The sequence below is a fragment of the Eleutherodactylus coqui genome, chromosome 11 (genome assembly GCF_035609145.1).
Source record: "Eleutherodactylus coqui strain aEleCoq1 chromosome 11, aEleCoq1.hap1, whole genome shotgun sequence".
Lineage (NCBI taxonomy): Eukaryota > Metazoa > Chordata > Amphibia > Anura > Eleutherodactylidae > Eleutherodactylus > Eleutherodactylus coqui.
The window spans coordinates 98,154,446-98,226,534 of record NC_089847.1 but is presented as its reverse complement, the minus strand read 5'-3'; the positions used below and the strand labels follow the sequence as shown (position 1 = coordinate 98,226,534).

The following is a 72,089-nucleotide window of genomic DNA, read 5'->3' as shown; positions in this document are numbered from 1 at the left end:
TAGGTGCTGCTCTTGTCACCCACGGAAAGACTTGATTTTTCTGGGGAAAGTAATGAAGCATTTCCCCTACAGCGGTCCTGCACAGGAAATGTAACATAGCATGGCCACTTATGTGAATGGTCATCTTGTAATACCAGAAAACATAAGCTTTGGCAGGATGGGCTTTGTTTTTACTGATCATCTCCTTTTCTAGATTACAGAGAGAGGTCCTGAGCGAGACCAGTATAAGGGCTCTTGCACACTGATAAACTTTCTAGCGATGCGAGAGTGACTGAAAATGCATGATTATGAAACCAATAAATTTCCATAGTTTCATTCTCATTTGTGATGTGTTCACTCAAGTCTACCTACGATAAAAAGAAATCTGAGATATCAGCCATTGTTTTAAACGGGTCTGGGGCCCCATTGAAATCAATGGGAGAAGATCGCGAAACAGCCTTGGAATCCCCCATAGCGAGGAGGGTAAGGGGGCAGAGTTACAGGGGATGTCCTACATATCTCCCCATATTTGGAGAGATAGGGGCAGGGCTAAAGGGCTTACCCAGGGCTTTGCCGAGAGAGAGAGAGAGAGGAAGTGATGGAGCTAGAGTGGATGGGGCTAGAGGGATTCTCATAGTGATTCATCTCTGGTGAAGAGAAGGGGTATGGCTAAATGGATCCACCCACTAGGGAAGCCATGGGAAAGCCCTCTAGCCCCACCACCTATCTCTCCAAATATAGAGAGATATGTAGGAGAGCCCCTGTAGTTCCGCCCCCCCCCCCCCTTTCTCTCCTCGCTATGGAAGATTCCAAGGCTGTTTTGCAATCTTCTCCCATTGATTTCAATGGGTGATTTCGCAGATTTTTTTTAATCACAGCTAGATTTGAGTGAACACATCGCAAATGCGAATGAAACCATTGAAATTCATTGGTTTCATAATTATGTGTTTTCATTCACTCTCACGTCACTAGAAAATCTATTGTCAGTGTGCAAGAGTGCAGCATCCCGTAGGGTGACCCCGGACTCATGGCGTACATTGAGGAGTTGGGAAGGCAAGATGTTGGCTTGTCACAGCATCACTTACCACTTACACACTGGAACAACTTCTTGCATAAAACGCACAAATGACAGTAATTTGCAGTGCAGGTATTAACCCTTTAACGACTGCCCCATCGGGAAACTACGTCCTCAGAAAGTGGGCTTTAATCCTAGAGGAGGTAGTTTTATGCATCCTCTTTGGATTAATGCCCACTTGCCTGAGGACGTGACAGCTCCATGCTGTTGGTGCCCGCAGGTAGCCGACAGCATGGAGCTGTCATCCCAGGATGCGGGCAGTCCCCCCAGCATTGCGATCGGCGCTATCCAATGGATAGCGCCGATCGCAAAAAAGTAAATAAAACAGTGAAAAAAAGTAAAGATTCAGCTGCCCTGATGGATCGGATCCATCAGGGTAGCTGAAAATGCTCACCTGCCTTCTCCGTGCTGCCCCCCGATGAATCTGGTCCTCCCGGACGCGCCGGCGGTCTTCTGCGCATGCGCGCCCGACGATGACATCACGCGCATGCGCAGAAGCCAGGGGAGCCCCCGGCAAATTTAAAATCTCCTGTCTCCCGGCTCCTGAAGGTAGCCGGGAGACAGGAGGTGTTACCAGGGACCGCGTCAAGCGGTCCCCGGCCCCCCGATCGCCGCTAGCCATTGGATAGCGGCAAACGCGAAAAAGGTTTTAAAAAGTATCCGTTTCACCTCCCCTCATGGATCGGATCCATGAGGAGAGGTGAAAATACTCACCCCCGGTCCTCAAGGGTGTCCCGATGTTCCGGGACCCGAAGTCCCCCTCTGCGCATGCGCGCCCGATGATTGACATCGGGCGCGTGCACAGAGGGGCTCGAGCCCCGGGAAATTTAAAATTCCAGGCTGCCATGTGTAACCCGGAGCAGAGGAATGTCACCAGGGACATGATCACTGTCATCCAATGGATGACAGTTATCATGTAAAGTAAAAAAAAGTGTAAAAAAGTTTTTTTTAAAAACTGTAAAAAGTAAAAAAAAAAAGTTTAAAAAAGCTTTAAAAAAGTAAAAAAATCTTACGTCTCATCACCCACCACGGATCATATCCGTGAGGGAGGATGAAATGACGTACCTAAGGCCCGCGGACTTATTCGCGGACCTTACCTCTGCTTCTGCGCACGCGCCCGTCGCCAAAGTGGCGGACGCATGCGCAAAAGCTGTGGATTGCCAGCGTGATTTAAAATCTCCCTGCTCCTGGCTACAAAATTTAGCCGAGAGCCTGGAGATTACACGGGGGGCCGCGGTGAGCGGTTCCTGATCACATGATCGCCGTTATCCAATGGATAATGACGATCACGTAAAAGTAAAAAAGAGGTGAAGCTTCATCTCCCCTTCCTGATGCGATCGGTGAGATGAAACTTTTTAATGGAGGCCTCCGTACTTGCACCCCGACGCGATCCTCATCCGTGAACTTTCCTGGATTCTGCGCATGCGACCGCCGTCAAAATGCCGGACACATGCGCAGGAGTCGGGGAGCCCAGGAAATTTAAAACCTCCTTGCTCCCTGGAGAGCCTGGAGCAGTGACGGGTGGTCTCGTTGAGCGGTCCCCAGTCACGTAAAAAAAAGGTAGTGTTCTACCTTAGGTCAGTCTCACATGACCGGATAGGAATTACGGATTCAGCATGCGTCTGATCCGCGGTATTATGCAAATCAATCGCATTGGATTACACACTTCCGCTCACATTAGCGGGTCGGAATTGTGTAATCCACTCGCAGAAAAGAGAACGCAGCAGGTTCTATTTTACCACGGATATCCACAACATAGAGCCCATTGTGCTCCGTGGTCGCGGATATACCCGCTGCCCATACGCAACTACATTGTATACGGGTACCCGCGTCATCACTAAGCGATGATACGGGTAATACAAACAAAAAAAAAATGTACTGCGCATGACCACCTGTGTGAGTAGGCAGTTATGCGCAGTACATTACGCGTCCGTACGCAGCGTCACAGCCGGGCTCACAGCTGGGATCCTCTGCGGGCCTCCGCAAGCGGATTCCACCTACGGCCGTGTGAGCCCGGCGTTATTCAGACCGCTACCTGTAATACGTAATTTACAAGAAGCCCCGGGAACGTTCGCCTTCCTGCAGTTCCAGGAGCAGCTTGTTGAGCATCTTCTTTGCGAGACCACCGCACCTCAGCAGGCTTACGGAGACTCTCAGAGCGCCACTTTTTACACCCCATACCCGCCACTGGGGTCAAGAAATGACCCCCAAAAAGCATAAGAGGAGGGGGGATACCCGTTTTTTTTGCCCCATGGGCCCATCCCAATGAGCCTCCGTAGTTACCCCTGTCTTCGGAAATACTACACAGTTCACATTCGTACTTTTATCTAAGATTTGGGGAACGCCAAAAAGGGCGCGGAGGGGGGGGGATATTTTTGGGGAGTCAATTTTTATTCCGTACAAGTGGGCAATGGGTCCTGGAATTTATTCAGTTGTGCCCAGAAATCCAACGGGTGTTCCCTCCATTATAGGCCTAACCATGTGTCCTATAAGTAGATTAGGGCCACAACGGGTATGTTTTTGAATATGGGACAAACGGGGGGATCCATTTTGGGGTGAACGTCTTCATTCCTATGTACACTGTACAAAAAAAACTGTTTTTAAATTGACAAAATTGCCAAAAAAATGAAAATTGTAATTTTTTCCTTCTGCTTTGCTTAGATTCATTCAAATATTGTGGGGTCAAAATACATAGTACACCCCTAGATGAATTCGTTAAGGGGTCTAGTTTTTAAATTGGGGTCATTTGAGGGGGTTCTTTATCGTTTTAGCCGCTCAATGGCTCTATAAGTGGGCAATGGGGCCTGGAATTTATTCCGTTGTACCCTGAAATCCAACGGGTGCTCCTTCCATTATAGGCCTAGCCATGTGTCCTTTAAGTAGATTAGGGCCACAAGGTGTATGGTTATGAACACGGGACAAACAGGGGTATTCATTTTGGGGTGAAAGTCTTCATTTCTATGTGTGATGTACAAAAAAAACCCTAGTTTTTAAATTGATACAGCTGTCAAAAAAATGAAAATTGTAATTTTTTTCCTACTGCTTTGCTTAGATTTATTCAAAAATTGTAGGGAAAAAATACACAGTACACCCCAGATAAATTTGTTAAAGGGTCTAGTTTTCAAAATGGGATCATTTGTTGGGGTTTTCTATCGTTTTGGCCGCTCAAAGGCTCTACAAGTGGGCAATGGGGTCTAAATCACCTTCATGCTAAATTTCAGTTCTGAAAGCCACCGATTACTCCTTTCATTTTTTGCCCCGTTGTGCATCCAGACAAAAGATTAGGGCCACAATGGGTATGTCTCTGAACACGGGAGAAACAGGGGTATCCATTTTGGGGTGCAAGTCTTCATTCATGTGTGTGCTGTACAAAAAAAAGCAGTTTTTAAAATGATTGAATTGCCAAAAAAACGAAAATCACATTTTTTTCCCTTTGCTTTACTTGAATTCATTCAAAAGCTGTGGGGTCAAAATGGTCAGTACATGGCTGGGGAAAGTCATGACATATAAGATGAAGATCCTGCCTAGGATCCTGTACCTCTTTAGAGTACTGCCAATCCCAATCTCTAACAAAACACTTAAAGGCTTACAAAAGCAACTAACAAGCTTTGTCTGGCCTGGGGGTAGACCGCGGGTGGCCCTCTCGATTTTGTCCCTACACCGCAGAAAAGGGGGAGCGGATGTGCCGGACATAGGGAAATACTTCACTGCCACTATCTTAAACCAAACAAAAAACTGGTTGAGGACCAATGGAGCGATGGCTTGGGTCGGAATGGAGACGTCTTACCTCCATCCCCTCAAGGGAAACTCGTTACTACTGGCTGCGTCGCTTATAGCGACCAAAAACCACCCCGATTTAAAAATCATCCTGGGGTCCATGCCCCCGATGGTAGAAGCCTCTATAGAGGCCTGGAAGGAATTTACTAAAAAAGCGGCCTCACAAAATTCAAACAAGAAACCGATTCTCCTATTGAGAATATTAAGTTTATTCATACCAGATATAAATATCGAATCCTGGGTCCAGAAAGGTATGAAGACACTGGATAATCTCACCACAGAAAGAGGGATAAAACCTTTTCACGTATTACGGTCGGAATTCGATCTGACAGGTAATGACTTGTTTAACTATACTAGAATATCAACCTTTTTAAAGAAAAATCCCATTTTCAGAACCAGGATCCCGACGATTGTTCTTGGGAGGATCTCCCCGCCTTCCCCGACGGGCAAATCAGATACAAGGTATTTTTACGATATTCTAACTGACAATCTCACCACACACAAAAAATCCCATATTCTCAACTGGGAGAAAGAATTAGGTAAAAGTATCCCAATGGAGAAATGGGAAGCAGCCTACAAATATGCTTGCAGTTCTACAAAAGGAATGGGCATTCTAGAAACACAACTTAAAATATACCTAAGATGGTACTATACACCTAGTTTGCTTGCCACCAGATTCCACCACAACAACGATAAGTGCTGGAGGGGTTGCAATCAAAGAGGTACAATCTCCCATATATTCTGGTCTTGCCCAAAACTGAGCAACTTTTGGAACTCAATTCTCAACCAAGTAGGAAAAACCCTAAATATCCACATACAGAAGGAAGGGAAAACCGCCCTTCTATTGTTAGGAATGGAACATTACCCCCCTTGTACTAGGTATTTGTTATCCCATGCAATGATGACAGCTAAAGCACTTATAGCTAAACGCTGGAACTCCGCTCTCTCTCCTACATACAGTGAGTTTATGGACCGTATGGCCGAACAAAAAACATTTGAAAACTGGTTAGCCCTTAGAGACAATTCATTAAAAAAACACAAAGAGGTTTGGGGATGCTGGAAAATAACCTAACACAACTCTATGATCTGCCAATGTTTTAACATGTTTTAATATGTTATGTTTAGTGCAATTGTTTATTCTATAGTGTATAATGCAAATTCACAAAGGTACAAGAAGATAAGATAGACAACTGAATTTCAAGTATATATACCGTATACTGTGCAACGTTTTATGTAGTATAAGAAAATATACAATGCAACAATTTTACTGTTACTAATATGTGTTGTCACTCAACTTTTAATTGTATGTACACAAAAAAAGCTAATAAAAAAACCTAATGTTTAAAAAAAAAAAAAAGGTCAGTACACCCCTAGATAAATTCGTTAAGGGGTGTAGTTTTCAAAATAGGGTCATTTGTGGGGGTTCTCTTTGGTTTTGGCTGCTTAAGAGCTCTACAAAAGTGCTATAGGGGCCTAAAATGCCTTCAAGGAAAATTTATGTTCTGAAAACCACCGACTACTCCTTTCATTTCGGGCCCCGTTGTGCATCCAGACATAAGATTAGGGCCACAATGAGTATGTCTCTGAACCTGGGACAAACAGGGGTATCCATTTTGGGGTGCAAGGCTTCATTCATGTGTGTGCTGTACAAAAAAAGCTGTTTTTAAAATAACAGAATTGACAAAAAAACGAAAATCACAATTTTTTCCTTTTGCTTTGCTAGAATTCATTCAAAAACTGTAGGGTCAAAATAGGTAGTACACTCATAGATAAATTCGTTAAAGGGTCTAGTTTTCAAAATGGGGTCATTTGTGGGGGTTCTCTATGGTTTTGGCCGATCAAGAGCTCTACAAAAATGCTAAGGGGCCTAAAACGCCTTCAAGCAAAATTTCAGTTCTGAAAGACACCGACTACTCCTTTCATTTTAGGCCCCGTTGTGCATCCAGACATAAGATTAGGGCCACAATGGGTATGTTTCTGAACACGGGAGAAATGGGGGTATCCATTTTGGGGTGTAAATCCTCATTTTCATGGGCACTATAGGAAAAAAATATGTCTTTAAAATGACATATTTGCAAAAATATGAAATTTTATTTTTTCTCTAAATTTAATTAATTCCTGAAAAAAAACGGTGGGGTCAAAATACTCATGACATCCCTCAGTGGATACATTGAGGGGTGTAGTTTTTAAAATGGGGTCATTTGGGGGGGATCTATTATTCTGACACTCATGAGCCTTTGCAAACTTGACTTGGTGCAGGAAAACAAAGTGTTCCTCAAAATGCTGAAAAGTAATGTTAAATTTGTACGTCATGTAAATGGTTAAAAAAAACACAAAAGTTTTTCAAATGTGCATTCAGAATAAAGTAAACAGATGGAAATAAATATCTTATCAAAAATTTGCATAGTATGTTTGGACATATTTGAGATATTACAGTTGAAAATGTGAAAAAATGACAATTTTTTCAAAATTTTCCCAATTTTGGCATTTTTAATAAATATACACAAATTATATCGGTCTCTTTTTATAACCAAAATGAAGTACAACAGGTGGCGAAAAAACAATGTCAGAATCACTTGGATATGTAAAGCCTTTACGGAGTTATGCTACATTGAACGATGCATGTCAGATTTCCAAAATTTGGCTCCGTCACTAAGGCGCAAACAGGCTTTGTCACTAAGGGGTTAAATAGACTTGATAGTACCTCAACCCGGTGATCCCAGACTTCAGGATGGCCGGATGTAAATAATAACTAGGTGTACCTCTCCGCGGTGATCCACTAGATCTGGACAGCTGCGTAGGAAAAATGAATAAAGTGTACCTCTGCAGTAGGCCTTGGAAGTGACACCTGCTTCTTGCTCATGCTCTCTCTCTCTCTTCAATTGGGGCTCACTCTTCTCCCATCTCTGGAACTTACACTCTCAAGGAACCTCTCTTATTCCTGCATTCTTCACCACAAGAAGGCTGTCACTCTCTCACAGGAACCCAGAAGAACAGAAGAATCGCTGAAGAATGGACTGACCCACTTTCCTGCTCTCACACATTCCTATTTATATTCTCACTCATACCACATGACAAGACAAATTGATACATTGCAAGCATCACCCACACCTTTGCAAACACTTAACTCCTCACTTGTTGCAGCTGTGCAATACAAATAACAGAATGACAAGACACTTTTGCACAGTGCACCAACACAAGACATGACATGTATGACATTATGGAGGGGACCAGGAAAGTATGTACTTGGCCACTACAAGAGCCCTAAGGCACATAAACAGGGATTTTACTAAGATGACCAGATATCTCGATTTAGGCAGGATAGTCCCACTTTGGACCCCGTGTCTCACTTTCCTAGGGGGCAGCCATTTGTCCTGCTTTTGGGACGTTTGGGACACACTCCAGTTTCCCAGCCGGTAATCACTTTGCAGGACCGCGGCAGACGCACAAACCTGCGGCAGTGTGTGCATCTGGGATCTTCCTCTGCCCTCCCCTGACCTCTCCTCTTTAGTTCTGCAAGAGGAGAGGAGAAGGGAGGAGGCAACCCCCCCTAATCTGTGCCATTTGTGTGGATTTAGGCCCCCTGTCCACGGACGTGTATTCGCCGGCGGAGATAGGGCTGACCGGCGGAGATTTGCAACACCCGTGGACAGGGGGCCTTAGACTGAAAATCAGCTGCGTATCCGCAGTTGATTTCATAGTATACGGCGCTCCACCTTACCTTCTCCGTAGGCTTCCGGCAGTCAGCGCTCCCTGACTTCCAGTTCCTAGTGGTCTGGTCAGGTGCAGTGATGCTGGTCAGGTGAGACCACTACAGGCCGCTGGGCTGTGCCAAGGTAGGTCTGGTCAAGGTCTACCCAGAAGTGCATTCTGAGAAAGCTACAGAATGTATGGCATTATGCATCATCAAAGCAACAGGTCTCTGTAAAAAAAGTGGTTTGAGATTTTCAACATAAAGGGACAGGCGATACCGTGTACCCTCAATGCTTCCTCCAGCCATATGGAAGGGCCAAGGGGTACATTGTCTTCACAGTCAAGGGGGACACACATATACCTCTGCCAACATTAGTATAATGTGACCAGTTACCTGATGGAAGGGAGGAGATTCCTACTCTAGAAGCTACATATCACCCCTCCCAACTTAAAGCACTTGGTTAAGGAGATTCTTCCTATGAACACGAATGCCAATATTCTAATCTTACTAAGGAGAGACATTCTGAGGGTCCATAAGGTGCGCCAACAATGTAACGGTCCAAACAATATGGAGACAGACTCGATCTAGACTGGTAATTGTCGGTAATGTATGCTTGGACAAGAGCCACAAAAACCATCTGAAGTTAACTGCCTTGAAATCTATGTGCTCAAAAATGGTCACACGACTCACTTTAAACCATACTCTCATTGTTATGAGGTGAAAGAAAGGTTTCCTAATCTCATCCAGGCACCGGACATCATTCTTAAGGCCCGTTTAGACATAACAATTATCACTCAAAATTCACTCAAAAGCCGTCTTTTTAGTGATAACTGTTGCGTCTAAACACCTGCCCATCAAGCACTTTTCGTTCATCGCTCATTTCTAGTTTTCTAGAAATGAGAGATTACTCTTATGAGTGGCGCAGGCGTATATCTCAGCTGGCATTGCTGATAAGATTCTCTCAGCTGGTATACCGCTGGCAGTTCTCAGCGTGAAACCAACTGAAAGCATGGAGCACAATGCAACTGTTTGCATATGCAAAACAGCTGTATTGTTCTCATAGTGATCACGGCAGTATCCCGCTCCGCCTGCAATAATACAGAACACAGCAGCTGTATACAGAAGACAGCGCTCAAGCTGTCTTCTGTATATCCCACTCGAAACTCTCAATTGAATACCAGCTGAGCACTCCGAGCACACAGCAGCTATATACAGAAGACAGCGCTCTAGCTGTCTTCTGCATACCTGGTTTGGAGCACTCAGCTGTATTCCAGCTGAGCACTCTGAGAACACAGCAGCTATATACAGAAGACAACACTCCAGCTGTCTTCTGTATATCCCGCTCAGAGCGCTCAGCTGGATACCAGCTGAGCGCTTGGAGAACACAACAGCTGTATACAGAAGACAGCGCTCCAGCTGTCTTCTGCATACCCAGCTTGGAGCGCTCAGCTGTATACCAGCTGAGCGCTCCAAGAACACAGCAGCTATATACAGAATACAGTGGTCCCGCTGTCTTCTGTATACAGCGGGAGCCTTCATTTACACACTGATAAGCTCTTAGGTAGCTAATTAGCTACTTAAGAGCTTATTCAAAGTGAATGCTCTAAACTGTCACTCAAACTATCGTTTGAGCAAGGTTTGAGCGATCATCTTGTCGTGTAAGTGCATACAAATATCATCGCTCAAAAGATTGCTTTTGATCGAATTTTGAGCAATAATGATTGTGTCTAAATGGGCCTTTACACCCTATGATGATCACTTAGTTTGATCAGTGTTCTATACAACACAAAGTGACAACAAACTTGCCTTATCTGTTGAAGACAAAGTTTATTAAAACAATAGGCAGTGGATTTGCCAGCGATGAATATAACTGCTGGGTTTCACCCTTACCTTTTTAGGCTACAAGAGCCAGGCTTCTAAAAAGCTGGGAACTGATTTTATCCAGAATTATCTGACTGCAGTGAACAATTCTGAAATGAAGGATCATTGTGTGGCCTTCATAGAAGGATATTTTGCAATGACCATGCAGAGCCAGCTCCGTTTTTGCAAGAGCATGAAGAACACTGCTGTCTTCCCTCCATTGGAGTAGATCACCCACCAAAGCCTAAATAGATCAGGGTCTAAACATCGAGGTATATCTCTCAATGACCTTCTCCTCACGGGTCCCAACCAGATAATAATCTGGAGGGGCTTAGGAGGTTCAGAAAGGAGCCAGTCGCCATTACTGCCAACATTGAACAGATGTTCCATTGTTTTATCATATGACAAGACCACAAAAATTATATCAGGTTTTTATAATATTAGCAGTAAAGAAATGATTGAATATTGCATGAAGGTGCATGTGTTCGGTAACAGTCCTTCATCTGCAGTTGCAACGTATGGCCTACATAGGACAGGCTCTGAAGGTGGGTCAGAGTATGTAGATTATAGACTCAACTCCTTGTCCACAGCAGAGGAAGCCATAGATCTACTCCGAAGGACACAATGTATGGTTTCTAAGGCTCATCTGAGGTTATATAAAATTACTTCCAACAGTTCTGTTGTCATGAAAGCCTTTTAACTTAGCAATCACGCTATAGAAGTCAGAGACTTTATATCTGGGCCTAGACAATCCCCCAGTACAGAGAAGTCTGGGCCTGAGATGGGACTTGTTGAACAAGTGCTTCAGCTTTCGAGTTAGTTGTTGAGACAAATTGTTCACTAAGCATGAAGTTCTCTCAGTAATGAACAGTCTATATGATCCACTGGGATTTGTAGCACCGTTGACTATACAAGGCAAATTTATGCTAAAACAGTTCTCAGAGATACAACACTTTTTAGTGGATCATATAGGATCACCACTGAGAGATCTCCACGCTTAGTGAATGAACATCTCTTCCCACGTTTCAGAGAAAAGAAATCCATGTATTCTCAGATGCTTCCGCTGATGCCAAAGCAGCTGTCACTTATTTGGAATTAACAGACTCCAGTAGTAAAACAGTTAATAAGTTCCAGATACCTCACTATGAGCTCCTTGGGAGACATAGGGGGCATCCTGCAGGAGAAAGACCCTATCTATTCCTGAACATCAGGCTAAAGCTAGTCTGCCTGGCAACCGCTCGCTTCTGATTGGCTGCTTGCTGTTAAATTCCCTGATTGGTGGAGTGGGAGGAGACGAGACAGGCCCGAGAAAGTGAACAGGGTGGAGAAGGAAATGAGTCAACAGAGGGAGAAAAAGTGCAGGAAACTACAAGAAGTGAAGGAGTTGAAGGTGGAGGAGAGAGGAAGCAGCGTGTGGAGCTGCGGCAACCGGTGGTCAGGATTTGGAGTAAAGTGACCAGGAACAAGCCACAGTGAGTAGTAGGAAACAGACAGGAGGACTTCTGAATAGTGAGTGTAACTTGCCCCTGCGTAATTCGGAGACAGAGGGAGTACAGTCAACCCTACACCAGCCTCTCCATACTTCTACAAATAACCGTCCGGAACAACCCCCAGATAACTGAGACTGGCGGGCTCATCCTCCCTAATTGAGAGAGAGAGTAAAGGAAATACTGTGTGTTATTTTCACCAACGGAAAACTGTTGCAGTTGATGCTGTTCTGGAATCTACAAAGTGTGAACTGTTATTTACCCCCTTCCAAGTGTTGAGTAAACTTGGATTTATCCCTAAAGCAACATGGACTTGTCTCGTTATTTCTTCACTACAAACATGAGTCCACCCTCAAAGGTACTGGTGTCATGATCAGAGGTCCATTGTAATCCTCCTATTGCACGAGTAGCCATTTTCATCAGAGTAGCCACCTCTGTTGATCGCGCTAAAGTTAGTACAATCCACCCAGGCTGTCTATGTGCCCTTCTGCTCCCTACAAGACTGGGAACACTCAATCACTTACCCGCTCACTTACTTAATAAATAACCAATGTCTTACAACTTCTTGCTGGAATTGTGGGGTAGGCCACAGCTTTATTTATTAAACGGTCTCAACTATAACTTAATTTTAACGATAGATCACTATCCATGCTGTCCGTGTTAATTCTTACAGTTCGTAAACCGTCCACTGAGGACGTTTGTAAGCCCCGTTCCTTCGGCTTGCAAACCTTCCTCTATTCCTTAACAGCATGGACAAATTCCGGGCCAAAACCAGCTGTGACAACTTCCGACGACTGTCCTCTTCTAACTAGCCCACCTCCTCTCCCTCCCTGACCTTACGGGCGGGTGGGCGGGTGTCTCTCCTCTGTCCTTCTCTCTTCACCGCTTGACTCCTGACTGAAGCTCCTTCCGCTCCCCCCCCCCCTTCTTTCCTGTCTAAACTCCACCCCCTTTTTGCTCGCTCTGCTTAACCCCTACTGTGCCTGTTCCCAGTCATGTGCCGCCTCCTTACTCAGCTCGCGGCATTCAGGACTGGGAACACTCAATCACTTACCCGCTCACTTACTTAATAAATAACCAATGTCTTACAACTTCTTGCTGGAATTGTGGGGTAGGCCACAGCTTTATTTATTAAACGGTCTCAACTATAACTTAATTTTAACGATAGATCACTATCCATGCTGTCCGTGTTAATTCTTACAGTTCGTAAACCGTCCACTGAGGACGTTTGTAAGCCCCGTTCCTTCGGCTTGCAAACCTTCCTCTATTCCTTAACAGCATGGACAAATTCCGGGCCACACGGGATGTGCCGCGTTACTGCGGCTCATTCCGTCCCCACCCCACCAACCCGAGCTAGAGCTTTCTCGACCCCATCCTGCAAGCCGGATAGGAACGTATCCAGCCCCACCTCGTTGAGGTGAACCCCGTCCCTCTTCTCTTCCAACTCCCAATGGCGAACCGCCACCCCTCCAATAGACTGAACAAGCTGTGATATTTTCATGTTCACCAGCCTCCTGGCTCTATCCACCGCTTCCAGGTTTCTTGCTCCATTCCAGTGTCTCCATGCCACTATGTCCGACCAAACAATGATGCATCCATTAAAACATTCCCGAAAACGCCGCAAGTCCTGTTTCATAATGACCAACAGGTCGCGAGTCTTTACTTTCCCGAGATCGTTCCCCCCCGGCGTGACAAACAAAACCACTCTCCGGGGGGTACTTCTGGCAATGTCCACCACCAACTTCCACATGTCGGGCCATATCAGCCCCCCGGACTCCGTGCCAGGTTACGGATGTTCCGGTCAGGCCTAGCTCCGATCCTAAAGACCGAACGGCTGCCCTCCTTTTCGCCCAGTAAATGTAGGAGTGACCGATTATATGCACTTTCCACGGCTCAGCTGCAGCGAACAAATGAAAAAACCAAACGAGGGCAAGCTAGAAAAAAAAAAACACAAGGGCCTACCGCTAAAACAGAAACCGGGATACCGGGTGCTGACTGAAACCTCCCCCAGTTAGATCGGGTCGCACATATGACTTCTATATTTGTGGATTCCGTCTCCCAAGCCGTTTCCAACCATCTACGTTCATCCATAAATTAGGCCCCAGTGAGAAAATGAACTCACGACCTCCCGCAGCTGCCAACGTTACCGCACCAATTCTAAAAGAATGGGTCCCGAATTCCCTCGGGTCGAGACCCATAGTCCTCAAAGACGATTTTTTACCCCGCCGAAACTTGCAAACGAGTGAGGGGGGAGGCCGGACCCGTGGACCAAAAATAGCTCCCCTGCCGGCCTTGATGCCATGTAACTGGCTGCCGTATCTACTGGGCACCATCCTGAGCCCAATCGAGTGAACGGCACCCACTCACCCCTGCCGTACACGTCGTTTTTTTTTTTTTTATTAATCCTGACGCGTAAACCGTCATCCACCGCTACCACGCCGTCAACCATTAATCCTCCCGGCATAAATTGCTCTTCGGAACTAACTCGCCGATCCTGAGCGCCGCAAAAAACGCCAATAAGAATGCCGTCCTGCAACAGCAATGCCTCGTAGTCGTTGTAACACGTGACTTCTACAGAGTCCAATAATTTACCCAACAACTGATACGTAACCGGGCGACGGGAATCTGAACCGACCTGTTTCCCTTCCACCCTCGCGCTATCTGGCGAAAAACGAACTCTGTTGTAACGTCCTTAAAACCGTGCAACTTTCATAAAATTGCCACGCCCGCGAGGTGCATTTTGCCGAATCTACCGACGCCCGTCTCACCCGCAGAGACGCCAACATATCCAGGGTCGCTGAACGGGCCTTCTCGCCCCCAGCCACAGAACCGTCCGCCAAAACAACCATTTTTGCCACACCGCGTTATTATTTTCCAGGTTCCCACCGCTACTGATGACTCGACACGCTTCAGCAGCTCTGCTCTGCCAGTTTCCACAAGAAATGCGGGCAGCGTACCTCCAATGCATCCGCCTGTGGGTGCCGCCCTCTGAACCGCTCCATCTGTGCGCGAGAGAGCGCGTCAACTGCCACGTTTTTATAACCCGGTACATGTTTTGCCCGTGAATATATATTAAGCTGTAAACATCTCCAGAACCACATGTCTCACAAGCGCCAACACCGGTGGGAATATGATGACTGCCGGTTAATAATTTGCACCATTGGAGCTTTATCGAACCAAAAAACACACCTTGTGGTCTTGTAACTCCTCGACAGGAAAAAACTCCAACAGAGTAATGTTTTGAGTCCATCGTTTTTCCAACCAGGATACCGGCCATGGTTCCCTGCACCAGTGCTTCCGGAAAAATTACACCAAAACCTGTTGATCCCGCTGCGTCCGCGGACAGGCTAATACCTGTAACCGACCACTCCTCTTTTGAGCACACCACGTGCCCATTAAAGGCCTCCAAGAAGATTTTCCATATGTGTAAAACCCTTCGTATCCCTGGTGTGCCTCTAATGAAGTAGTGTGGCTCCTTTATAGAGACCATCATCTAGAAAAAACACGACCCATAAGCCTGCATCTGACGCAACGTAACTTTCTCATTTTACGACCTCGTTTACCTTCTGCCGGAGGCGGGCCAATTTTTTGTTTTCCTCGGTAATCTAAAAAACCGTTTCCTCAGTGTCGATCCCGATCCCTAGGAAAATCAGCCTAGTCACCGGGCCCATCGTTTTTCCTCTGACAAAGGGCCGCATATGCGTCAGCGACCGGAAAGTAAGCAACAAAAAACCCCAGGTGCCCGATGATTCTATACCGATAAACAGGAAATCATCCAGGTAATGATCACCGATGTGATGCCCGTTTCAAAACCTGAGCCTCCATTCCCGGAAGGAACTTAAAAGCTCGAAATAAAAGCATGAAAGCGAACAGCCCCTCGGCAGGCACATGTCGTAGAAGAACTGGTTATCTACCTTGCGTCCCAACAATTGGAAAACCCTCAGGATGAAAATTTGCAACCACCTAAAAAACCGCCTCAATGTCGACTTTTGCTAAATGTGCCCGCTTACCTGCTGCTCTAACTAGGGCGACCGCATGGTCAAAAGACGCATAAACCACCGATGCTTGTTCTTTTGAATGCCATCATCTACCGACTCCCCTTTTGGGAAGGATAGATGATGTATCAGTTGAAACTTGCCTGTCTCCTTCTTGGGGACTAACCCCAATGGGGAGACCCGCAAATTCACAAACGGTAGTTCGTCGAAGGGGGGCGGCCATGCGGCCGGCCGCCACTTCTCTATTAACCTTTGCTTTCACTACCTCTATATTTTTTAAAGCCAATTTTAAATTGGTGCACATAATGGAAGCCGACTGAAAGGAAAACGGGATTACAAAACCGCAGGAAAAACCCTGTCTAAGGGTTCTAGCTTCCTCACCCTTGAAAAGTAGGTTTTTTGACGGGCGTTGCGCTAAGATGAGTTGCATCCATACGTCTGTAGCTTTTGTAGTACCCGCAATGACACGCCCACAGGCGAGTCCCGAGGAATCTGAAAACCGTAAACCATCCTTGACCGACTCTTCGCTTCTCCCGCTCGCCACCGCTGACGAGTCCCGGGCGCGTGAGTTAACTTACCAACCACGGAAAATTACCAACCACGGGAAAATTACCAACCACGGGAAAATTACCAACCACGGGAAAATTACCAACCACGAGCGAAACCAGAAATTGTATCAGAAATCATAAACCATCTTTCACCGACTCTTCGCTTTTTCCCGCTCGCCACCGCTGACGAGTCCCGGGAGCGTGAGCCACATTACCGGATGACCATAGGACACTTGGTTTTTTTTTTTTTTGTTTTTTTTTTTGTATATACGGTCAACATCACCACCGGCTGCTAAGCCACCACACTCCTGCCCCGCAGGCGGGCCCGAGCCCCCTGGGGATCCACAGGACACCGATAACACATCTCTTTTTTCCATATTACTCAAAACCGATTTCACACCATCACCAAATCATTTTTCTCCGCCACCTTGGCGGGATCCATAACATTTTCTCATGCGTTTTAAAACAATCTGACTCACCGGCATGACCGTCCTCCGGCACCGCCAAGGGCAAGGTCCCTGCCATCCTTCCTCCGGGGCTCCTGCCTCCGCTGTACGATGGCTGCCGCGTACTCACATGCGGAGCTTCTCTCGCCGACGATCCACCAGTTGTGCCAAAGTGGCCCCGCTCCGGCCGTTTTTGTGTTGTATCCCGCCACGTGTGGCGTATATTGTGCATCCTTGCTGAATGAGGTGACGGAGGTGCTGCTAGGCGGTAGGTTTGCTGGTGATACCGTTGACCTGGATCCCTAGACCCGTCGCCCAGAGCCTCTCCGCTTGGTCTCCTCATGTGTTCGCTTGCCTCCGCCCCTAATCTAGCGAGCTCGCTTTCGCGCCTTTTTGGTATCTCTCCCTTCTGGCTCTCTCTTGCTGTCTACGTTTTGCACCCAGACCTCGTCTATTGCCGCTTGCGCGACTGGCATACCCCTGCGAAGAATCACCCCCCCTGAAGATGGTGCCACCCCGAAACGTGGATTGACATAGCAGAGCCTATGCTCGCTAGGGGCTGCGACGGTTTGCTGCTGTGAAAAGTGATGTCAGCGAGCCGCGCGACTGCTATGCTCGTGACCCTGGGTGCTGGCTGCGTACCCGGTGCCCGCGTGTGTGCATGGTACGTGCTGGCTATGGCGCCGCCTATGTGGGGAGTGACCAACATAGGCCCCTATTGGGGGGCCCTCCGTAATGAGTGCCACCCCGCACGTCCCACTATCTCCTGATATCTCCCCACTTTCCCTACATCCCTGTGCGCTGCCTGCCCTCGTGCCTACACTGCTAGCAGAGCTGGTGGCCGGGCTATAATCCTTATCCCCCCCCCCCCCTGTGTTTCCCCTCCCGGGCAATGGGTTTAAGGGCCTGGCCACCTGCTCCCCTGGGGCTTCTCCTCCCCCCATTCTCCCCGTTACCTGACACTGCCGCATCGCTGCGCCGCCATCTTGAGAGGGCCTGCTTTCCCGCCATGCCTCCACGCGTGTCTCGTGTCTCCACAAATGCTCCGTGCCATGTCCTGCTGCAGCCGTGCGCCCGACTGCGCGCTGGCTCCTGGACGCGGAGCCTCCGCTTAATGCTGCCTCTGTGCCTCTTCTGCCTTGCGGACTGCCGATCGGCTGTTCCCGCTGCTCCTCCGCGGGCGCTCCAACTGCCGTGCGGTTTTGAATTTCCCGCCAAACCCCTCGTGGCGCGTCCCGCGCCCTACGGCTTCTCACCGCCGCGACCGCTCCTGCGGCCGACCCTCTTAGCTGCGGGGCTTGGGCTAAGCCTCGCTGGGGGTGGGGGAGGGGGGACTGGGGGGAAGTTTTTCTTCTCTTCGGGCGGCCTCGCCCGGCATCCCCCGGTTGCTCCGCTCCTCCGCTTGCCGCCGGAAGCCCTGCAGCCGGCCCGACTGGCCTCCCCGACTCCGAGCCCGATCGGCAACTTGCCTTTTATTCCTCCAGCCACTCAGCGCCGTCCCGTTGAATCAACCTCCTGGATCTGCTCATGCAGGTCAGCCCTCCTCGGATCTTGGGGCTTCTGGATCCCACGGACTTGATGGTGCTCCTTTCTTCCCACTTGCAGGTACTCTTTTCCGCGCCTCCCTTCTTCTTGCTGCTCCTTCTCTCTGTTGCACTCTCTCTGCTTCAAAAATCCTCTTTTACTCCTTGAAGACTTCTTATGCTGCTGTCTCTCCTCTGTCCTTCTCTCTTCACCGCTTGACTCCTGACTGAAGCTCCTTCCGCTCCCCCCCCCTTCTTTCCTGTCTAAACTCCACCCCCTTTTTGCTCGCTCTGCTTAACCCCTACTGTGCCTGTTCCCAGTCATGTGCCGCCTCCTTACTCAGCTCGCGGCATTCAGCACTTGCAATTTAACCTATGCTGGGTTCCTGTTTGGGAAAGCTAGATTAGCCTCTAATCATGAGCATACTACCATAGGTTCGAACTTTGTGGAACTGTACTAACTATAGACTTTGCAAACTTTAGACAGCACAATCTAGCTATCCACGTAGATGACATTAGATTCTACACAGACAGCAAAGTTGTCCTGAGTTACATATACAACCAGACAAAACGCTTCTATGTTTAGGTCAGCAACCGTGTAGAGAAAATTAGCAAGACCTTGAAGTCTGAACAATGGCACTATGTTCCTTCTCATCCTTACCCTGCGAATCAGTGAATGACATCACTGAATGGCTGTGATTGGCTCATCGAGCGCCGGCTGTGATTGGCTGCTAGCGCTCAATTAGCCATTCACAGGGGTCGCTTTACTGGAGGCGGGGTATTCAAGGGCCCGTCACCAGGTAGAAGCTCAGCTGTGAGACAAGGAGGACGTATTTTAGCGCAGCGCCGCCAAAGACCAATGGGAGGCATCGGGACGCCCCGGACTAGGTGAGTATAAGCCCCCACCATCCAACCAAAAATAAGACACTGTGCGCTTTTTGGGGCAAAAATTTATATAAGACAGTGTCTTATTGTCAGGGAAGCCACCGTTCCACATATCGTTATTCATACACAGCGGATTAATAAACACTGGACAAGTGTATCGTACCTTGGGTCTTCAGGAATGGTTGAGGCCAAGTAAAACTTTACTTGCATTAAAAGTTGTAAACAGGTTATTACAGGTACATTCAGGACAGTAGTTACAGGTAGGAGCTCAGAGGTTGGGAGGCAAAAATACATAGGAACAATACGATCCTGGACATTATATATATGCTCCGGAGGAGTTACAAAGACAAAATTATCTCTACATACACTCTGGTAAGACTTAGCTTAAATGCACCCCACACATTCTCCACGTGGTGTGAAATTCATGTAGCTCTGTGTGGTGACCCTATTGTCGGACGGCCACATAGGAGAAATGAAAGCCGTAATTGTGAACGGGTACCTGTTTTCAGTAGTAATTTGGGTTTGGTGTGCTCTCTCTCTCTGTGAAAGAAACTCACTCCTCTACATCCATACTCCATACGCTGCGGGATGTCGTTCCTCCTCTTCCATCTGCGCCAACATGGAATCTGATGGTGCTTCCATGCGGCTCTGTGTTAGCACTCCAGGTCAAGCTGAACAGAACTCCAGAACTCCTTTCCTGCTCCCAGACACTCACATTTATAACCTGACTTGTACCACATGACAGAGCAGAATAGATACATTCAGCAGCAAATGATTTTAGCACAGTTAACCCTTCAGATGCTGCAGCTGTGCAACACACATACAGAAAATTGACATGGCAGTTTTGCACAGTGCATCCACATAAGATAATACATGTATGACAATTATGGAGGGGACCGGGATAATGTTCTGGGACACTACAGGAGCATAAAGACAGATTAACCACCCAACTCACCAATGTGTTCAGTGTCTCAAATCAAAGGGAAAATCACAACAGCAGCAAATATTGATCTACTATCTATACAGGACCGTGCTGAGCCAACTTCTACTTATGTTAGTTTGGATGTTTTAGGAAGTCACTGCCCATAGAACCAGAGGTGGCTATATGAACTGCAAACAATGGGCAGTGTTGTTTACATGCATGAGTGTATATGCTATACTCTGTGGAGACTGGGGGCATCAGCCTGACTGACGCTCCCTTACCAACTAATACCAAAAAACTTACCGACAACTTCTTTAATGTCAAATGTGGGGTAGGCCACAGCTTTATTAACGATTTAACCCTTACTACCTATTATTTCTAACTCGCTAACCCTTCCCATGCTCCAACCCGCTTTAACTTAACTGAATTCAACTTTAACAGTTCCACTGGACGTTTGTAAGCCCGCTTTCCTTGGGCTTGTAAACCTTCCTTCAAACCAGCATGGAAAGTTCAGGCAAAACCCAGCTGTGACGACTTCCAACAACTAAAGTCTTATAAAGTCTCTCCTCGCCCAATCCCCCGGGCGGGTGGGTGGGTGTCTTGCACGGCTCCGTCTTCTCTCTTCACTTGCTTCTCACTTCTGTTCCTCTTCCCTTCTTCTTCCCCCCTTTCCGTTCTAAGCTCCTCCCCCTTTCTATATCGCTATTACCCTAAAGCTCCGCCCCCAGTCCCCTGCAGCCGCGTTACTCACTGTGCTGCATAAGAGACTGGGGGCATCAGCCTGACTGACGCTCCCTTACCAACTAATACCAAAAAACTTACCGACAACTTCTTTAATGTCAAATGTGGGGTAGGCCACAGCTTTATTAACGATTTAACCCTTACTACCTATTATTTCTAACTCGCTAACCCTTCCCATGCTCCAACCCGCTTTAACTTAACTGAATTCAACTTTAACAGTTCCACTGGACGTTTGTAAGCCCGCTTTCCTTGGGCTTGTAAACCTTCCTTCAAACCAGCATGGAAAGTTCAGGCCACGCGGCATGCGCCGTATCCTTCACGGCGCATTCCGCCCCACCCCACGAACCCGAGCTAGCGCAGCCTCGACTCCATCCTGCAGTCCTGACAAGAAAGTGTCCAAACCGACTTCGTTCAGGTGTACCCCGTCATTCCTCAGTGCACCTCTCTCTCTGTCCTCCAGCTCCCAATGTCGTATAGCAATCCCCCCCAGGGAATGCACAAATTTCGAAACCCTTTGGTTGACCACCTTCCGGACATTCTCAATTGCTTCGGGGCTTTTTGCCCCCCTCCAACGTCTCCTGCCGATAATATCCGACCAGACCAACATGGACTCCTGAAAGCACTCCCTAAAACGGAGCATGTCTTGTTTCATTAGGACGAGTAGATCGCCCAATTTTATTTTTCCTAGGTCGTTCCCCCCGGCGTGCACGACCAGAATGACTCGCCGGGGGGTCCACCTGCTAATGTCCGTGATAATTTTCAGCAAACTGGGCCACTGCAGGCCTCTAACTCCATACCAGTTTACCACCGTGACCGTCAATCCCAGGCTCCTTCCTGGTGGCCGAGTTGCTGCCCTCCTTTCGGCCCAATACACAAAAGAGTGACCGACAATCCATATTTTCCACGGTTCCGCAGCTGAAAAATAGAAAACAAAGAAAACAGAACCCATACCGTCCAACCGAAACGAATTAACCAACAGACAGCAAAAACCTTGCCACTCCTAATTCCTATAACACTAGGTCTGGTCTGATGTATGATTTGTAGGCCTGCGACTTCCATCTGCCCAGACGTTTTACGTCTTCCTCCTTCATACCATGTGCGTCTGCCATGGTTGCCGCCCCTATTCTAAAAGAATGCGTACCGAATTCGGACGCATTCAGACCTGCCGCGCGTAGGGCTGAACGAAAAACCGCCGAAAATTGGAACCGGGTGAGGGGTGTGCCCGGCGCATGAACAAAAAATTGGTCACAGATGTTACGCGAGCTCATATACTCACGTACCGTGGCTACCGGGCACCACTTGGAGCCAAGGCTGTTAATCGCTAACCACTCGCCTCTGCCGTACATGTCTGTTTTGGACTTTCTAATGCATACCCGCAAAGACTCCCCCGAGGGGATAACGTCGTTGTGGCGAAGGCCGCCCGGCTTGTTTTTACTAGCCGGGACCAACTCACCGATGCGCAATGCCGCGAAAAACGCCACCGAAAAAGCTGCCCTGAATAGCAGCGCTTCCGAGCTATTGTCGCAAACGCTTTCTAAAAGTTCTAGAAGCCTTACTAGCAAGGAAAAAGTAATCGGACGTCGCTTGTCAACGCGCGTCTTCTCCTTTTTCCAGCCGCGTATTACTTGGCGGAACATAAAATCCTTCGTAACATCCGCCTTGCCGTGTAGTTTTAATAAAAACGCTACGCCGGCTAAGTGCTTTTTTGCTGCACCGACGGACCGCCGTTTTTTGCGCAAAGCTGCCAGCATATCCAGCGTCGCCGCCCGCGCCTTCTCGCCGTCGGCGACGGAACCGCCTGACAATGAAAGCCACTGTAGCCAAATAGAATTATAACTGTTCCACGTCGCACGCGTGACCGATGTCTCCACCAGCTTCAGTAATTCTGCTCTACCAGCTTCCATAAGTGAGGGGGGCATCGTGCCCCCTCGGCCTCCGCCTGGGGATGACGGTCCCTGAACGCTTCCATCTGAAAACGAGAGAGTGCGTCAGCCGCCCCATTGTCACGACCCGGAACATGCCTGGCTCGCAAGTAGATATTGCTTTGTAGACATTTCAAAACCACGTGTCTCAACAACGCCAACACGGGTGGAGAAGCCGATGTCTGCTTATTGATAACATGTACTACTGCCGCATTGTCTGACCAGAAACAGACCTTGCGGTCCTGAAACTCCGAGATCCATAATTCCAAGGCTACCACCACGGGAAAAAACTCCAACAGTGTCACGTTTTTGGTCCACTTTCTAAGCAACCAACTCTGGGGCCAGGGTTCCCGGCACCAGTGGTTATTGAAAATGACCCCAAAACCTCCTGATCCCGCAGCGTCCGCAAACAGGCATATGTCACTTCCGGTCACCTCCTCCTTAGGGCATATCACCTGCCCGTTGAAGGATTGCAAAAACACCTTCCAGATATGTAAATCAGCTCTCATCCCCTGAGTCACCCGCACGAAATGGTGAGGCTCCCGAATTCCCGTCATGGCTAAAGTTAGCCTTCTCGAGAAGACCCGCCCCATGGGGATAACTTTACATGCAAAGTTAAGCAGGCCTGCCAGACTCTGTATCTGGCGCAGTATGACCTTCCTGCAACTGGACACTTCGTTGACCACCTGGGTCAGTCTTGCTACTTTCTCCACTGGTAGCCTGAAAACCGTATCCTCGGAGTCGATCTCGATCCCGAGGAAGGTGATCCGTGTTAATGGGCCCACCGTTTTCTCCTCTGATAACGGGACCCCCACCCGACGCATGAGAGACTGGAAGGTCTTTAGCAAAATTGCGCAATCGGCTGATGTCTCCGAGCCCACAAACAAAAAATCATCTAAATAATGTATCACCGATGAGATGCCCGTCTCATGCTTGAGTAACCACTCCAGGAAAGAACTAAACAATTCGAAATAATAACACGAAATCGAGCATCCCATCGGCAGACACATGTCTATAAAAAATTGACTCTCGACCCCGCACCCCAGAAGGTGCAAACATTCGGGATGAACAGGTAACAACCGGAAAGCGGACTCAATATCCGTCTTTGCCAGCTGAGCTCGCTTGCCCGCCGCCCTAAGCAAACGCACCGCGCAATCAAAAGACGTATACGTCACCGCCGCCTGATCTTTCGATATGCCGTCGTTAACCGAGTCACCGGCGGGGAAAGAAAGGTGATGAATTAAACGAAACTTACCGGTTTCCTTCTTAGGTACTAAACCCAAGGGGGAAACCCGCAAATTGGTAAAGGGCGGTGTTCCGAAAGGGCCGGCCATGCGGCCCAGCTCCACTTCTTTTATCAATTTTTCTTTGACCAAGCTAATATTATCCAACGCCGATTTTAAATTCGGGGAAAACATAGATGCGGGAGAAAAAACAAACGGAATCACGAAACCCTCGGAAAAACCGTCTTTAAGCATTCTTGCCGCCTGCTTCCTGTGGTAAATGTCTAACCACGGAAGCAGGACCCGACTTTTCACTGGTGTTCGGTGCTCCACCGGCACCACCCACTGTGGCAGACGCTCTTTGTTTTTTAAAGCAGCGAACTGCTGCGTGCTGCCCCCCGCAAACCGAGCATTCATGTCGGAATTTGCAGGTGGCGTGAAATCGGCAATGGCCCTCGTTATAGAGCCAACATGTGCCGTTCGGTCTCTGTGATGCCGCGGGGGGGCTGTTGCCCGCCTCCCGCGGCTCCCGCCGGAAAGGACGCTCTGGCGGGCCGTTGTGCTAGGATCAGCTGGATCCACACGTCGGTCGCTTTTGTGGCCCAGCTTATGTGACTCGTTCCGGATACGCGCCTGCGGAAATCCTCATCATAGCGCCACCAAGCTGACCCACCGTGCAGCTTGTAGGCGCTGTATATGGTGTTTAAATAGACCATCAACTCTGGACCTTTAATCGGCTGATGCTGACACACCACATGAGCCAAAACCATATACGCTTGAAGCCAATTGCCGAACGTCTTGGCAATCTTTGGCTTCTTTTCTGTTCCACGTTCGGACAACCGTTCCTTGTCCACCATAACCAAGGTCCACCGACAATAAGGACCAAATATCCACATATAAACCTTTTTTGATCCTTTCCGTAACCTCCTCAGCCAAACCTACCCCTAGCGGGGCAACACCGCAGAACATCGAATCTGCATATCTTAACCCTTCCGTTGGGTCACCATCTGTACACAACGTTGAGCTTCCAGACACATTACTCACAGGCGGGCCTCTGCCCCCCGGTGAACCACCGGATCCTGCAAGCCCCTCTTGCGGATCCACCTTGCTCAACAAAGACTTCAACACCGCAACCAAATCTTGTTTTTCCGCGCCCTTCGCGGGATCCATCACATTACACCAAGCATTTTGTAATGACAACTCACCAGCTCGACCGACCTCCGGCAACGCCAAGGGTGATGTCCCAGCTGTATCCCTCCTCCGGATCCTGTGGTCTGGCGTGGGCTGACGACTGTCCTTTTGCGTAGCCTCCTGCGCCCTCTGCCGATGGGCCAAACCAGGCTGGTGTCCGCACGACCGTCCATGCGAGTGGCCATGACTTCTGTAACTCCTGTAGTCTCTTGAACTTTGTTCAGCTTGTACATTGAGCAGGTGCCGATGTTCTTCAGAGTCCCGTCTATCTTCTCCTGAGCTGCTCCTATCTACTCTGCTGTCTCCTCTTGCCCTGCCGCTGCTGCTACTTGAAGCGCTGCCCGCCTGCTCTAGCTGGCCCGAACGCCTGGCATCTAGTCTTATCGCCCTGGCTCTGTCCCTGCGCCTACGCCTAGCGCCCTGCCCTTGGCGGCTACTGCTAGCGTAGTTACCTGATACTTGGGATGCATAACCCAACGTTTCTTGCAGCCTTGGGTCGAGGTATCTCGGGTTAACGAAACACCGATGCTGCATGCCCGTAGCGGGTGGCTGCACTAATGAAGTGTGTCTGCTTGGCCTCTGGGTGGTGTATAACCCCCTTTGCTGTCCCGGATATAGGGAAGACTCCGGTCTATTACCGCCATAGCAAGATGGCATACTGTGGCTATGACCCGTTTGGACAGCTGCATGTGGGCTCGGGGTCGGGCTACGTTACCCCTCAAACCGGCTACCCCTCCCTCGTTGTGCCCTTCCTGGGCTTAAAATGACAGGGCTTGGGCTGCTAGCGGGGCTGCTAGCGGGGCTGCTGGCGGGGGTGCTGGCGGGGGTGCTATAGGTGGCTGCTGTTCTCGTGGTGTTCCCCCTCTTACTTGGCCCCCTGCCTTTCTGTTGCCTACCTTCCGCCCTGCGCTCTGGCTGCGATGCTCTGCGGTGTTGGCGGGGTACGCGCCCTTCCCGCGTGTTCCCTCTCTCCTCCGTCTGGATCCTGACCGCACCACTCCTCGTCTGCGCTGTTTTGCCCGCCAGCGCGCGCTGCCCTGTTGCGCTGGGTGCTGCTGCCGCTGCTGTAGAAGATGGCTGAGCTTCTACTCTTCTGCTCCCGCTCGCCGGCGGTGAGCGCTGCCTCGTGGCGGGCCGTTTTCCCGCCAAACGGTTTGAACCCGGCGCCATCTTGCTTCCGGTTTTTGCGGCGGACGCCGCTTCATCTTCTCCCCTGCTGATCCTCATTCCGCGTCGCTTGTTCGCCGGGCTCGGGCTGAGCCTCGCTGGCGGCTGCTTTCTTCGCTGCGGTCTTCCCAGCAGCTGCTCCCCTCCTTCCGGCGGCGCCTCGCTGGCTCCACTCAGTTGCGTCCCGGATCCCTCCGGCTCCGCCGCTCCCGCGGCCGTCCTGTAGCTCAGCAGCAATTCCTCCAGCCAGCCGGTGCCGTCCTGGCTGACTGCCTCCTGGATTTGCGCCCGCAGGTCCTCCATTTTCTTTCTTCCTTGTCTTCACACCGGAATCCTCTTCTCTTCTTCTCCCGACGTCTCCGATCCTCAGCCGTAAGTTTCTTCCTCTTCTTCTTTAAAACTAATCCTCCGCTCGGCTTGCTCTGCTTTTTCAATTTTGTAATCCCAAGTTTGTAATCCACGTATCTCCTCTGCTGGTTTGCAAAACGAAAATCTTTTCCTCCAGGCAATTGTAATCCACGTGTCTTCTGTCTTGCACGGCTCCGTCTTCTCTCTTCACTTGCTTCTCACTTCTGTTCCTCTTCCCTTCTTCTTCCCCCCTTTCCGTTCTAAGCTCCTCCCCCTTTCTATCTCGCTATTACCCTAAAGCTCCGCCCCCAGTCCCCTGCAGCCGCGTTACTCACTGTGCTGCATAAGATACTTCTAGATTCATAATCTATGGATACTTCTAGATTCATTAACGCCTTAAGATGAACTATCACAATCAGGGAACCAGTAAAGTTATTGAGGTCTGACCGTGGAACAAACTTCACAGGTGCTTGTCAAGAATTGCAGATAAACTCGAAAGCAGTCAAGGACTACTTAGTCGACAATGGTTGTACGTTGGTCTTTAACCCTCCTCATGCTTCTCATATGGATGGTTCATAGGAAAGGATGATAGGCGTCACTTGTAAGATAGTGGATTCTATGCTCATGAATTCACATTCCTCAAGGTTTACCTATGAGACCTTAACCACCTTCTTAGCTGAGATGTTTGCTATTGTCAACTCAAGGTCTCTTGTTCCTGTATCCATGAATCCAGAATCCCGGCCATTCTCACTCCAGCAAGTCTTCTCACTCAGAAGTTTGGAACTGTTCTTAGTCCACCTAAAGGCCGCTCTCACAAAAACGAGTCGGATTCCACATGTTGGAGTTTTCAGCGGAATCCGGCTCTGACCCCGGCCGGTGACCCCGCGTACCTTATTTTCCTGTACTGCAGATGACCGCGGACACTCGCTGCCGGTCATGTGCAGTGCAGATTTAAAAATATATATTTGTATTTTCCACACCGTTACTAGGCGATGACAAGGGGTACCATCTGACATTGCAGATGAGCTGCGGGTCAGACGGTCTCCATTGACTTCAAAGGAGGCCGTCTGCGAGAAGGCTGCCATCAAAATAGAGCATGTGTGATTTTTCCTCTGCTTGTGGAAATTCATGTGAAGGAAAAAGTGAAAGTATATACCTTTCAATGCATGATGTTTGCTGCGGATCCTCCGTGTGTACGCCGGCCACGGATTCCACAATAGAAAACCAATCATATGAGACCGGCCTAAGATCCTACCTCCGGCAATGTATATCGTAAACGATGGAAACATGTTAAACATCTGTCTGTTTCTGGGATAGATGGAAGAAAGAGTACTTTACTATTCTTCAAGCATGGAGAAAATGGCAGGATGCTAAACTGAACGTGCAAGTAGGTGATAATGTCCTCAGAAGGTGGAGAGTAACGCATGGACTATGGGACCCATCCCAAAGATCTTCCCTGGAGAAAAAGGATAGGGCTGTAGCGGGGGGAACGCGGGCCCCCTTTAAGTGGAAGCCCATCATGACACGGGGGATAGATAACCGGGGAAGCAGGTAGGGAAGGGTTGAAGTTGAGGGATGTTTGGGATTTTTCTGGAAGGAGGGGGGCGATAGTATAGTGATTGGAGGGGAGAGAAGGAGGCGGGGGGGTTATTCAACGAAGGGGGTCGCAATCAGCGCCATCTTTATTAAAAAAAGACAAATGATAGTTGGTTAGGTGAGGGAGAGGTTTTTCTTGTCATGGCAGCTTGGCGGGTGGGGGGTCCTTGGAGTCGTTGGAAAGTGTTTTTGGGGAGTTGGGTGGGCATGGTCTCACCTGCTCAGACTCCCTCCTTATGCCTAATGCAATTGGGCGGATTTCCGCTGCGTATCGCGCAGTGGAAATCTGCAACGTTGCCCTGCAGCTATTAGGTTCTATTGAACCTAATAGTGCAATGCTCACGGTGCGGAAATCCGACGTGGAATTCCGCCCCATGAAATCACCCGTAATCACCCGCGGCACGCTATATTTGCCTCAGGCGTACACGCGGACAGCTTCCATTGCAGTCAATGGAAACCGTCTGTCACGCTATCTTCCGCTGTAGCACACGGCTGTGACGGGCTCCAAAAGCGGAATTCCGCAGCAGAGTCCGTCACGATGCCCCTCCCCCCCCCCCCCCCCCCCAGAATATGTGGCCTACTGCCTGTTCCCAGATTGTGTCTGTGCTCGGGCGTCCTGGGAGACCATAATTACAACCCCCCATTTCAGGAGCAGCAACTGCACCTACCTGCTGGAGTAAGTAGCCATAACTTTGAACCTTGCCGGGGAGGCTGCCGTTAACGCAATTCATCTTCCATCCCACGAAGAGAACTGTGAATAGTTGTGCAACAGTATTCCTTCTATAGACTGTACTCCCGCTTAGCGAGCGCTCCAGAGACTCTCTTGGTATTGTATCTTGAACCCACTACACAGGAAATAAGTGACTATTTTAGTTTAATAAATTCAATTATTACAGGCCAGCGATCGACAGTATTATGGGACCCATGGGTATGGTGGCTGAGGAGCATGTAGCCGACCTCAAGTGTCTGCAGCTGGCCCTTGAGGTAAGACCCCCCCCCCATCTCCTGCAGTGATGGAACCCCCCTTTCCACTGTGGGACTCCTCTTATAGAAACTCTGGACTGACGGTGGCCAGCTCAGCACCCGGACTCTATTCCTGCAAAGCCATGCTGTTGTGATTGATGCAGTATGAGGTTTAACATTGTCTTGTTGAAATATGCAAGCCCTTCCCTGAAAGAGACACTGCATGGGAGCATGTTGTTCTAAGACCTCTATATACTATTCAGCATTGAATGTGCCTTTCAAGATGTGTAAGCTGCCGATGCCATAGGCACTAATGCCACCCCAAACCATCTGAGAAGCAGGCTTTTTAACTGTGTGCTTATAACAAGCTGAATGTTCCCTCTTGAGTCCGCAGGACACGGCGTCCGTGGTTTCCAAAAAGATTTTCAAATTTTGATCCATCGGACCACACAATTGTTTTCTACTCTGCCTCGGTCCGTTATAAATGAGCTTTAGCCCAGGGAAGATGCCAGCATTTCTGGATTATATTGATATATGGCTTCTTCTTTGAAACCTACAGCTTTAACTAGTATTTGTAGATTGCACAGCAAACTGTGTTCACAGACAATGATTTCTGGAAGTATTCCTGAGCCTGTGCAGTGGTTTGCATTACAGAATCATGCCTGTCTTTAATGCAGTGATGCCTGAGGGCCATTAGATCTGGAGCATCCAATATTGACCATCGGCCTTGTCCCGTGTACACATGAATTTCTTCAGATACTCTGAATCTTTTGATATTTTTTATTGTAGATGGTGATAAATTCAAATTCTTCTCAATTTTATGTTGAAGAGCATTTTTATGAAATTGTTTCACAATTTAAGATGCATTTTTCCACAGGTGAACCTCCGACCATCTTTGCTCCTGAAAGACTCTGCCTCTCTAATATTCTCTTTTTATACAGTCATGTGACTTAGTAGAAAACTGACCCTCCAGCTGGTTTTCATTAGTTCCACTTACTTTTCCAGCCTTTTGTTACCCTGTCCTAACTTTTCTTGAGATGTGTTGCTGCCATCAATTTCTAAATGAGTTAATTTTTTTTTTATAAAAGAGAGAAATGTCTCCCTTTCCCCTTCTGATGTCTTCTTTGTTCTATTGCGAATAAAATATGAGATTTCAACCGATTTCATTGTATTCTTTTTTCTTACCATTTGCTTACATTTTACACAACGTCCAACTATTTTGGAATTGGGGCTGTATATTCCCTGCAGAATATCCATCACTAAGAACAGACCCTGTTTAGTATCGGCATATAACCATGATGCAGCTTCTCTGCCCGGCGCTCACGTCTAAAAGGAAGAACTGCAAAAACAGAAAACTGGTGGCTCGGCGCAGCGCTGCAGCAGATACCTGAATAATCAGAATGACTAGATGGAAATTCCTACTTTAATTCTCAATCCTTCTGGTCTGTTTTATCAATTAAAGGAGAAATTTCCATCTAGTTGTTCTGATTATTCCAATAATTTTTGGAGCGCTGCGCCGAGCCACCAGTTTTCTGTTTTTGCACCCCACCATACACTCACGCCCACTTAGGTGGTGCATCCTCTGGTCAGCAGCACCTCCAGAATCTCCTGCACATTTCAGACCTTCACGGTCCTTGCCTGTATTTTGGGCCACTCAGTTTGCAGCATTTTCTAGATTAGTACCAACCTCTGATCAATACTTATTAGCAGCAGTGAGCACAGTTGCTTGCTGGGAGATGTAGTCCGTCAGGCTTTTATGAGGCCACGTGGACAGAAATTCTAATACCTGACCGATGCAAAGGAGACGCAGTAAGGATACAATGAATGGCCTGCCCAGAGATCACATTCATACCTTTTTTTAAGCATTTCTGAACCGCAGCAAAAGAAAAACAACATAAAAAAAAAGATTTTTAAAATTTGTGTACATTTTTTTTCCTGCAGTCCAGAAACACGCTAAAAACGCAGAGCGTTAACAAGTCCTTAGAGCCCAGACTACCCTTGTCTCCTATAATGCTGAATTTAGGTATTTATTGTCTGGTGCGATTTTTGTGCGATGTGATTTTACCATTAGAAAGCCCCATTGAAAAAAGGCAGCGATATCACAGCGTTAAAATAAACGCTAGCGGGTAAAAGCCCTCAGGATGAGGACAAACCCACATGCAGCACATTTGCAGCGTGAATTCCACATTACAAAACTGCAGCAATTTACAATATGAGGGAAACCGGGTCTTCACAGCCCCATCCACACGGGGCACAAGAATGAGCGCACGCAGGGGGTTATATCTGCCGTCCGCTCCTCCTGTTGTGGAAATGCTGCAGATTTTATATAGTGTAAAGCTGAAATCCACGGCAAGTTCTCTATGTAAAACAAGTGTAAACTCCACAGGGTGCAGAGAAAACGAATTGGCAGGGTTTATGGTAAACACTATGGAGTCTAAATCCGCAGCATGTCTATTTATGCTGCAGAATTCGACCACTGAAATACAATGGGGTCATTCCATATCAACTGGCCTAATTTGGGAGAGGCTAGCACTGCAAAGGTCCCTGATCGTGGCAATAGAAGATCCCATAGACGTCTATGGGAGCTGCTGGCAAAGGGAGGGGGAGGGAGTGTAGCAGCGCTCGCCTTCCCCTTTGCTGGCAGCTCCCATAGGCCTCTATAGGAGCTGCCGGCTGATCATAGCCAAAACATAGGGCAGGACCTATCTTTTTCGGCTGCATATAAAAAGCAGCTGGCTGGAACTGGCAATGTATGTTTTTCCGGACGGCCGATTTTACACGCTGGAAAATCCCCCATCTGAGCGAGTACATTGGAATCCAACGCTTCAGAAGGTGAGATGTTCGACAGACGTTTAATCGGGGCAAAATACCGTCAGTAAAACATTGGTGTGAATAAGGCCTGAAGAGGATCTGTCATGCCCTCTGATCAGCGGACCGGCTCCTTATCTTTGCAGCCACGTTCCTTCTGACTCTTATTAACAGATTTCTTTTTTCCCCTATACCCTGTTTGGCCCCATGAATATTCAGACAGATGGCCGGTACCCGTGTTATTGCCTAGTGATGTGCGGGAAAAGCAGGGATTTTAAAAAAAAAAAGTACTGCACTGCGCGTGTCCAACGGCGAGCCATGTGGGCCATCTGCAATACAGGAAAAGAAGACCAGTACACAGGGACGCCGGCTGGAATCCGACCCGTTCACGTGCAGCCGGCCTAACTGTTATTAGCAAGAATGGTTCCCAGTTACAATCAGTGGTGTAACTATAGAGGATGCAGGGGATGCGGTTACAACCGGGCCCAGGAGCCTTAGGGGGCCCATAAGGCCTCTCTCCTCCATATAGGGGGCCCACTACTATGAATAAACCATTATAGTTGGGGGCCCTGTTACAGGTTTTGCATTGGGGCCCGGGAGCTTCAAGTTACGCCTCTGGTTACAATGCATACAAAAAACATTCAAAAATGTCAATAGGGCATATGGAGAGTGGTTGACATCCATTGTTATGCACTGTACTCTTCGTCAGCTCACCCCGGCCTGCTGGATGCCACTCGACCAGGGGCATAACTATAGAAGCACAGAGAGTGCGTTTGCACCCGGGCCCTAGAGCCTTAGGGGCCATAAGGTCTCTCTCCTCAATAAGAGGCGACCAGTACTATACATGAAGTATTAGAGTTAGGGAGCCCTGTGGCAGGTTTTGCATTGGGGTCCAGCAGCTGCAAGTTCTGTCTCCGGAGAATGGATACCAGTGAGCGCTGCAGCTGCAGTTTGCCATATGGTTAACGCACCCCTGAAAACCCCAACTATAAACCTGGCAATATCTTGTACACAACCGCTCATCCCCCAACTTCAGATTGGACACTGTTAAATCTGTTTGATAAAGTATTTATGGGGCTCAGTGTAATAAATAAAGTCTTACTGCTTCTCAGGCCTTATAATGGCGTATATACATTACTGCGCCAATTTACAGCCCCCAACAGTAACTCACACCGGGACCGCTTATTTATAATGACCCTTTTCTAGCATTTCACACCTCCGCATAATCCATCATGGTGGATGAATCGCTCAGTGACCTCCATAGAAGCATCTCTGCCTGGTACACCCAGATCTGCACTGGCGAGGGCGCTGCCCATTGTAACCTATGGAGATACACATCATGTATCTGGATGGACACTTATTGAATGGAGCAGATAATGACCCCTCACAAGGCTTTATTATTCCGGACCTTAGAACAATTTATGGTTCATTCCTCCACTGGGCTCATTTCAATTACCACACTATTTCTGATGAACTATGGGCACCACTGCCAACCCAGACATGAAGAGCCATTACTTTCCCATCTACTAATAATGTGGCACTAGAAGAACCAGACATGTATTTCTCAATGTCTGTGGGCATTAGACCATCACTCATGGTGCCCACAGTACTGTGTATATGGCAGAACAGGTACTGGCAAGCGCATGCCAGCATCAGCTTCACTGACCTTTGAACTCTACTTGGCCAACTGCCATTTACTTCCAACTGTCAACTGCAGCGATTGCATTGACGGATACAGGATTGTAAAAAATGGCGTCCAATGGACATGAGAAGCGTAAGAGAGAAGAGGAGAGCGTGAGCGGACTCACGAATATAAAGAAGAAGAGGAGCGGAGAGAATAACATAATAACAGAGCATGAGGAGCCAACAGCGGGCACCAGCCAGGACCCCGGACCATCAGACTCCGGATTTCACATCAGTCGCTTCACCCGCCTACAGACATTGGGTAAAGGAGGCTTCGGAGAGGTAAGTTTTGTAACTTCCCATTTTCTGGTAAAGGCGCAGTGACCCTAATTATATTGTATTTCTATTTGCTGTGTAACTAATGCAAACTAGTGTCTTCTGTTATCAGCCATTTCATCCACATGTAGCATCAAAATCCTGTATATAAGAATGGATGTCTATAGGTTGTCTTTAGGGGTGGTATGGCAGTATTACTCAGACAGGGTATGTAGTAGTATGTATTCACCGGGGCAGTATTTTGGTGGGGGGTTTTGGTCTGTTTAATATCATTTTTGTAAGATCTATTTTTCCCACTTTCCTGTCCGTTCTCATTTGACTTAGAAAAAAAAAGTATTTCGAAAGTGGATCTCCCAAAATGTCATCTGAAATCAGCCGTACTGGTTTATAGAATGGCAATACTATATGGCTGAGGTATTATTTCATCAATATACAGTATGATGATATCTTTGGGTGTAATAATGGTAGGATTGGAAAAATGTGTTGTAAATATTATTTGAGCAATGGATAGTGCTGAATATTATGTATGTATGATGGCATTAGTTACCATAATATGGCAGTATCATATGGGACCATTGTGGACAGACAGACAGACAGGTAGGCAGACAGGTAGGTAGATAGATAGATAGATAGATAGATAGATAGATAGATAGATAGATAGATAGATAGATAGATAGATAGATAGATAGATGATAGATAGATAGATAGATAGATAGATAGATAGATAGATGATAGATAGATGATAGATAGATAGATTGATGATAGATAGATAGATAGATAGATAGATAGATGATAGATAGATAGATATGAGAGAGAGAGATAGATATATGGATAGATATGAGACAGATAGATAGATGATAGATAGATAGATAGATAGATAGATAGATAGATAGATAGATAGATAGATAGATAGATAGATAGATATGACACTTACTCCTCACACTGAAGCACTGTTGCCATAGAACATTGTCAATATTGCTAAAATGTTTGCACCTGTATTGTAAGGTTCTACAACTGTCTGTTGGATTGAAGTGAACCTGTCGCTGATGCGGCTGCCAAGTAAGGCCTCATGCCCGCGGCCGATTCGGATTCCAACTGAGAAATCTCGCAGCGTAATCAGACCTGGCGCCCCCCAGAGACCCCAAATCTCCTGCGCACGTTGTCCTGCGGTGCGGATTGTAAATCTGCAGCTTGTTACATTTTATTGCAGATTTTTAACACAAATTCTAGTTTTCACATGAGGGTTTGTGTGTTTCCTGCAAATGTGATGCAGATTTGCTGTGCATGGACCCGGCCGTAGGGAGCAGAATAGCCTAAAACCCCTACTGATAAATCCCCCATGTAATAACTGTATATGATTGTCCCCCCTGGCCGCTGTCAGTGATCATTTCCTACTTGTTTTCTTAAGGTGGTCCTGGCCTCATTCCCTGGCAGAAACATTTTCACAGCCATCAAGATTGTGGACAGAGGAAGCGGAGCAGATATGATATTGAGAGAGCGACGGATACTCCTGAAGGCCCAAGACTGCCCCTTCATATGCCATCTATATGCCGCACAGCAGTCTGCCAACAAAGCCTACTTCATCATGGAGTATCTGTCTGGAGGAAGCCTGAGGGCAATGATCAGGATGTGCGGCCGCCTGGACATCAGCAGTGTGAGGTGAGTAAATGACTAATCAGGAGACAGACGGACGGACATGGGGGGGGGGGGGGGTACGTGATTGGTCAGATGTACAAGAATGGAGGGCATACAGGCTGCCATAAACAGCGCCTCCTCTCTTCTGGTGGTGACAGACACATTGATGATGACATGATGTTAGGGGACTGATTTCATGTCATTGATACTACACTCTTCTCTCTGTCAGATTCTACACAGCGGAGATTGTATGCGGCCTCCAGTTCCTGCACCAACGCAACATCGTCCACCGGTGAGCAGAATTTCCCACACTTCTCTGCTTCCTTGTAATAGTGTCCCAGCTTTCCCAGAGTCCTGAATTAGGCCCGGTTTGCTGTCCTACATCCCCAAGTCTTCTGTATCTGCACTGATTTGCATTTGTCTTTTCTCTTTTCATTGCAGAGACATAAAGCTGGACAACATCATGGTGGACAGAGATGGACACATCCGCCTGATCGACCTGGGGCTGGCCCAAGACGGAGTCACCTCGTCTAATAAGATTTGTGGAAGGACGGGCACAGTTAAATATATGGCCCCAGAAGTGCTTCTTGAAAAGGAGTATGACACAGCAGTGGACTGGTGGAGCCTGGGGATTGTTGTATCCAGGATGGCGGCAGGACAGTCCCCTTTCTACCATGGCTCCAAGAAGGAAAAGGTCATCGAATCCATCACCACAGAGCAGCCAAAATTTCCATCTTGGCTTGATGCCAACTTAAAACATCTTCTGGAGAGACTGCTGCGCAAGAATCCTGAGAAGAGGCTGGGTGTCTACAAGAATATCCGAGGTCACCCTTTCTTTACCACCATAGATTGGGAGGAACTGGAATTGAAAAGATCACGGCCGCCATTCAAGCCATTCAGGAGAGTTTTGGAGAATAAAAACCTGCAGTGGCCGGAGGATGGGACACCCCTTCACCCCATGGACGGATTCGATTTCACTTCACCAAGCTGGACCCGGTAGGATTTTCCTCCACTAGGGATGATGTTCTTCAGTCTGGCCTCTGTGTTCACCATCATTGTTCCTCTGGTGTCAGACAGGAGGTCATATAGTAATCCTGCTTCAGGTCACCATGTCAGGTCCGCAGTCTTCTGCCTATTTGGCTTCATTATTGTTGCTCCTGTAATTACTGTCTCTGCTTCTTCTTAGGATGACAAGAAGAATCGGATAGTGAAGGAAGCCACAAGCATCTGGTAAGTACCCTCTATATACACCTACACATACATATCTGTACACCTATATACACTTATACACACAGGACACCTACCATTATATCCATACATTGTAACAAATCTTCACATGTCTTAAAAAGTTTATTTTAAAAACATTTTCTCTCTTATGTCTTGCAGGCTCAACCCGCGCCGACTGTCTCCAGAACCCATGACTCTGCTGCTGTAGAAGACCTCAGCTTGCCTAAAACATCCTCTCCATCAACTCTGCTGCATATTTCCACCACGCTTCCCTCAACCCTGACATCATCTGCTGTAATAATTGGCTGACATCAGGCATCATCCTCTGTTGAAGACCCTCTTCGCCCCCAGGAGCGGCCTGTGCTTGATTGGCAGCTGGCGAGTTCAGGAAAAATAGCCCGAGTAACTATTATCCCTGAACTCCTTGTTACCAGTAAGACCTCAAATAAGGGAGATGGAATAAATCCTCCACAGTGCCACCTACTAAAAGGCAGCATTCCTTCGAGTCAAAGTGGGACTTTTTATACAAGTCTTGCTACAATGACTGGGAATCAAAAGCAAAACCAGACCCCATGTACATACAGCTGTTTCCGGGTTATTGCCCATCATCAGTGTACAGTAGGAGTCTGGCTTTTGCTAGTGAGAGGCCTGGGACAGGGGTCAGAAACACTCTGTTCTCCTTAGGGAGAGCAACTATATACTATAAATAAGTGAGGAGACTCAAATGGCCACGCACGCTCCTCTGGGTAATATGCAAATAAGGGAGATGGAATAAATCCTCCACAGTGCCACCTACTAAAAGGCAGCATTCCTTCGAGTCAAAGTGGGACTTTTTATACAAGTCTTGCTACAATGACTGGGAATCAAAAGCAAAACCAGACCCCATGTACATACAGCTGTTTCCGGGTTATTGCCCATCATCAGTGTACAGTAGGAGTCTGGCTTTTGCTAGTGAGAGGCCTGGGACAGGGGTCAGAAACACTCTGTTCTCCTTAGGGAGAGCAACTATATACTATAAATAAGTGAGGAGACTCAAATGGCCACGCACGCTCCTCTGGGTAATATGCAAATAAGGGAGATGGAATAAATCCTCCACAGTGCCACCTACTAAAAGGCAGCATTCCTTCGAGTCAAAGTGGGACTTTTTATACAAGTCTTGCTACAATGACTGGGAATCAAAAGCAAAACCAGACCCCATGTACATACAGCTGTTTCCGGGTTATTGCCCATCATCAGTGTACAGTAGGAGTCTGGCTTTTGCTAGTGAGAGGCCTGGGACAGGGGTCAGAAACACTCTGTTCTCCTTAGGGAGAGCAACTATATACTATAAATAAGTGAGGAGACTCAAATGGCCACGCACGCTCCTCTGGGTAATATGCAAATAAGGGAGATGGAATAAATCCTCCACAGTGCCACCTACTAAAAGGCAGCATTCCTTCGAGTCAAAGTGGGACTTTTTATACAAGTCTTGCTACAATGACTGGGAATCAAAAGCAAAACCAGACCCCATGTACATACAGCTGTTTCCGGGTTATTGCCCATCATCAGTGTACAGTAGGAGTCTGGCTTTTGCTAGTGAGAGGCCTGGGACAGGGGTCAGAAACACTCTGTTCTCCTTAGGGAGAGCAACTATATACTATAAATAAGTGAGGAGACTCAAATGGCCACGCACGCTCCTCTGGGTAATATGCAAATAAGGGAGATGGAATAAATCCTCCACAGTGCCACCTACTAAAAGGCAGCATTCCTTCGAGTCAAAGTGGGACTTTTTATACAAGTCTTGCTACAATGACTGGGAATCAAAAGCAAAACCAGACCCCATGTACATACAGCTGTTTCCGGGTTATTGCCCATCATCAGTGTACAGTAGGAGTCTGGCTTTTGCTAGTGAGAGGCCTGGGACAGGGGTCAGAAACACTCTGTTCTCCTTAGGGAGAGCAACTATATACTATAAATAAGTGAGGAGACTCAAATGGCCACGCACGCTCCTCTGGGTAATATGCAAATAAGGGAGATGGAATAAATCCTCCACAGTGCCACCTACTAAAAGGCAGCATTCCTTCGAGTCAAAGTGGGACTTTTTATACAAGTCTTGCTACAATGACTGGGAATCAAAAGCAAAACCAGACCCCATGTACATACAGCTTTTGATTCCCAGTCATTGTAGCAAGACTTGTATAAAAAGTCCCACTTTGACTCGAAGGAATGCTGCCTTTTAGTAGGTGGCACTGTGGAGGATTTATTCCATCTCCCTTATTTGCATATTACCCAGAGGAGCGTGCGTGGCCATTTGAGTCTCCTCACTTATTTATAGTATATAGTTGCTCTCCCTAAGGAGAACAGAGTGTTTCTGACCCCAGTAAGACCTCGGCACAGGCCAGGTAAGTAGCATGCACATCATACATTAAGATAGACACAAGTGTAGACACTAACACATACATAGACACAAGTACACACACTGATAGGTGTAGATTTCAGCTTTGATCCTGGGACTTGTTCCGACCGCCATATTTGGGGTCAGGAAGGAATTTTTCCAACTTGAGGACAATTGGCTCGTACCTCAAGGAGGTTTTTGCCTTCCTCTGGATCAGCTCACAGCCTTAAATAGGGTTAGGTTTTATTTATAGAGAAGTAGCCACATAAATAATACAATATAAATACATATATATAAATCTTTAGCTTTGTAGGGCTCTAGCTGACATCACATACACCAGGGAGGTGAGCTGCTGGCGTTTGATCCTGAGATTTATTCTGGTCGCCATATTTGGGGTCAGGAAGGAATTTTCCCCCCTTAAAACAGGATAATTGGCTCTTTCCTCAAGGGGGTTTTCGCCTTCCTCTGGATCAACACAGTCTATAAACAGGTTTAGTTTGATACACTTTATATTTCACACATGCAGTAAATAGTAATAACTGATTATATATCCAGATTTATGAATACAAAACAATATGCTTTATAAAGTGAGATAGATTTAATCTCGGCTTTGATCCTGGGACTTGCTCTGATTGCCATATTTGGCATCAGGAAGGTATTTCTTCCCCCCTTGGGTACGTTGACAGGTAGTGGAAATACTGTGAAATACTGCAGCGCACATCCTTCACCCGGCCACCGCTACTGAGCCCGTGGCCACCGCTGCTGCTGGTCAGGTGATGCGCCCACTTCTACATCACATGACCAGCGGCAGCGGTGCTCAGTAGCGGTTTCCGGGTGAGGAATCTTTCCGCTATGTGTGAACAGATCTTTGGCTCGTACATCGAGGGGTTTTTGCATTTCTCTAGATCAACTCAGCCTCAAAATTCCCCAACCTAAAATTCACCATTGCCTATAACTAAAAATAAAATGTTCTTTCTCCCCTTATATCTTTGTGTCCGTGTCTGTATTTCCACTGGTTGTCTCTGTAGTTTTCGCATTAATGGGTCACACACAATATGCCGTATTTTTGCAAACTGAAGGTCCCCACAGAAGTCTATGGGAGGGACGCAAATGCTCAGAATATACGTGCAGAGTTGCAGGAGCTGAGCAGCTTGATATATTGTTTTATGAGGATGCAGTGCATGACTGTACATACAGGGGGAGCTGTGTATGACAGTACATACAGGGGGCGCTGTGTATGACTGTACATACAGGGGGAGCTATGTATGACTGTACATACAGGGGGAGCAGTGTATGAGAGTACATACAGGGGGAGCAGTGTATGACTGTACATACAGGGGGAGCAGTGTATGACAGTACATACAGGGGGAGCAGTGTATGACAGTACAGGGGGGAGCTGTCAATCACTGATAGCTCTGCCCATCGGACTGTTCAGCTTAGAAAATGCATAAGTATATATAAATAAAATACAAGTTCTACTGAATCTTTCCCCATAAAACTATATACAATACGCTCTGCTCCTCCTGCTCTATAACATGATGTCTGCAGTTTGGACCACATGTTCAAGATGACAGATTTCCTTTAAAGGGATTATGTCAAGTTCTAAAGATATTCCCTATCAATAGGATAGGAAATAAGTGATTGATGTGGGCCCAACCGGTGGGACCCCGCTAATCACGAGAACAGGGGCCCCTTATCACCTATATGAAAGGTGGGGGTCATGAAGCCTGTGCGCTGCTGCTTTATTCATTTCTATGGAACTAGTGCAGATAGCCATACATTGTAAAATCATGTGAGCTCCCATATTCTTATATTATTTTGCTTTATTTTGAGGAAATTGCCCTTAAAATATTATTGTCTTCTTGCATTATTCCCAAAGTACAATGAAACACAAAGTGCAAAAATATTGTACAATTCCAGAAGCCAAACCAAGGAAACCATTAGTGTTATCTGACCGTATAGTTACCTCTAGTTTGCATACATTCACCGGGCTGCAGAATATGCTGGCGCTCTGGAAGTAATAGGAAATACACTAAATAAATGAGAATATCCTCAAGTGCCAGACCAGATGGAGTGTGTTAGTAGGCATAATAGTCGGTGCCTGTTCTTTGCACTTTCACCCACCTGCTATATTGTATCCTTAAAGGGGTTGTCTCGCGCCGAAACGTTTTGTTTTTTTTTCCATAGGCCCCCCGTTCGGCGCAGGACAACCCCAAAGGATGTGTTAAAAAAAAAAATAAAAAATTATTACTTACCCGAATCCCCGCTCTGCGATGTCTTCCTTCTTCCTTCACCAAGATGGCCGCCGGGATCTTCACCCACGATGCACCGCGGGTCCTTTCCCATGGTGCACCGTGGGCTCTGTGCAGTCCATTGCCGATTCCAGCCTCCTGATTGGCTGGAATCGGCACACGTGACGGGGCGGAGCTACGAGGACCAGCTCTCCGGCACGAGCGGTCCCATTCACCAGGAAGAAGAACGCACAGCTCAAGCGCGTCTAAAAAAGCAAGAAGACATCAGAATTAGACGGATCCATGGCGACGGGGACGCTAGCAACGGCGCAGGTAAATGAATAACTTCTGTATGGCTCATATTTAATGCACGATGTACATTACAAAGTGCATTAATATGGCCATACAGAAGTGTATAACCCCACTTGCTGCCGCGAGACAACCCCTTTAATCTTAGATTAAAAAGTTGCAATTTCCAGAGACCCCAAAGAGTGCAGCTGTTTCCTTCTAATTTCTTGCTATTTCATATTGGACTATTGTTGCTGCAGAATACCCCCGGGTTTGCATGTATGTCCTGTTCCACCTGGACTATTGATGTTGTTGTAGTGCCGACAATTCTACCTTTTGCTAAGAATGTCCATGTACACATCACATTAAAATGTCTCTGAGTCAGAAGGGTATAAGAGAACAACAGCCAACTGATGAACATCTGAAAATACAATTGTACTATGGTATGGAGAACCAATGACCGAGTGTAATCGGACAACTATTTCAATAAGACATTGATTTTAAATTAGGTTGTCCACATCTTAGGGGGTCCTTCCCACGGACGGATTTCCGCAGCGTAGAACGCGGCGAAAATCCGCCACGTTGCCCGCAGCTATTAGGTTCTATTGAACCTAATAGCTCAATGCTCACGGTGCAGAATTCCATTGCGGAATTCCGCACCGTGAAATCACGCGTCCTCACCCGCGGCATGCTCTATTTGCCGCGGGTGTACGTGCGGACGGCTTCCATTGCAGTCAATGGAAGCCGTCCGTCACGCTATCTTCCGCTATAGCACAGTGAAAGATAGCGTGAAACCGCTTCCCTGCCCACGGCCAGCCACGTCATGTGATGCTGTGGGCATGTCATATGACGAGGCCGGCGCGTCACACGCTCTATTGCGCATGCCCGCCGAAGCGTCATGCGGAACGGAAGACGCCGGATCCGCAGGTAAGTATTGGGGTCTCTGGGCGGCGCCGTGACGGCCTTGTGCAGCCAGTCTAACTATTAATGACCTTTGTTGAAGGTCAGAGGAAACAGTGCTTGTGTTACCAACCTAGGCCGCTGCAATATGTACAGAGTACAGTGTTCTTGCTCCATATACACAGTCAGCGGCCGACAAACAGCTGATCAGTAGGGGTCTTGAGTGGTGGATACCTGCTGATCAACTATTGATGACTTGTAGTGAGGATAGGTCATCAGTAGTGAAGAGGTAGACAACCCCTCTAAAGGGTTATTCCAATCTTAGGCACAGGATATGCCATAAATCTCTGATAGGTGAGGGTCCCAGAGTTGAGAACAGCACCTATTAGGAGAGTAGATGGGTTCACACTGTACATACTTGTCTGTTGGTGGACTGGAGGTAAATCTTGAAATAAGTAGTGACCTAGTGTTCTGCAAATCATGTCCTATGAGGAACGGTTAAAGGATCTGGTTAAAGATGTTTAGCTTGCAAAGAAGAAAGCTGAGAGGAGACTTAATAGCGGTCTACAAATATCTGAAGGGTTGTCACAGTGCAGAGGTATCAGCCCTATTCTCATCTGTATAAGGAAAGACTAGAAGCAATGGGATGAAACTGAAAGGAAGGAGACACAAATTAGATATTAGACAGTGAGGGTGATCAATGAATGGAACAGGTTACCATGGGAGGTGGTGAGTTCTCCTTCAATGGAAGCCTTAAAAACAGGGGCCGAACAGACATTTGTCTGGGATGATTTAGTGAATCCTGCATTGAGCAGGGGGTTGGACCCAATGACCCTGGAGCATGGGCATAACTATAGGGGATGCAGTTGCACCCGGGCCCAGGAGCCTTAAGGGGCCCATAAGGCTACTTTTCTCTATATACGGAGCCCAGTACTATGAATAAAGCATTTTATTGGGGGCCCTGTTACAGTTTTTGCATGGGGGCCCTGAAGCTTCAAGTTACACATCTGCCCTGTAGATGCCTTCCAACTCTACATTTCTATGATTCTATGATTCAGGACCCTCAGGATATCATTATACAAAATGCAATCCCCCAACCTACTCCTAGACAGAGTCTGCTGTGGTTGGGGGTAGCCTCCCTTCAACCCATTATGGCACAAAAGTTTAGGGTAAGAGCTGTCAACCACCCAGCTGTCAATATATGCTCCTGTGGAGGATTTGTGATATGGTGGCATCCTCTAGATCCTCTAGATGCTAGCAAGAGATTGCTTCTGGTTTTGAAACTCTGCAACCATTAAATGGATTTTCCAAGTCTACAAAATTAATGACCTATTTTATATGCGATCAGTGGGGGTCCCATGCTCAGGACCCTGGTGGACCAGCTGATCACTGGGCCAGCTGTCAGCCTGTCTTGCAGGCACAGCTCCTATTGAAGTGAATGGAAATTGTAGATAGGTCAACAATTGTCAAGGCCTGGAAAACTCCTTCAACGTGGATGTTTACCACCAAATGTAAATTAAACCAATAAAGGGAATCTGCCACCATGTTTATGCTGCCATCTTTGAGGATAGTCACGCTTATTAGCAACCTAGGTTCCTGTAAAGTTCTTGGGGGTTTTCTCTGATCTTCTTCAGTTATCTGCATAGTGAAATGCACCCTGTAATGGGTGACACCAAGCAGGGAGGAATCCTTATTGGGGATAAATTAGGCTTAGTTCACCCTGGATAAGTATCACAGGGCACGCCTAGGACACTTGGTACACGTTGCGAATCGCTCACTTCTCATTCAGTACTCGCGGTCTATGCGATACCCTGAGCGGGGAGCGCATAAACCCGAAGGCGAGAAGTCAGCGAGCCGCAATGTGATATTATTCTCCCAAAAAAAGCATCACTGATCATTGACAAATCGCAGCGATTTTTTTCCCCGCTGCAATATCGCGATTGCCCATGTGGAAATAGCCAAAAGGAAAGCCTCATCCTTGTGAACATCAACTTTGGGCCGGTGAACAGCCTGTCGATAGGGGTACCAGGAAGCAGCCCCCACCCCTCCTCTGTCAATCTACTATTGAGGGCCTATCCTAAGGGACCGTGTAGATGAAACCATTTTTATTTGAATGAGTGAACAAGGTCAGAGTTCGTTCGTTCAGCCTGCTTATACAGACAGATATATCGTTCGCTTGTTTAAACGAGCCGTCATTCATTCACTGTACAGCGGATGGAAGCGACTGAACGATCGGCATTTAAACCGAACAGTTGGTGAACGAGCCAACAGTGACTTCTATGCTTGCATAAAATGAACGGTGAATGAAAAGTCCTTCACAGTTTAGACAGAAATTTATAAAAACGAATCTTTTTATTAGATAATTTTTTTAAAACACATATAAAACACAAATAGGGCCCTACACATAGACCTCCAAATTTTGTAGAGGTGTACAAGTCTCAAAAGAGAGACTTACTACCACTTGCTGCCTATAGTGTTTGCCTTTTCCTGATATACAAAGGAGGGTACTAGTAGGTTGTATCAAAGATAAAGCAATGTGGTAGGCAAGTAGGTCTAAGAAAGAGTTCTACACTCAGAACTCAGGATATCATTCGCTTGCTATACATCCTTCCCCGTTGTCAGTCTGTTAGTGGATCGCTGTTCGTCAGTCCTACTAGCACTTGAGTATATTAGTAGATAATGCTGACAAACGTCCCACGTGAATTCATGAATGGGTGTGAGTGGGACCTGCCTCTGATTGGCTCAGGCTGAGACAATCAGGGGCAAGTCTGAGTCACACCCCCTTCACACCCACTGCAGGCCGGCCTCGCGGATGTCCGGCTGCAGGGAGCAGGTGAGTATATATATATTTTTTATTTTAACACTTTTCTGGATGAATTGCAGGGAAGGGCTTATATATTTAAGCCCTTCCCGACAATTCATCCAGCGCTGTCTGGCAGCCCATTGCTTTCAATGGAGCCGGCTGTATTGCCGGCTCCATTGAATTCAATGGGCAAACATCGTTCTTCTCTGCCACAGCTGTTACAGCTATGGCAGAGGAGAATGATTTGTCTTCTATGTGTTCTCAATGGGGTCGGTGCTGCTGCCGCCGGCCCCATTGAGCGCATATAGAGAAGAGAACAGGAATCGCAGATCGCAGATAGGTGCGATCTGCGATTTCTGTTCTAAAATTTATCGGACGAGCGCATAAAAAGCGCTCATGTGCCCGATACCATTGCAAAGCAATGGTTTCAAAAAATCACTGGACGCATGCGCAAATCGCGCGAAAAAACGCCCGAGTGAGTAAGGCCTTACACTGTATTTACCCGGGCCAGTGCGATATAGGTCAGAGAAAATTGCAGCTGTAAACCTGCGTTTTTCAGGTTTCTGCGAAATGTACCCAATCCTCTGCCACGGCTGTCACAGAGTGGGAGAAACTCGCTTTTCTCCCTCATTGCTTCCGCCGGCCCAATTGAAAACAATGGACGCTGCGATGCGAGATCACGCAGCTGATTTGTTTCCCGCATCGCATCGCTCATGTGTATGACTCCATTCAGAAGAATGTGGTTCAGATTTGTACTTCTCAAAACGCACAAATCTTGCGTGATTGTATCACCCCTTGTATCACCCATGGTGCCCATAGTTCAGGTCGGAGGAGTCCGGGGATGTGAGTGGGACTTTTCAGTCAGCGCAGGCGCATACCCTTAGAGAACAGTATGTGCGCACACTGACTTTAGAATCAGAGACCACATGTTGACTTCCAGGGGGGGCAGCTCAGGAACACGGAGCTGGGGAGGTAAGCAGAACACATCCTGGACTCTTCCAGACCCATCCTATGTGCACCAAAACTTCATAGTGCTTATAGGGGACGGCTGGTTGCTTTTAAAGCGGTTGTCCAATTACCGGACGGTATCTCTCTAAGGCCTTAGTCAGACGGGCGTTTTTTCGCGCGATTTGCGGATCGCATGACGGATGCGCATCCGCAAATCGCGTGACCGGTGCCCGAAAATCGCCCGAAAATCTGCTCCTAGCCGCGTTTCATTAGAAACGGGCCGGAGCTGTACAGTGCATTGCATTCAATGGAGCCGGCAATACAGCGGCTCCATTGAAAGCAATGCGCTGCGGGCGAGTGTGGGATGAATTGTCGGGAAGGGCTTAAATATATAAGCCCTTCCCTGCAATTCATCCAGAAAAGTGTTAAAATAAAAAATATATACATACTCACCTGCTCCCGGCAGTCGGAGTTCCCTGCGGTCAGCCTGCAGTGGATGTGCAGGGGGTGTGAGTCAGACCTGCCCCCTGATTGGCTCAGCGCTGAGCCAATCAGGGGGCAGGTCTGACTCACACCCCTTTCACACCCACTGCAGGCCGGCCGCGCAGATCTCCGGCTGCCGGGAGCAGGTGAGTATGTATATTTTTTTTATTTTAACACTTTTCTGGATGAATTGCAGGGAAGGGCTTATATATTTAAGCCCTTCCCGACAATTCATCCCGCGCACGCCGGCAGCCCATTGCTTTCAATGGAGCCGGCTGTATTGCTGGTTCCATTGAATTCAATGGGCAAACATCGTTCTTCTCTGCCACAGCTGTTACAGCTGTGGCAGAGAAGAATGATTTGTCTTCTATATGTTCTCAATGGGTCGGTGCTGCTGCCGCCGGCCCCATTGAGCACATATAGAGAAGAGAACAGGAATCGCAGATCGCAGATAGGTGCGATCTGCGATTTCTGTTCTATAATTTATCGGACGAGCGCATAAAAAGCGCTCATGTGTCCGATACCATTGCAAAGCAATGGTTTTAAAAAATCGCCGAACGCATGCGCAAATCGCGCAAAAAAAGCCCGTCTGACTAAGGCCTAAAGCTGTGTTCACACACGGCGTTTCTTGTTACGGTTTTCAACTGCAATTAAAAACTGCATTAAAGAAATCGCAACAAAAAACGCCATGTGTGAACGCAGCCTAATAGGGCTGTCTACTAAATTAATAAATTGCTATACTTACCACTCTGATAGGATCCAGCGCTGCAGTTCCGCTGCGATCCTGGTGTTTATTGTGATCGCGGCTGTCGCAGGAAGTCAGTTGATTGCAGCCAATCAGAGGCTGCAGCGTCACGTTCCTGAACTCCGGCCATCATGGAGCACCAATGCCAGGAGAACAAACAGTGACGATGTGGCCTATATTCGGCTGCAGTGGTCACCTGACTTCTTGTGACGGCCGCTGTCACAACAACCGTCCGGACCGCAGTGCTGGATCCCGGTTATGGTGGACGGGTCCGTATAGCTCTTTATTATTTTAGTACAGCTGGTCTGATTACTGGGATCACTCTACTTTCTCAGAAACACTACCACACATGGCCCTGGCAAAGCACCGTGCTTTTCCGCGCTTTTACTTTGTTTTCAGAGGGAGCGCTCCGGTCTCCAACAGTGGCTTTAGCACACCATATCATTGATGAAGTGCGCTAAATGCAGAAGATAGAACAGAAAGCGCTAGAAAATTGCGGCGCTTTCCATCGCAAGAGTGTGCGTATCATGGCATTCAAAAAGTTGCAGTAATCGCAAAAATATATCTCCATGAGAGTGGCCTAAGGCTAATTTTACACTGGCGAGTGTGATATTGGGCCATGAAACACAGCCTGATATCGCACTCGCCAATATGCGAATTCACTACAGATGTGAGGCAATTTCATATCAAAAGCGTCTCACATCACTCCAGGGAAGTAATTTCAAAAGAGAAACCTGGCATCGCACGGCATGCACCCAGCACATGGTACGATGATGCCGCCGGCTCCACTGAAATCTATGGGAGATGTGATGCGAGGGCACGCACAAAGAAAGGCTGCAGGGGCCATATATACCTGTATAAAGGTACAGGTGGTATAAGTTATTCATCTCCTGTATATTGTCCAGCATGATAATGCTCGGCCGCACACACAAGGGGGTCACAGCAGCCCCCACAACATTGTCACACTTCTGTAGCTGCTCAGTCACTGGATTAATATATGGGACCATCTGGAACGCCAACTTTGACAGTCAGCGAGTTTAGATGATCTAGACAGAGGCTCAGTAATCACAAATGTGGAGCGATATGCCGCAGGGTATCATACAGAACCTGTATATCTCCATGCCTGCCTATATGACACCGTGTATCCAAGCCAGAGGCGGTACAACAGGGTACTAGAGCATCCATGCCTACCCATATAACATCTTGTATACAAGCTAGAGGCAACACAACAGGGTACTAGAGCCTCCATGCCCGGCCTTATCACATCTTGTGCCAAAGCTAGAGGCAACACAACAGGGTACTAGAGCATCCATGCCTGCCCGTATCACATCTTGTATCCAAGCTAGAGGTGGTACAACAGAGTAATAGAGCCTCCGTGCCCACCTGTAGCACATCTTGTGTCAAAGCTGGGGGCGGTACAACAGGATACCAGAGCCCTCACTCCAACCTGTATCACATCTTGTATCCAAGCTAGAGGTGTTACAACAGTGTACTAGAGCCTCCATGTACACCTATATCACATCTTGTATCCAAGCTAGAGGTGGTACAACAGGGTACTAGAGCCTCTATGCCCACTCGTATCACATCTTGTATCCAAGCTAGAGGCGGTACAACAGGATACTAGAGCCTCCATGCCACTTGTATCATATCTTGTATCCAAGCTAGAGGTGGTATTAGATCCTCCATGCCCATCCGTAACACAGAGTTTATCCAAGCCAGAGGCTTAGCAGCGAATCACAGCGCAGAGACAGCTTAGACAGCTTTTATAACAGTGTAGTGCCATGATCCGCTCTGGATTTACACACACAGAGTCCTGCAGACACTGATTACCCCTGGTCATGTGATCCCTGACTCCTCCCACACAGGTACCATCATCACAGGACCTAGTATCTGCTGGCCAGTGCTGCAGGCATATTAGCCTTTTATTCTCTATCTCAGTACTATGGAGCAATTCCAGCAACCTCATTGGTTCTGATTCACAATTCCAGCAACCAGATTGGTTGTTTGGGCTGTCTGATTCAGCCTGGATGGTATGTTTGTTATCCCTGACAAAACTCCTTAGAATATAACTTTTATTATTAGAATACTAAAAACTAGAAAATTGTGGCTTTTGCACAAACAACATAAACAATGGTCTACTAAGGGACAGAAGTGGGGGCCATTTAGGTAGATGAAAGTGTGAGGGTAAGACCAAAAAAGTAATAATGGAAGGTCTAATAACCCATAGAGTGTGCGAGAATCAGGCCAGATACAGGGCTCTACAATAGAAATAGGCCCAGTTTAAGAAGGTATGGGTTCTGGGTGGTTACTCAGCACAGTCATGCGGTTCACTGGAAACGGTTCTAGTATGGCTCGACGCGTTTCTGTCATTGACACGACTCTTCAGGAGCCTAATTTAAAAATGAACTGTAAAAGTATGACAAAATGGACAACTTAGTAGATATCCTACCAGACCTAAGGGTGACCCTAGGAGGTGAGGGCAGTGCCTAGTAAAAGCTAGAGCACCACAATCCTAGAAATGGTCTAGGAATTGTAAAATGTAGGGATAATCCCTTGTTATGCTAGGTAGGGCGGTTCTCAAATGGTTAATCTCCGCATTAAGAATTACGTATGTCACCATTTGTGTTTACATAAACCCATTAATATAAATAGGTGACACAGGGCTAATTGCCATAGAGACCCTCTTCCTATACTCAAAATTCAGTAATAATGCAGAAAACTACTAAGATGCGAGTATAGAAAGGACCAATATTCCGATGAATGCTAGTAGATACTAGCTAAATAAAGGAAATGTATAGGTAAGAGAACCCAAAATAATAAAGTCCAAAGCCTAGCAGCATCTCCAGCCTTGAAGGTAGGCTGGAGGTATATGGGCATGGTGAGACTAATGCTGTCTTATAAAGCTAAGTCTAGTCACGCCTCATAGGGGGTAGGTGCCCCTTCATCCAATCAGACAGTCCGTCACCGCCCCTGTTTCCAATCAAGTAGAGTAACTTATACAAAGTATGGGAAATCCTTTTGCTCAAGAAAGAAAAGAAGCCGTCACCCGTGCAAGAGTAGATTGTGACACCCAACCCGGTACCCGATCGCCGCTGGCATACCTAGATGTGCGGCGAAAGCTAGGCCCCATGTGGCTGTGTACAGCCGGGTTCACGTGTGTGCGATCACGTGATGCGTGGCAAAATAGTTGCCGCCCACGTAATCTCTGGTTCCTCCCACTAGGTCACGTGATCCGAATAGACACGGCCCCATGACAAGCTGTGGCAACCGGCAGCCGCATTGCATGGAGTGGGATCGACCACCGGTCCCTCTCCATACATAACCTGAACCCGCAGGACGTAACTGTACGACATCTAGTGTTAGGGGTTAAAGGGGTCGTCCCACAAAATGGAAATTATTCCACAGGATAGCGGATTACTACGTGATTGGTGAGGGTCCGACCGCCAGGACCTCCACAGATCATGAGAATGGGCGTCCCAAATAGGGTGTTGATGGAGCGTGTGCATTGCCTTGCCACTTGTTTCATGTGCAAGAGCTCGACTATCTCGTGGCAGTCCTATTGACATGTATTAATCAGCAGCACCTACTTTTAGCCCCTTCTTCATTCCGGGACCTTTGAGCCCCCCTGTCCCTGTGATCATTGGGGGTCTCGGTGATTGGATTCTCACAGATCAGAGGGCTATTTGATAGGTGAGAGTGCGCTAACCATCTGATTAGTGAGGGTCTGACTCCTGGGACTCCCCACAAGAACGGGGGTCCCGGAGGTCCCTGCATGCAGCAGCGGCTGAGAACGGCTCCACCGCTTCATTCATGAACAGGATAGAACTTCATTTAAAGGCTCAGGATTCGGCCATTTATTTCTAACCCATTAACGCTGCATAAGGTTTCATCATGAGAGGTCGTGGTCTGTATGGAGTGGGATCATGGGGTGACCCCCCTCTATACAATGCGGGGGTAAGCTGTCTTTCATGCTGATCGCAACTGTTAACCCTTTAAATGCCACCATCAGTGCTGATAGCGACATTTAAATGCCTCCATCAGAGTTCAGTGATCCCAAACGACCCTCCCGTGATGAGACCGTACGAGGGGGGAGCTTCAGTTGCGATGGCAGCCGTCAGCCTTCTGAAGGCTGCCATTGCAGGTGGCCTATGAAGCCATGCCTGTGGCTTAGGGCCGCTTTCACACTGGCGACAAAATCGTACGATTTTCTCGCGATGTGACAGTGCTACAAATCACATGTATGTGAAGCCCATGCTTTCCTGTGGGTTCCTTCACATTAGCGATGTTTTGTAGGCTGCAACATTGCGAGAAAAGAAAATCGCGGCAAGCAGAATTTTGCCATGATTAGCGATGTTTTGTAGCCCATGTTTCCCAATGGAGCCTTCATGTTGCATTATACCGCACAAAATCGCGGTTTTCATGCCGTGCGATGCAACTTTTACAGTAGGAGGTCCTATTGTTTGTCTCTAAAATAAGCCCTGGATGCATTAAATAAAACAATAAGCACAATACATTACCTAACAGGCGCTGTCCGCTCCGCCGCACGTCTTCTCCAGCAGTCCCGCGGCACTTGCTTGTTTTCCTCAGCCAGTGTTTTCTGGTCATGGGGTTCAAAAATCCTGCTTCCAAGAAGCACAAGCTCTGATTGATTCTCGAGCGCTGCAGTTCAGCCAATCACTGTAGCGATCAATGAACCAATCACAGCCAAGCAAGTGCCGCAGAACTGCCAGAGAAGTGGAGCGGACAGTGCCTGTTAGGTAATGTATTGTTTCATTTTTTTTTATGCAGCCAGGGCTTATTTTCAGGGTAAGGCTTATATTTCAAGCCCCCCCCCCCCCCGAAGATCAAAGCAGAAGAGCGCTACAAAGTCAAATGACTTTGTATCGCCACAAAATCGCAACATCGTCATGAGAGAACGTAACAATATCGCACAGAACACAGCTGCGACATCGCTGCAATTTTCTCACAATGATATCGCTGTTGCCCGTGTGAAGGAGGCCTAATCGACTGCCTGTCAGATAGCAGTGTAACGTGATACTTAAGAAGCGATCAAACAATTGAAAGTTCAAGTCCCTCATGGGGACTAAAAAAAATATGTAAAAATGTGTTAAGAAAACTTTATTAAATATAAAAGTAACAAAAAAACACCTTTTCCACGTTTAGGAAAATTAAAAATAAGTTTTATTCAGAAGTCAAGGAGACATCTAAGGGTGCATTCAGACGATTGTACATCGGCTGGGTTTTCACGCCTCGCCGATATACGGCGTCCCTCTCTGCAGGGGAGGAAGCTGGAAGAGCCGGGAGCAGTGCACTGAGCTCCCGCCTCCTCTCAACCCCCTCTCCGCCCCTCGCCACTATTTGCAATTGGAGGAGGTGGGACTAGGTGGAGCTAAGTTTCCAGGCGTAGCTCCGCCTCGTGCCAATGCAAATAGTGGCGAGGGGCAGAGAGGGGGTGGAGAGGAGGCGGGAGCTTAGTGCACTGCTCCCGGCTCTTCCAGTTTGCTCCCCCTGCAGAGAGGGACGCCGTCAGGGGCGTAACTATAGAGGATGCAGGGGATGCGGTCGCCCATATGGGGGGCCCATAAGGCCTCTCTTCTCCATATAGGAAGTTCGGTACTATGAATAAAGCATTATAGTTGGGGCCCCGTTCCAGGTTTTGCATTGGGGCCCAGGAGCTTCAAGTTACGCCTCTGGATGCCGTATATCGGCTGGGCGTGAAACCCCAGCCGATATACGATCGTCTGAATGCGCCCTAAAGGTGTGTATCAGTAAATGGTATAAATGGTGGTGGTCTGGAAGAATCCACTAAATGTAGATGTTCTTTACAGGAGAGTGAATGAAAACTCTGTCCTGCACTCCTTTAGCGGGAAAGGTGAGACGGTCTTCTGTAGTTTCCATGTAGACAGAGAAAACAATGTTGTTTAGTATTACAGAGAGCTTTGAGTCTCTTGCTAAAGCAGCAAGCCTAATGCCGCCCGTACACCTTCACCTGCTGGACGAACAGTGAGCTTAATGCCGCCCATACACCACCTGCTGCACAAACAGCGAGTCTAATGCCGCCCATACACCTTCACCTGCTGCAAGAACAGCGAGCATAATGCCGCCCCATACACCTTCACCTGCTGGACGAACAGCGAGCCTCATGCCCCCATATACCTTCACCTGCTGGACGAACAGTGAGCTTATTGCCACCCATACACCTTCACCTGCTGGATGAACAGCGAGCCTAATGCTGCCCGTACACCTTCACCTGCTGGTTGAACAGTGAGCCGAATGCCACCCATACACCTTCACCTGCTGGCCGAACAGTGAGCCTAATGCCACCCATACACCTTCACCTGCAGAACGAACAGCGAACCTAATGGCGCCCGTACACCTTCACCTGCTGGACGAACAGCAAGCCTAATGGCGCCCATACACCTTCACCCGCTGGACGAACAGCAAGCCTAATGGCGCCCATGCACCTTCACCTGCTGGACGAACAGTGAGCCTAATGGCGCCCATACACCTTCACCCGCTGGACGAACAGCAAGCCTAATGGCGCCCATCCATCTTCCCCCGCTGGACGAACAGTGAGCCTAATGGCGCCCGTACACCTTCACCTGCTGGACGAACAGCAAGCCTAATGGCGCCCGTACACCTTCACCCGCTGGACGAACAGCAAGCCTAATGGCGCCCATACACCTTCACCTGCTGGACGAACAGTGAGCCTAATGGCGCCCATACACCTTCACCTGCTGGACGAACAGTGAGCCTAATGGCGCTCATACACCTTCACCTGCTGGACAAACAGCTAACCTAATGCCCGCATAGACCTTCACCTGCTTTAGCAAAATGTGTATTGGTGTTTGCAGGAATGAATGGGTTAATTCATGAATGAATGGGTTAACAGCAAATGAGCTGTCTCGGTCTGGAAATGTATCATTTTGTGTTGTGAGCTTGTTATCTGAGCATGCTTTATTTTAATGTTTGCAGTAAGTGAGTGCAAGTTAGGGCTCATGCCCACGAGCGATGTGGAATACGCCCACGGATTTACCCCGCGGGAGTACCGCAATTCAAAACAAAAAAGTGCCAGCGAGTGCTCGCGTTTGTCCACATGGATTTTCACGGTCTCCAGTCCTTGATATTAATGAAGCCCTCTCACAGCGTAAATCCGTGGTAAAATAGAACATGCCGCAATTTTTTACCCGCTCGTGGAAATCTGAGGTGGAAATCCACATTGGCAGGCAGAAAGCTATTAGTTTCAATAGAACCTTGCCACTCCAGAATTCACGCGCGGATTTCCACCACAGGAAACGCAGTTCAAATCCATCCGTGGACATTCACCCTTAGTCTAAGAGGTGCTGCAAGAGTCCCTTGACTTCCCTTGTACAAAGCGCTGCGGGAGCTGTTGTGCTGCTTTACTGAAGGGAGAAGAGACGAGAGTGTTGCTTGTTTTTAGGTCACAGGCCGCTGTTTAAATTATTGGAACATTTCCTTTCTGACTTGCACAGCTCCCGTTCAGTCACCTACATGGGAGGCTTTAAGGTAAAAATGGAGCTTGATGTTGGGATGCCATTTTGTTTTAGTGATGGACTGAAACATACCTGCGCTGGTCTACAAGAGGTACTTACTTGGCCACTTTCCATCAGAGGGGAATTGCTCTTTGGGGTGGGGAATAATTCAAGCAGATCCAGAGGTTCAGCCATCAAGGAGGAGAACAACTCAGTGACTTTCCTCCATGTGAAAGGTATGTATGCATGTTTTGGATTAGTTTAATTTGTAGCTCGCTAGTTAATGACCACAAACAGATCTTGAAGGCCGTGAGGAAGTGATACAGAGTGAACTCTATAGCAAATAAAAGCTATAGAGCTTTTATTTGCTGATATTGTAATACACCTGTTAGTTCACCAGGGGGCAGTAGTGGGCTCCTGTGCTGCCTCAGTATCAGTGGGCAGCTCTCAGCAGTCCCTGTGACGCTCATGTATGTTGTCCTGTTATCCACAGTTTTGCTTTAGACTTATTGCAGCCACAATATAAGGGTTTTAGGTAAAGTGGGAGTTTTTGCAGCGCTCTTATGACATGATATTGCATCGCTGGCTTAAAGGGGGATTCTAGACTTAGTCATGTATGATATATCCAGAGAATAGGGGGCCTCCAATCCACCTGGCGAGGTGGCTGCACATGTTCCTGGTTCTCTGCATTCACTTTTGAATGAGTTAAGGAGACTGCGAAGCATATCTGCCCGGCTAACCCCCATGAAAGTGAAATGGTTGGGGGTCCATTGTTGTCCACAAGTCGCCCCCCCCCCCCCCCCCCGCATCTATAAGACATTTGTTATTTCCTTATATATATACAAGAAATGTCCATGTTTGGAATACCCCTTTAAATGATTGTGTCCTCTATGCGCAGGTAGATATAGCAGTCATTGTTTCTTTATAGTGTTTACAAGCAACCATTTCCCATCTTTGTTTTGTTGTAGGTGTCTTGTTACATTTAGCCCTCTTATGGACATGAAGGACGACCCTCCGGCCATTATTATCTGGGACACATTGACTGTGAGAGCTCGGCACATCGGCCAATTCTCAAGTATGTGAAACAATCCTGTATTTTTGGTCCAGTAGTCTTCACTGTAAACGTATCCCGTGTGGCTGAGCATCATGAACTTACTTTGTGGAGTCACGTGGCAAGTTCTTCGCTAGAATGACTCCAGCCACGCTCAGCATTCATGGAACTCCTGGAAGTATTTCACTGAAATCTGAAGTTTTGGGGGTGAGATGTGGAAAATTGCTTATTTATATATTGCCATATAATTGCAGTTTAGGACATTTAACAGTTGTGGAGAAAATGTGTAACTGCCGAGTCCTGAGTTATGGAGTTGCTACTTGAGGTTTTGGCTACAGTTTATTAGCTGTGTATACGCTGGCCACTTTATTAAAGACACCGGCCCTTTAACAATTGAGCTGTCCTGTAAGGAAATTATCCTCGTGACCCCGAAGTGCAGCAGAAAATCACCTGACAAGTTTTCCGTGGATCAGTTTCAGGGTGCATTTCCACGAACGTATATCGGCTCGGTTTTTACGCTGAGCCGATATACGTTGTCTTCGTGTGCAGGGGGGGAGGATGGAAGAGCCAGGAGCAGGAACTGAGCTTCCACCCCCTCTCTGCCTCCTCTCCGCCCCTCTGCACTATTTGCAATGGGGAGAGGCGGGGGCGGGGCTAATTCTCAGAACTAAAAGGGGCACACTCTAGAAAAGTGGTGGCAACCCTATGGTTATGGTGCCAGAGGCGGCACGCAGAGCCCTCTGTACAGGCACAAACCACTGAGAGCTGCTCACCACAGTAGTGATTACGGCTGGAGTGTCTTAGCTTCCCGGCTGATAACCACATAGCGGTGCTGCTGGCAGCACTGATCCTCCTCCTCTGAGTACTCTCCTCCTTAGTTCTGCAGGAAAGGACAGGGAGGAAACATTCCAGGCTCACACAGTGACGGCAGTGTGCACCCAGGATCAGCACCAAGAAGATGAGGAGCAGCGCTGACTCTATAAGTGTATGGGGTGGGGGGATATTACTACTAGGGTTGCTGAAGGGGTCACTATTTCTACTGGAGCCACGTGGGAGCATACCACTGTCAGCGCTCCCCGGCTTCTGGTTACCAGCGACTAGCTCAGGTGCAGTGCTGCTAGTCAGGTGAGGCCACTACAGGATGCAGAGAACCAGATGCCGGGAAGCGTTGACAGCGGGAAGCCCTTGGAGGAAGTGATGGGGAGCAACACATAGACACATAAACTGAATGGGCAAGGAAATCGCATCCACAAAGCATATACATACGGACGAAGATCCTGAAGAGGTCGTAGAAACATCAGCCTCTGTGTCAAGTAGTAAGGTTTTTTTCGAGACGCGCCATCTCCACTCTTTTGTTGGCGTGAGATCTCCTTTTTAAATTGATCCCTACAACTCCTCTACTTCCTTTTCAGCTCTTCCACTGCAAGAAAAAAGAAATTGAAAGTCAGTTACCTTGTTTTTCTTTATAGCTTAAAAAATTCTGACAGTGGCATTTTAATCCCCTGATGTTTGGGTATCCGTATGGTTTCCCCGCAATGAGATAGCCTTCTGAAAGGTCCCAGGGCTGTCATAGTAATACCTGGGTAGCTAGATAGACTACCTGCTAGATAGCAGTATGATGCAATGCTATAGCATTATATCATACTGTAAGGGTGATCAAAGCATCGCATGTTGTGCTCCCACCCCTCCCCCCCAGGGACTAAAAGATAATGTAAAACAAATAAAAAAGGTCATCAAAGTTCCAAAAAAAACCTCTTTCGCCATATTTACAATACAAAATCTAAGTGATAAAGCAATACATTATTTACCCCGAACGCCATTAATGCGCTTTTTTTAGACAACCTGTCATCAAGAAAAAATTTATTAAAAAGTGATCAAAAAGTTGTATGTATTCAGAAATGGTTCAAATGGAAACGACAGGATGTCCCACACTAAATGAGCTATGTTGACGGAAAAATAAAAAGGTTATTTTGCACAGAAAATAATTGACAAAAATTAAATATATTTAACCTCTTCCCTCCCCATGACGTAAGGGTACATCATGGCAGGGTGGTACTTCCCGCAAAATGACGTACCCTTACGTCATAGGGATAGCGCAAGATCATGACAGATCTCGCGCTATCCGGCTGCGGAAGCTGGCTGTCACTAATTGTCGGCAATCGGAGATACGCCCCCACTGTTAACCTCTTCCCTGCTGTGATCAAAGTAGATCGCGTCAGGGAAACGGTTCATAGAGGGAGCGTGCTCCCTTCGTGACTTCAGACGTCTCTCGCGATGTTATCGCGGAGAGCCCGGCTCGTTGCCATGGCAACAGGACACCAGATACCGGCGTCCTGTATTACCTGTGCCTGTGATCGCTGTAATAAGCGATAAGGCATTGCAGGAGAGGAGTCCTGCAATGCCTTATCGTAGCAAACCATGGGACTACAGTGTAAGTCCCCTAGAGGGACAAAAATAGTGTAAAAAAAGATCAAAATAATGTAAAAAGAATAAAAATGAAAAAAAAAACCCTATTTTTATGCTTTTTCTCACATTAGCATTTAAAAAAAAACCAAAACATATTTAGTATCATTGTGTCCGTACAGGCAAATCATGAGAATGAGCGTCCCAAATAGGGTATTGATGGAGCGTGTGCATTGCCTTGCCACTTGTTTCATGTGCAAGAGCTCGACTATCTCCTGGCAGCCTCATTGACATGTATTAATCAGCAGCACCTACTTTTAGCCCCTTCTTCAGCAGCACCTACTTTTAGCCCCTTCTTCATTCCGGGGCCTTCGAGCCCCCCTGTTCCTGTGATCATTGAGGGTCTCGGTGATTGGATTCTCACTGATCAGAGGGCTATTTGATAGGTGAGAGTGCGCTAACCATCTGATTAGTGAGGGTCTGACTCCTGGGACTCCCCACAGGAACGGGGGTCCCTGAGGCACCATCAGTGCTGATAGCGACATTTAAATGCCCCCATCAGAGTTCAGTGATCCCAAACGACCCTCCCGTTATGGGACCGTACGAGGGGGGAGCTTCAGTTGCGATGGCAGCCGGCAGCCTTCTGAAGGCTGCCATTGCAGGTGGCCTATGAAGCCATGCCTGTGGCTTAGGGCCGCTTTCACACTGGCGACAAAATTGTGCGATTTTCTCGCGATGTGACAGTGCTACAAATCACATGTATGTGAAGCCCATGCTTTCCTATGGGTTCCTTCACATTAGCAATGTTTTGTAGGCTGCAACATTGCGAGAAAAGAAAATCGCGGCAAGCGGAATTTTGCCACGATTAGCGATGTTTTGTAGCCCATGTTCCCCAATTGAGCCTTCTTGTTGCATCATACCGCACAAAATCGCGGTTTTCGTGCCGTGCGATGCAACTTTTACAGTAGGAGGTCCTATTGTTTGTCTCTAAAATAAGCCCTGGATGCATTAAATAAAACAATAAGCACAATACATTACCTAACAGGCGCTGTCCGCTCCGCCGCACGTCTTCTCCAGCAGTCCCGCGGCACTTGCTTGTTTTCCTATGCAAGAAATGTGAATCTTTCCATTATAGTTGCTCTCCACTTCTGGTTTTGGCTTACAAATTACTGATGTAAGATACGCCCTTGTGAAGGAGCCCTAGGGCTTACTTACATGGGCGTTTTTCTCATGTGAGCTTTGTGCATTGTGAGATACACAAAACATGTGGGAATACAGCATTTATTTGGGTCTATTTACATGTGTGAAGGAGACCTAACAGTGATGCCCCAAGATAGTAAAACTGCAGCAGGTCCTATTTTTCTGATTCTGCACAAAACTTTTTCCTATAGGCGAGTTACAAATCACATTATTTTTTTAGGCTCCCTCTTCAGGATTGTCAGATTAGTTTTGATGAAGGAGCATTAAACAACCTCAAAAGCTCCCATATATAATACTTCTTCTGGTTGGCCAATAAAGGTATCACCTCTGTAAAACTTTTGTCTTTTTTATACAAAAGTATTTAGCATTTCAGAAATCATGTAAGAAAATATATTCAGTGAAACGTCTTTGAGAGGATCATCCAAACTTACGTAGAAAAATGGTCTTCTAGGAAGTGGTCTTTTCAAAGATCATCAGTATGCATAATCTATGCTGTAACTGAATATCTGTCATGAGAAATCTGGTCTGTATGAGGGGTGATCTTCTCAAGGAGATGGGCTTTTGTTCGGATGGTTCACTTACAACATAAATTAAATATAATACTGTTATAGATTCTGACCTCATGCTGTGTGCTCACAGGCCTACCAAGTTGCAGCAAATTTGCAAGCCCATGTGTGCCATTCTGATAAATTCTCTGCAGCTTGTACCATTTTCACAAATTAGTATATCCATGCACTCTATGACACTTTTAGTACGTTTCCCCCTTTGCTCTATTCTATATTTTAATTGTGCTTAGTCCTTTGTGTAGTCAATTTTTATGGGGGTTATCAATTATGCTGATGGCTGCTAACTTCTTATTCTTTTAGTGCAGGAATGGGGATCTGGTGTACATGGTCAAGATGAAGGATCTGGAGTGATTGGTCAAGATGAAGGATCTGCACAAGCTGAGGGATCTGGCGTGTTTGGTCAAGATGAAGGATCTGCACACGATGAAGGATCTGGTGTGTCTGGTCAAGCTGAGGGATCTGGCGTGTTTGGTCAAGATGAAGGATCTGCACACGATGAAGGATCCGGTGAGTTCAGTCAAGATGAAGGATCCGGTGTGTTCGGTCAAGATGAAGGATCCGGTGTGTTCGGTCAAGATGGAGGATCCGGTGTGTTCGGTCAAGATGGAGGATCCGGTGTGTTCGGTCAAGATGGAGGATCCGGGGTGTTCGGTCAAGATGGAGGATCCGGGGTGTTCGGTCAAGATGGAGGATCCGGGGTGTTCGGTCAAGATGGAGGATCCGGTGTGTTCGGTCAAGATGGAGGATCCGGTGTGTTCGGTCAAGATGGAGGATCCGGTGTGTTCGGTCAAGATGGAGCATCCGGTGTGTTCGGTCAAGATGGAGGATCTGGTGTGTTCGGTCAAGATGGAGGATCTGGTGTGTTCGGTCAAGATGGAGGATCTGGTGTGATCGGACATGATGAAGGATCTAGTTATTAAAATAAGGATCTGGTATGGATTTTGTCACTGCAAAGAAAATATTTTAATCTAAAGAAAATGAATACTGAGGCGATCAGGAGATCGGACCATCAGCATGAAGGAGAGGACCGATCTTTTCTGTTGGTTTGATTTTTGCTTTTCTGTTTGTTTGTGTAACTTATTTTACGTAAAGAAAAAAGACAATCAGAGTGACCCGCTGATCGCGCACCCGGCCTCCTGCCCAGAGATCTATGAGAATTACCGTATCTTGTATTTTATTGCGTAAATAAAATTTTATTCTCGCTAACTTCTTAATTTCGTATGAATTTTATTCACATTACACTGGGGAAAACAATAAAACAAATCATAAAGTGGAGTGCAACATATCTGGGCCTGAAATATGAAGGAGACCACACCCAGCACCGCGCCAATGTTTGTACCGTACATTTGTGTTTATATACTATTTAGTATATAAAATTGGTTAAAATATCATAAACCCTACACTTATGGCCCTTGTACACTGGATGAATATCGCTCAGATTTGTTCAAATTTCCCCTTTCCCGCGGAAATTTGCATGATAGTCATCCCGTGTAAATGCATGCAATGACCGAACAAGAATTGTTCAGTTATTTTAGTTTCTGCATGCAGGAAACTGAATGACACACCATTCAGTGTAAGCAGCAGTCATTCACTTTTGAACGACTGTCTGCTTACAGTGAATGGAGGCGGAGAGGGGAGAATACTCCATGGCCCAGTCCGCCTCCATGCCGGCAGCACAGGAGTGGCAATCATTGGGACAAGCTGCTGGGCATCGTTTGCCCAACAGCTCGTTCTGTGTAAATGAGGCATAAACATGCACCCCCAAAAAGCACCTGGAAAAACATATTTTCATATTTAGAGCCTAAACATATGAGCATGCTACACAATACAATTTTTTGCGCAGTGAACGAGTATGTTTAGCGCTTGTGCCTACACAAATAGGAAGCGCAGTTGTGCAGTCACTGATCGTTCACACGGGCGGAGGAATCTGACCACCCTCATTTAACCCCTTAATGCTGCAGGATGTAAAGTTACGTTCTGCAGCTTTGGGGTATGTATAAGCAGTGATCACAGGAAGATCGCACTTCATACAGCTGACACCCGCCTGCAACAGCTCTGATAAGCTGCGCCGCTCATCGAAGCTATTAACCGATGTTCCGGGGTCCCATACGGACCGCCACGATGAGATCGCGAGTTGCCGTGCGGGTGTAATAGCTTTGTATCTACTCTGTGTAGGAGTATACATCATATACGCCATATACAGGAGGTTGTGTGAGTGGCTATCTCTTTGGTATCCTCCACAGGTGTAATTGGCTCCCTCGTTTGCCTGCATGCTGAGGTTGGTGCACATATTTGCCCTCCTGTGTCAGTAAGTATATGGCCATTTCTAGTGATTGTGTGCACAGAAAATGCAGTATTATAGCATGGCCCATCAGATGAATGGCTGTCCTGTAATAGTGAGGAACACAATGGCCACCAGAATGGGAGCTCCTCTTACAGAGCATCTGCCCATTCTGGTTCATAGAGTGGACTTCCATGTTAGAGAACACTATGACAGGGATATGCTGTAATAAGGCATATGAACAGAGGTTTCACTCATGCCACAACCCCTTTAGTGTAATTAATGGAGAGTTTATATACTTGATGAGTCAGGTTCCCCAGTACTAAAACAAACCTCCCCCAAACAAACCCTTCAAAATAAATAAAGACCTAATACTAGGTTTTGGATTAAAGGGGTTGTCCCGCACAAGCAAGCGGTGTTAAGCACTTCTGTATGGCCATATTAATGCACTTTGTAATATACATCGTGCATTAAATATTGTCCATACAGAAGTTATACACTTACCCCCTCCGGTGTTGGCGTCCCCGTCTCCATGGCGCCGACCGAAGCCTTCTTCTCCCTCGATTAAACGCGCTTGCGCAGTCTTCTCTTCTGTTCTGTTGAATGGGGCATGCGCAGAAGACCTGTGCGGCGCGAGCACGCCGGAGCGGCCCCATTCAACAGAACAGAAGAGAAGACTGCGCAAGCGCGTTTAATCGAGGGAGAAGAAGGCTTCGGTCGGCGCCATGGAGACGGGGACGCCAACACCGGAGGGGGTAAGTGTATAACTTCTGTATGGCCAATATTTAATGCATGATGTATATTACAAAGTGCATTAATATGGCCATACAGAAGTGTTTAACACCGCTTGCTTGCGCGGGACAACCCCTTTAAATTATCCATAGCAACTATTTTATGAATAAATAACCACAATTAACATTTTAATAGCAATAAATTAAGAAGGGTTAAGAGTTCTTGGGGCTACAAAAGTCTGGCGCCCCAAGCATATTAACAAAATCTAATATTTACCCCCAGCCGACACCTGCTTTTAGCTTGGGGTACCACCAGCCACCAAGATGGCTGCCTTAATTAAACTGACTATTTAGGACTCAACCCTGTGCAAGTCCCAGATGAGCCAGACCAAGCACAAGAGCTCCATGAATTAAAGGGGCCATACACCTGATGACATCCCCTTTCATCAATTCACAACCAACTCCAAGGACCCCGCCACAGTGAGCAAGCCTTTGACCACTCAAGCTTGAGAAGCACCCCACAACAACAAAGCCCGCTCAATTCCTCCTTGAATCGCTAACGCCCAAATATCAATACCAACTGCGCCTAAATGCACCCCGTCATTCAGCCAGTAGTTCCCATGCCCCGACTCCAAATCTAAATGCCGCACACTAATGCCCCCATTCCAAACAAGGAACGCTGAAATGGCCCTATTTAATGTTGCTTTGGACCAAACCATGATTAGTCCAGGGTGCTGGGACCAGAAGCGCAAGAGATCATAGCGAATGTCTTATCTGCTCATGGATTGACTGGATACCCAAATCATTACCCCCCAATATATAGGACTAACAGGTCCAGGACCCTGTCAAGCCAGGTAGAACGATCCATCTCCTGCAATACCCGGTTTCAGACCAGACTGGTTCCCACAGTAGGGACCCGGCTTGGTATTACAGGCAGAAAATGGGAACTTTAAGAGAAATTATGTGATTTATGCCAGTTTTCTGGTGTAGAAAAGTTACTACTTTTTTCACAAGGCTTGCTTTTGCAAAAATTGTGGCTTCAGACCCAGCCTCGACACTTTTACCAAAAGTGATTGGGGCTTGCCAGAAAGAGCATGGCCACCCCAGACCAGATGTATAGTCATACCAGAAGTGCATGCCAGCTCCTAGATGGCGTAGATTTTCGTGTCTGTACACAGAGCTGCCAAGATGTGCCTAGTACATGAAGCCTCTTCATATATTAGTGGCTTTGTGCCCTGAGGGAAATTGTACCAAGACCAATGTTAAAAATGCCAGGCTTTGTAAGTTTTCCCCTTGGTCTGCAGTACCAAGCTCAGCCACAGGGATAAAAACAGAACTGTGTGCTCTCCACAGAAATTAGCTCTGTGCACAAGTGCATCGGCCAGCCAACAGCTGATCATTGGGGGTCCCAGGAGGCCGACCCCTGTATTTTATCAATAGTTTACAACTAGACTGCCCCTTTAAAGTTTTAACAAAGTTTGGTGCCTCATAAGCAGTTGAGGGGTATTCTGATAAAACTTATTGTGCATCCCCTCCCCACCCTAATATAAAGACGACATCAGGGTGTAATTAAAGGAGTATTCCGGAGACTGGGCAAAGTCTTCAAAGTTTCCCCTAACGCTTCCACTTATTACCATTATTTCAAACATCCATCTACATCATCAAACTCTTTTTTGCCGACCTGCGCCACCACTGCTTCCCGGCCAGCTTCAGATTTCCACATGGTTATTTAAAGTGGCTACCGTAGAGTGCAAACACTACATCTCCCACAATGCCCCACTGCTAGTTACTGATGAGTGGGCATTCACAGCTGTACAGACTATCATCACTACAGAATGTGAAGGCACCGAGTGTGCCTCACCAGTACAGGTCACAACCACTGAATGCCAATGGAGAACTAAGCGGGTGGGGGTTAAAGCCACGTCTCTAAAGCTTTGTAAGACAAGTTATAACATTATATTGGGAAATTACATGTCATCGCCTCATACAACGCTCACTGAGTCCTTGGAATACCCCTTTAGGAGTTGCACCAGAAGAGGGGGGGGGGGAGTTGTGCCAGATCTATTCCAATGTGGGCATCATGAAAGACATCAGATTAATTATCAGGTGTCTAAGGAACTATTCTTATGCAACATAAATGGGTCCACTGGTTGTATAAAAATAACGATTAAAGGGGTTTTGCTCAGCACCAAGATATTGGTCAGTGGGGTCTAACACGCCAATTGAAGGGGCCACAACATTCACCCAAGCACTGAGGCCTCTTTACAGGCCTGTGATGTCACATTTATTGGGCCAGGAAGGGTATTGTCTCTCCTTAGGGAGCGCACATAGTAGGTGTGAGGAGACTTGTAAGACCATGCAAGCTCCTCTGGGAAATATGCAAATGTGAAGATGGAACAATACCTGTACAGCACCACCTATTGGAAAGTAGCATTCCTGCAAGTCAATGTCAGACCTTATAACAGGCCTTAAAACTAGACTTGTTTAATGATCCAACCTTGACTTGCAGGAATGCTACCTTCCATTAGGGGGCGCTATAGAGGCATTGTTCAGTTTTCCCATTGTCACATTGTAATCATTAATGGAAGCTTCTGTAACTTCCTACTAGACTATGAAAGTTGTGAAGATATAACACAGCGTGTTCACCGCCTGACAGCAGCTCCTGACCCGACACTTCTCACAGCTGAGGGTTTGCTACAGTTCTATCCAGTCTACACCCATACTCATCTATCAGTGGCACAATCTCTCCTCACGTCTGCAATGCAGGTAAGGATGCATGTATCAGACTTGGATCCAGCACAGCATCCCAAACTGGATGTAACATTCTTCCAGCTAAGTGTTTGCCCAGTAATATGAATGTTTCCATTCACTAACAGCAAGCAGAGGTCTTAAATATGAGAAAGTTGCAGGGATTTTCATATGCGTTCTAGTTGACTGGGGGATCCCTTTGATGTGTATGTCTAATGGTCTTTAGTTATTACACTAGTCCATGTATGTATGAAGCATGTGTGTCAGTACGAAGACCACTTACCACCAGCATGGGGATGTGCTGCAGCGGTGTGTGTCCGGTCTCAGCAGCTCCACATTCAGAGACTCCAGCTCGTCAAATGCTGATAAATGAGTGTAGGATGAGGCTGTACCAGCCGTAGGGGTGGACCGGGCTTCAAATGGCCGCTTACAGTAGGGGCACTCAAACCACCTCTATTATAATCTGCTCTAATGCCCCCGCACCGCCCAGCAGTGCGTTCATAGCAAACTTCCTGTAATGCCACAGCTCCGCTCAGTCATGTTAAGGTGACCAGATTTTCCCAGGTTCATAGCGGGACAGAGAGGTGTGGTTAGGGGCGGGACTTATCACGACGTATGATTTTTACCTTCGTTCTTATAAAAAAATATAGGGCCGTTCAAAAAAAATACGGGGAGCAAATTCTGCAGTATTTCTGCATCCAAAAAAACAGTCAAAATCTGTACCATTTGTGTGGACTTTGACCGGAAATCAGCTGCGGATCTGCAGCTGGTTTCATACCATGTGTCGTTCCCCCTCCCCTCCTCCGTAGGCTTCCTGCTGTTAGCGCTCCCCTGCTCTCAGTTCCCAGTGGCCTGTAGTGACCTCACCTGACCAGCATCACCGGACCAGCAGCGTTGCACCTGACCAGGCCGCTGGGAATCGGAAGCCGGGGAGCGCTGACAGCAGGAAGATTACGGAGGAGGGGAGGTAAGAGGTAGCGCTGCTGCGTATCTCCAACTGATTTCTAGTCAAAATCTGCACCATTGGTACAGATTTTGACTGTTCTTTTAGATGCAGAATTTGCTGTGGACATTTCGCAGCATTTCCCCCACATATAAACATACCCTAAATCAGCTTGAGGTACACTGCCACATGCAGAGTTGCCTCACTAGTAATAGTGTCCCCTGTACCCAGCAATAATAGTGACCACCACAGTGACCCCAGTAATATTAGCGCTCCCCTATATCAGTCCCAGCAATAGTGACCCCACTAGTATTACTGCTCCCCTATACCAGCCCCAGCAATAATAGTGACCCCCACAGTGACCCTAATAGTATTATCGCTCCCCTATACCAGCCCCAGCAATAATAGTGACGACCACAGTGACCCCAGTAGTATTAGCGCTCCCCTATACCAGCCCTGACAATAATAGTGACCCCCACAGTGACCCCAGTAGTATTAACGTTCCAGTATACCAGCTCTGACAATAATAGTGACCCCAGTAGAATTAGCGCTCCCCTATACCAGTCCCAGCAATAGTGACCCCTGCAGTGACCCCACTAGTATTATCGCTCCCCTATACCAGCCCCAGCAATAATAGTGACCCCCACAGTGACCCCACTAGTATTATCGCTCCCCTATACCAGCCCCAGCAATAACAGTGACCCCATTAGTATTAGTTCTCCCCTAAACCAGCCCCAGCAATAGTGACCCCCACAGTGACCTAACTAGTATTAGCGCTTCCCTATTCCAGCCCCAGCAATAACAGTGACCCCACTAGTATTAGCGCTTCCCTATAGCAGCCCCAGCAATAGTGACCCCCACAGTGACCCCACTAGTATTATTGCTCCCCTATACCAGCCCTGGAAATAATAAAGACCCCCTCAGTGACCCCAGTAGTATTAGCGCTGCGGCTGGTATAGGGGATCGATAATACTACTGGGGTCATTGTGGGGGTCACTATTATTGCTGGGGCTGGTACAAGGGAGCAATAATAGTAGTGAGGTCACTGTAAATGATGAGAGTTGTGGTGTGATTAGGTGAACGGTCTAGTCACCTGAGGCTCTAAAAGAGGTTCCACCCTTGGCCTATAAAAAGGCTCTCAGAGGCTCCGTGTATGTGGTGACCACTTTTTTCGCCTGTGTAGATCTTGTTGTCCACTAGATATGCTTCTCTGACACAATCAAGGAGATTTTGCCCGCTTAACAGTGTGTGCATCTGTGTATATGTATGTACAGCTGATTAGAAGGGAGCAATGATATGTATTGGAGGTTTCTGGAAGCCACTTTCCAGGGTATTGTAGATGCGCTTCCTCTAATGCTTACTCCCATACTCCATACTTCTCCTTCTTTTTACCTCCCCCCAAAAAAACGAATAAGACATTTGATGCTGACTTACGACGATAAGTGAAACAACCATAGCAGTTACTTTATTACACAAATAACAAACTTGCCAAACATTTTCATATCATAAAGTTATTATGCAGACGAGATGAACTGACAGCAACCAAAGAGGTCAAGGATGGTAATCAACTGGCAGCACGTGATAAAGAGCCCCCATTTGTATAATGACAATTCGGGGGATGACTAGTCTGGCAGAGGTAATGCCTGACTCATTAGAGCCAGTTCCCCAGGACTGCCAAAGTGGAACCCCAACCATTGATAGATGTCTTATTAACGAGGGATGACCATAACTTCCACAGGCCCCTTAAATTGCCTTACAAATCGCAACCCATGACCTCCTCCACGCAGTTACCATGACAAGTCTCACTCTCAGGGCGCCCACCCACTGGCGTTTGCGTTGTTAGTGCGTGAAAAACGCAGCGATTTCGCATCTACGCGTTTGCGTTTTTCGCTGCGTTTTTTTTTACGCAAAACGCGGAGAATGTCTCATCCTAAAACGTTGCATAGCGTTTCTATACCAACACACCCTACAGCACCTGTGAAGAATGCCCGCCCTTCCACAGTCTTCAGTAATGTTGTCTGCAAAAACGCCACGCGGCGCGTGCGAATTGCGTTGCGTTGCATTTTTTCCGGGAGCATTGAAAACCATGGGAGAAGTTAGATTAAAAAAAGGAGCCAGAGTGTAAGGACAGCTGCGATGCGATTTTGCGGGGCGGGGCGATTTTAAAAACGCCAGTGGACATGAGCACACTTTATCTCTATGCCTGTGCAGGAAAAACGCAGGTAAAAAAACGCCAGTGGGTGGGCGCCCTCAACCCTCACCCACTGCTCAGAAAGCTCCGATGAACAAAATGGGCAGTCGGGAGGGCTGCTTGTTCTTCTAAACCCTGGCTGGAATGGCAGATACCTCCTAGGATTTCTAAAGGTAGTCTTCCTGCCTCCCCACCCCCTGGTGCCTGTCCACTTATTGCCTTACACCACCCACTACACTCCCCACCTCCCCTTAGGCCTCTACCCCACTTCTCTTTTACTAAACTTTAACTCCATAGTTTCTAACTCCAGCCCCACTACAAACCCCAGTCATGTCAGCCCTGCAATAATTTGCACCCGTTCTGGCCATAGCGACACAAAAAACACATGCACACTCAGCCGAACCAAATGTACATGTGTATAGGGGTATCTGGAGAAACAGGTGATGACTAGAGATGAGCGAGCACCAAAATGTTCGGGTGCTCGTAATGCTTCAGAGCTCGTTTCGAGTAATGAACCCCATTGAAGTCAATGGGCGACTCAAGCATTTGTGTATGGGACTGATGCTCTGCATAGCTGATGACTTGTCAAACACCAGAAAGCATCAGAAAGTCATGGAAACACCACAGAAACGGATAGGGAAGGGCAGGGGCAGCATGCATGGCTGCATCTGAGGCTCCCAGGTCCCACTATTAAGCCAAAATGGGGGCAAGAGTCTGGCGTCACCCCCCTAACAATTTACTTCGGACAAACCCTCATTAGCAAGGCACACGTGCTGGCACATCTTAGCTAAGCACCATACTACCATACTACATGCAACCAAGGACAATCACTGCTGTCTCTTCTCCTGGGTTACATGCTGGCATTGCTGTTCCCCCCTCCTTGCCGCATGACCCTGCGTCCACAGCGCACACAAAAGTTTCCCTGCGCAGCGTTCAGCTGCCCTCATGCCACACGCTTGCTTCATAGCCACACCACCCTCATGTCAATTTATAAGTGTGTACTGGATGAGAAGAAACCGGAGGCACACACTGCAGAGAGTTGGCTGGGACAGGCAGCGACCCTGTTTGAAAGTGTGGACGATAGCCCACAATGCTGTTGAGAATTGATGATAAATTGACGTATGTTCATGATTCCAATCCGGTGCCACCTCCGTCACAAAATTGTCAGGAGCCGCAAACGTGGGCATAAAGGGGACTCAGATGCCAGCACTTCTACACATCTCCACAATGCAGCAATACTCTTTGTGGGAAGCATGTGAGCAGGCCCAGGGTCAGGCTCAGTCCCAGCCTCTACCTTCTGTGACCCAAGGTGTCGCGAGTTACATAGCAATGGGAAATCCATGTGTCCCCACACAATTCATTCTGTGTAGGTGTCAGATAGCTCAACACCGCAATGGGAAGTCTTTGAGTTCCTTGGGCTCGCCTATGGCAGAGTTTCACCCTGCTAAGGACCTTAGCCCACATTTCTACCCTAGTCAGTCAGTGCATTTGTGCCAGACCGGTAAAACACTGCAATGGGAAGTCTTTGTGCACCCACAGCATAGGCGAGCCCAAGGAACTTAAAGATGGTATTACGCCTAAAGAAATCACAGCGCCCAAACATGGCAGAGTTTCACCCCACCAAGGACCTTGGCCCCCATTTCTACCCTAGTCAGTCAGTGTATTTGTGCCAGAGCAGTAAAACACTGCAATGGGAAGTCTTTGTGCACTCACAGCATAGACGAGCCCAAGGAACTCAAGCATCGTATTACGCATGAGGAAATCAGAGTTTCAACCGGCTAAGGGCCTCGGCCTCGGTCCACATTTCTGCCCTAGTCAGTCAGTGTGTTTGTGCCAGACAGGTAAAACAATGCAATGGGAAGTCTTTGTGCACCCACAGCATAGGCAAGCCCAAGGAACTCAAGCATAGTATTACACATAAGGAAATAAGAGTGCCCAAACATGGCAGAGTTTCACCCTGCTAAGGGCCTCGGCCTACTTTTCTGCCCTAGTCAGTCAGTGTATTTGTGTCAGACAGGTAAAACACATGCTATGGCAAGTCTTTGTGCACTCACAGCATAGGCGAGCCCAAGGAACTCAAGCATAGTATTACACATGAGGAAATCAGAGTGCCCAAACATGGCAGAGTTTCACCCTGCTAAGGCCTTGGCCTCAGCCCACATTTCTGCCCTAGTCAGTCAGTGTGTTTGTGCCAGACAGGTAAAACAACGCAATGGGAAGTCTTTATGCACCCACAGCATAAGCGAGCCCCTGGAACCCAAGGAAAGTATTACACATAAAGAAGTCACAGCGCCCAAACAAGGCAGTTTCACCATGCCAAGGACCTCCAACTCGGCTCAAACCCTCAGTAATCGTGGGCATAAAGCAGACTCGGAGGCTAGTGCAGCTGTGAACGTCTCATTAATGCAGTAATGCTCCTTTTGTTTGGCCCAAACCAGTGTCTCAGATAACTGTGGTAACACGAGAGAAAATACATATTGCCCAGTACTGATCCCCTGACCCCAAGCAGGAGGAGGAGGTGGCATAACAAGGCCAAGAAACCATGACCGAGGTAGGACCAGCAATAGTCTGTGTGGGAAGTATGTGAGTGGGCCCTGGGTCAGGCTCGGTCCCAGCCTCCACCTTGTGTGACCCAAGGTGCCGCGAGTTACATAGCAATGGGAAATCCATGTGTCCACACACTATTCATTCTGTGTAGGTGTCAGATAGCTCAACAACGCAAGGGGAAGTCTTTGAGTT

At 47.5% G+C, this 72,089-nt stretch overlaps 1 protein-coding gene across 1 annotated transcript; it reads left to right on the top strand.

Annotated features, from left to right (window-relative positions):
* Positions 1 to 35,520: 35,520 nt before the first annotated feature.
* On the top strand, positions 35,521 to 36,776 carry LOC136582862 (protein kinase C theta type-like). The gene is made up of 3 exons (XM_066584135.1): positions 35,521 to 35,768; positions 35,974 to 36,036; positions 36,186 to 36,776. The coding sequence occupies exons 1-3, from the start codon at positions 35,593 to 35,595 to the stop codon at positions 36,742 to 36,744; spliced, it is 798 nt and encodes a 265-aa protein (XP_066440232.1). The 5' UTR covers positions 35,521 to 35,592; the 3' UTR covers positions 36,745 to 36,776.
* The last annotated feature ends 35,313 nt before the right edge of the window (positions 36,777 to 72,089 follow it).

Excerpts from the sequence above, each read along its gene's own strand:
- LOC136582862 (XM_066584135.1), top strand. The coding sequence starts at position 35,593 with ATGATATTGAGAGAGCGACGGATACTCCTGAAGGCCCAAGACTGCCCC. Across the intron at positions 35,769-35,973 it reads CTGGACATCAGCAGTGTGAG|ATTCTACACAGCGGAGATTG; the intron begins GTGAGTAAATGA and ends TCTCTCTGTCAG. Across the intron at positions 36,037-36,185 it reads CAACGCAACATCGTCCACCG|AGACATAAAGCTGGACAACA; the intron begins GTGAGCAGAATT and ends TTTTCATTGCAG.